At 48.5% G+C, this 70,822-nt stretch overlaps 2 protein-coding genes and 1 pseudogene across 3 annotated transcripts in view; 2 read left to right on the top strand and 1 right to left on the bottom strand.

Moving 5' to 3' along the window:
- Positions 1 to 10,421, top strand: part of PTPN7 (protein tyrosine phosphatase non-receptor type 7) — a 17,969-nt gene extending 7,548 nt beyond the window's left edge. For both annotated transcript variants that reach the window (XM_032791872.1, XM_075064963.1), the window contains 5 exons: positions 4,519 to 4,656; positions 5,845 to 5,955; positions 6,943 to 7,100; positions 8,075 to 8,188; positions 9,769 to 10,421. In XM_032791872.1, coding sequence (XP_032647763.1) covers positions 4,519 to 4,656; positions 5,845 to 5,955; positions 6,943 to 7,100; positions 8,075 to 8,188; positions 9,769 to 9,862 — 615 coding nt within the window. In that variant the 3' untranslated portion in view covers positions 9,863 to 10,421. The remainder of the gene's footprint in view (positions 1 to 4,518; positions 4,657 to 5,844; positions 5,956 to 6,942; positions 7,101 to 8,074; positions 8,189 to 9,768) is intronic.
- Positions 10,422 to 40,228: 29,807 nt separating this feature from the next.
- LOC116831721 (U4 spliceosomal RNA) lies at positions 40,229 to 40,352 on the bottom strand (annotated as a pseudogene).
- Positions 40,353 to 58,344: 17,992 nt separating this feature from the next.
- On the top strand, positions 58,345 to 66,375 carry ARL8A (ARF like GTPase 8A). The gene is given in 7 exon segments (XM_032791873.2): positions 58,345 to 58,424; positions 59,434 to 59,507; positions 62,531 to 62,589; positions 62,592 to 62,623; positions 63,499 to 63,566; positions 65,758 to 65,828; positions 66,242 to 66,375. Coding segments are annotated over 7 exon segments (414 nt in total). The 5' UTR covers positions 58,345 to 58,364; the 3' UTR covers positions 66,292 to 66,375.
- The last annotated feature ends 4,447 nt before the right edge of the window (positions 66,376 to 70,822 follow it).

The following is a 70,822-nucleotide window of genomic DNA, read 5'->3' as shown; positions in this document are numbered from 1 at the left end:
GTTGGGCGGGGGGCTGCAGGAAAGGGCTGGCCTGGGCACCTGGCTCGGGGCTGAGACTTCCCCTGTGGGGCAGGAGCCTAGGCATTAAGGCATTGCAATGCACCTTTGTGAAGCTAACCTTCCTCTTGCTCTGTGCCTCAGTTTCCCCATTTGTAAAATGGAGATCGTGCTACTGACCTCCTTTGTAAAGTGCTTTGAGATTTACTGATAATAAGTGCTAGAGAAGAGCTGTGTGTTTTATTATTAATGGGGGAATCCTAGCCCTTTTGAAGTGGTGCTCCAGGAATGAAGTGGGAAATTTCCATTGGGTGTGAGGGAAGGACTCTGAGCAGTGGGTGTCGAGTAGGAATTCTTTTATTTCACCTGTTTGATCCAGCCCAGCTAGGCAGTGACTGATGTGCTCATTGGCCTGAGTGACATGAGTTGATGGGTCTCCACCCATTTCCCAGGGATTAGGTCTCCAGAACTACCAGCTCAGCCAATGCCAAGTGGTGGGAGCAGTGGGATCCGGGAAGCAGGGCGGCGTGTTTGCTGGATGGGAGCAATGTCTCTCTCTCTAGAGCTCTGCTCCCAAAGGGAGGTTCAGCAGATTGAGTTTCCTACCTGACAGACACACAGCGCATTATTGTACTTTGGGGAACATAAACGGGGGAAAACGCGTCAGAGCTTTACAGGAGGAAACACTAATGCAGAAACACCCTCTGTGCAGTGCCATTTCAGACTGATTTGGTGGCCGTGCCCTCTGGTGGTCAGAGGAAGTATTGCACCCTCCACTCACCAGTGTTTGCAAAGTTGTGAAACATTTTCCATGGGAGCCAACATCTGAAAGGGACTTGCAGGCGGGGAATAATGGTCAGTTTGTGATCCCCACTGAAACACACCAGGATCAGTTAACTTGGGGGGCCAAAAGAAAGCAGGGCAAGGGTTTAATTAGCACCTCAACGAGGTGCATGCTCAGTTCACAGCAGTCCCAACCCCGCACAGGAAGCTTCCGGAACCCATCTCCTGAGTGAATCTGAATGGATTTGCTACCAAGTGAGAGAGGGATTGGAATAATAACACTTAGCAGGTCTCCTCTTCCCAGAGCTTCACAAATACTAATTCAGCATCATCATCCGTGTGGGCCAGATGGGTAAACTGAGGCACAGAATAGTTAGGTGACTTGCCCAAGGATCGTAGAGCACATTAGTGTCAGAGTCGAGCTTAGCTTAGAGGACTCCTGACTTCCAGTCTTATGGCTAGGCCACAGGCACCAAGCCTGAGTCTCTTGTAAGGTTGCAAGTCTCATTGATGCAGTTGTCTGAACACAGGCAGCAGACGGTTAAGGCCTCAAGAGGCCTTTGATGGGGCAGTCCAACAGTCAGTCCTGGACCCAGTGTAACACTGCATCACTGTGTGAAAATGCGTCACATCACAGGTACACAGTGGTCATGCCAACTGAGTGTGAGATCACTGCTCTACCCAGATGTGGGTACATGCGTACGTGCACATACACACACACTTCCCTTGTGCATACCCTCCCCTTGCACACTTATACATATTTCCATATCTGGATTCTGCCCTTATGCACACACACAAATGGACACACACACACATTTCCATATCTGATTTCGGTGTTTCTCAAAACCCACTCTGCATAGTTTCAGTTTATGCCACTATATAAAAATAGCTGTAACACAGCAGGGAACTGGCTAATTTGTGTCATATTTGAATATCTGGCAGGACATGATCTATTTCAATGATCTCTCCAACACATTTGATGACACATCAACCCCCACATGGAAATGAGCCTATTTCCAGATGAGGTTTCACTGTGAAAACTCTTTCTGCAGTGAGTAGCTGGTAGGGATAAGAACTCACCTTGGCCAGACCCCCGAGACCTTTGCTGTGTGTCTCCTGTGAGCTGCCAACCTCTGTCCCCTAAAGGATGAATTCTCTACACTTCTCTGACAGAACAGCCCCTGCAACTCAGCACTGTCGGGGGGCCAGAAAGGGCAAATCCTAGCAGAAAACCCCTCACCCTAGCCGGCAGATGTGCGGGCGAGAGGCAGTGGATGGACACAGGTCCTAGGGGTAGTAAATCCAGGGCAGAGTCTCTTTCGCAGCCTACCTTCCCATCAGGCAGAAGTGCTGAGCACGCACAATGGCACTCATGGCCAGCGGGAGCCAGGGGTGCTCCATGTCTCTGAAAAGCAAATCTGGGGTCCCAGAAATGGAGATCCTCAAACCTGCTGCAGGCCCAAGTCACACAGGGAGTCTGTGGTAATGTCAGGACTGGAGCCAACATCTCTCCTGGGCCTGCTTCACAGTGCCAAGTGTCCTCTTCAGCCCCTTAGCCTAGAGCAAAGAGAGAGTCACTTACCCTTCTCACTGCTAGCATCTCCCTGCTCCCGAAGCTCAGGGTTCAATGATGGAGCTCACAGTTTGCTGAGTGGGCTAAAGACTTTGCGGCCAGACATGCCCCTCTTTCCCCAGCCAGCACCTGACTCAGCACATTCTTGCTCATTGTGATGAGAGGAAAATGCAGCCTCCTCCCCTACCTCAGCTGGTGCTCAGTCTAGCTCAGGGGGCAGAGCATCCCAGTGGGTAGAGCACTGACCTGGGTCTCAGGAGATCTGGGTTTAATTCCTTGGCTTGCTGGGTGACCTAGGGCAAAGTCTCACTGTCTCACTTTTCCCACCTGAGACATCGGAATCATGACTTTCATTTCCTGTGAGATCTGAAATGGAGAAGAATGAGGTATTATTATTGGTGGGGCATCTTCCAAGTGCCCCTCAGATCTCTGTCCCACGTGACCTCTGCCAGCCCAGTGTGTTGGGCTGCTGAGCTCACTCCTGTGTGAACCCCCCTGCACTATTAATATTGCTAACTTATGAACTATTCAACGCCCTGTGATGGAGGCCAGGTTCTAGGACCCTGTGTGGAGGTGGAGAGCTATTCAACTGACTCACCCTGGCAGCCAGACCAGGGAGGACTCATTAGTTCCAGTGCAGGATTATAAAAAGTTGGAAATGTCTCTACTAAAAAAAAAAAAAAAACAACAAGGCTAAGGGGATGGATGGAAGGTCCTGTGGGGAGATCCCCAAAACATAATCAGCTCATCGGGTGTTCATCATAAGATAAAGGGAAGGGACAGGCACAAGCCATTTGCTTCTGTCATCATCATGATCATTCTTCCCGCACTATCAGACGCATAAGGCAGAGGTCAAACAGCGCCAGTCATCCCTAACCTGGGTTCCTTTATGCAGCTTCAGTCATTGTCATGCTACAGAGTGTGCCACTAGGGCCCCTCTGTCTCTTGCCCTGGGTGCCCAAGCCTAATATCAGGTATTCTTAAAAGACACCCCAGATAAGTCCCTCTCTTTGCCTTATTACTTATACTGTTGTAGGTAGCTGTGCTCATTCAAGAGCCTCCTCGTTGTCTCAGTACATTGGACTTTGCATGCGCCATGCAGACACCTGCATTGCAAGCTGTTCAGGCTAGTTAGGACGGTGCTGCTACAGAGCTTAAATTAGCATGATTAGCAAAACTACCAATCTTCCATATGCACCACAACCCCACTGTGGCTTATGGACTGAGAGACACAGAGATTCCTGGCTGTTGTCCCTGTCACGGACTCACAGATCGTGCCCACTCTTGGCTTTGTGTGGTCCGTGGGGGGTGCCCCTTTCAGCGCGACAGCCCTTCTCAGGGGTCCACTCTCTCTCGGGGTCAGACCCCTCCACCTCCTGGAGCCGCACCTCTCTGAGCCTTAGCACACTGTTTCTTGCTGTGGGCCCCCTCAGGGAGTCCATGCACTCTGGACCCCCCAGGCCTCCTCACCCCCGAAGAGGTTGATGCAACCCTGTTCTCTAGACCAGAGAGACTCTCAACCAGCAAAAAACAGGAGAGTTTATTGAGAGGTGAACCCAGCACAGGAAACTCTCAGGGGCTCAGGCCTGGCCTTATTCAGCACAGCACATCCCAGTCTCCCTGCCTCCAGGTGGGCTCTGCTAGCTCCGCCTCTCCAGCCCAGAACCGCCCTGCTTCCCAACTGGGACTCCGATATCCCCAACCTCAAGCCCTGCCTCTGTCCATTAGCTTCTCTCCAGATAAACAGGGTCATAAACACGATGGCCTGAGTCTCCTTTCTTCTCAGCCCTCCTCTGGCCCCTCTGCCTGGAACCGGCTAGTAGAGTAACCGGGGTCCTCTCTTCGCAGCCCATTGTCCTCCCACTGGCCAGAACCGGCTGTGACTCCTGTGCTGGGTCTCCGGGTCACCAGGTCATCAGTCGCTGGGGTCTCCATCCTCCCGGCCATCGGCTGGGGTCCCAAGTTCCCTCTCCGGTCTTCTGTAACAATAAACTCCCTCTCCCCTCACCTTGTTAAACCAGTAACACCCAGGGACACTGAGTCCCAATCCCTCTGCATGCAACCCACTGGAAAACACAGAAAAACCAAGAAACCCCCCCACTTCATCACAGTCCTTGCCAATGCAGCTTGTACCTAGCCCTCTCTCCTGCCTCTGTCCCTCCTAGGGCTATGGAGGGCGCGCACGAGAGTACATCGCCACGCAGGGGCCCATGCTGAACACGGTAGTGGATTTCTGGCAGATGGTGTGGCAGGAGGGCGCGCCGCTTATCGTCATGATCACCAAGCTCAAGGAAGGCAAAGAGGTACGGTCCGGGCTGGCTTCGCCTCTGCTGGCTGTACAGTACCCAAGGGAGACGGGTGGCATTTAGCCACCACTCAGAGCCGGTGACAGTGGGGGCTATAGCTAACCCCTGACATGGGAGACCATACACAGAATGAAGATGAATCAAAACTGCTGTGAATTGGAGCTTTCTAAACATGGGGTTCGACTATCTTCTCATGTACACCAGCTGTACACTGGAATAACCCCTTTAGCTCCAGTGGATCACTCCTGATTTACACTGGGGTGAGTGAGGGGGGATCAGGCCCAGTGGTGTTCATCCTGATTTACACCAGGGTGAGTGAGGGGGGATCGAGACCCAGGGGGTTACTCCTGATTTACAATGGGGTGAGTAAGAGGGGGCTCAGGACCCAGTGGGTTACTCATGACTCACACCAGGGTGAATGAGGGGGAATTGGGCCCAGTGGGGTTACTCCTGATTTACAATGGGGTGAGTAAGAGGGGGCTCAGGACCCAGTGGGTTACTCATGACTCACACCAGGGTGAATGAGGGGGAATTGGGCCCAGTGGGGTTACTCCTGATTTACACCGGAGTGAGTGGGGAGGGGGAGGATTAGGCCCAATAGGGTTACTCCTGACTCAAACTGAAGTAAGTGAGGGGGGACTGGGCCTAGTGGGGTTACTTCTGATTTACACCAGAGTGTGTGTGGGGGTATTGGGTCCAGTGGGGCTACTCCTGTTTTACACCAGAGTGAGTGTGGGGGGGATTGGGCCCTGGGGGTTTACTCCTGATTTACAACAGAGTGAGTGTGGGGGGGATTGGGTCCAGTGGGGTTACTCCTGATTTACACCAGAGTGAGTGTGGGGGGGATTGGGCCCCGGGGGTTTACTCCTGACTCACACTGGGGTGAGTGAGAGAGGACTTGAGCCCTGCGACCGTACACTTTGAGCTGCACTTACCGACCCTACCCTGTACCAGGCTCTCCACAAAGGCTCTTTGGGAAGCTGGCTGGCTGATGAGCTAATGGGATAAGGAGGCTTAGGGCAGCAGCCGGGAGAGAGAGCAGGGACAGCGATATGTCCCCGTTCATCATGTGTCCCCATGCTCAGCACCGCCCCCTGCTGCCCCCGTGAGCCACTGTGCCAGCCACGCTCAGACCCCGAGTGGGTGCCCTTGGCCGCTCCCTCACCGTGAATCCATGCCTTCCAGAAATGCGTCCATTACTGGCCTGAAAAGGAAGCCACCTATGGCCCATTCACTATCCGCCTTCAGGAAGTGAGCGAGCGGGCGGAATACACAGTCAGGGATCTCACCCTGCAGGTGAGTCTGAGCCCCCGAGCCCAGGACTGATGGGGGAATGGGGAGTGCGGAGGTGGGGAGCTGGGGCGGGGGTGGGATTGAGCAGCAGTGACGTATGTAATGTGTAAGTGGGTAAAAGAATCTGTCCCAGGAAGGATGGTGGGGGGTGGGGGTTGATCCCTGCAGAAGGGAGGAGTGTTAACCAGCAGAGCTCCTCTTTGGCCTTAATTCCCAGCACCAGCCCTCTCCCCGCAATTGGCCAGAGAGAAGGGGAGAGCTCCAGATCTCCAGCCCCTACCCACTCCCTGCTCTCAGTGACGCTGGTGCAATCCGGGGTTTCGCCACTGAATCAAATGGAGTGGGTGTAAATCTGGGGTCAGTGGAGTGAGTCCAGATTTACACTGGTGTAATGGAGAGGAGAGTTTGGGCCACAGCACTTTGTGGTTGAATTTCCTTTAGCAAGTCTGTCAGGGCAGAGGGAGAGGGACAGGGGCTGGGGATCCTGCCGGGTGAAGCCTCAGGAAAGAGCTGCCTGTCTGCATTACTGCGATGTCCCCACTGGCTCTGCATAGTCAGACCATGCTGGCCTTAGTTCCAGTGTCTGGGTCCCTGTCTTTGGGAACAGGAACCCCCCAGGACTAGAAGGGCAGTACTCACACCGTATCCATCCGCATGCCATTGAGATCAAGGACGTAGTCAAAGAGAGATCGGATATTTACACGGATAGCAAGACTATCCAGTGTGCGAGTTAATGCAGACAAAGAGTATTGGAACCTAGAGAAAGCCTGGTGCCCAGAGCTTCATCCAGTCTCTAGCTATTAGAGATCAGGAGGAGACCTTCATGGGAGCAGGTTATCCCATGTCTGCCTGCTCTGGGGTTCTTGCACCTTCCTCTGAAGCAGCTGTTGCTGGCCACTGTCGGGGCCCGGACGGGCCTGGGGTCTGATCCAGCCTGGCCAGGCCATGTTCCTATGTTCTTGTTTCTGTTTCACTCCGATGGCTGGGAAGCTCGAAGGTGAATGTCGCCTGGTGAAGCATGTCTTCTTCCCCTCCTGGCCCGACCAGCAGGCCCCCGAGTCGGCCAAGCCCCTGCTGCACCTGGTGTCGGAGGTAGAGCAGATCCTGCAGGCTGCAGCCAGCACGGGGCCCGTAGTCGTTCACTGCAGGTGAGAGCCTTCCCTGCAACCCAGGGTGGGAGGAGGAGTATGAAGTCTGCTTCTGCCTGAATGGGCTGGCAGAGGTTGGGAGGGGACCTTTGGCCACCTGGCCGAGCCACTTGGAGAGTTGGAGCATGCAGCAGGAACCCGCCCTCTTTCCTGTTGCTCTCCTCGCTACACCCACGGGTGTGAACACTGGTTGGGAGTCTCTTCTGCTCCCTTCAGTCCTGGGTGCAGTGGGTTGGCTTCACAGCAGGACTCTGGGAACTGAGGCACGTGCAATGGGCTGAGTGCCATGCGCGCACTTCTGAGGCTGAGCTATCCTGCTGTTGTCCCGTGAATCCCTCCCTAGGCAAGTGACTTCCTCACAGAGCTTCCATGCCTGCTCACTGGCTCACCACGTTACTGACAAGCGAATCCTGGGCTGATGGAAGGCATCCCATTGACCTAGTCAGCCTTTGGTCCTTCAGGCTCCATGGCCAATTGATCAGCTGGCCTCTCGGGGTAGGAGGATGGCCTGGGAATTGGGAGACTCAGGTTTGAGTCCCAGCTCTGCTACGGACTCCCAGTGTAACCTTTGGTCAGTCACTTTGGCTCAGTGCCTAACTTCTGTTGACATCAGTGGAAATCTGGGCCAGAGCCTCTCTGTGTCTTGGTTCCCCTCTTGTACCTTGAGGGTAAAAGCACTGCCCTGCCTCGCAGGTGTCTGAGATTATGGGGGGGCTCAAATACTGCAGTGATGGGGGGCCATAGACCTAAGCAAGACACGTAGCTGATCCTGGAGACAAGGGACCAGTTGTGATGTGGACAAAAGCAAGGACCATAAGGAACTAGCCTCAGGCAGCTGGTCACTCCACAGACAGGCCTGACCCGGGTCAGGAGGGAGCTGGAGACAAAAGGTTTGTGCACTGTCCATGGAGCTTTCCAGAGTCCCGTCGCATCCACCCAGCTTCAGTTTGATCTGCCTTCTGTGTCCCATTCAGTGCAGGGATTGGTCGGACGGGCTGCTTTATTGCTACCAGGATTGGATGCCAACAGCTGAAGGCCAAAGGAGAGGTGGATATCCTGGGGATAGTGTGCCAGCTCCGCATAGACAGGTACGTGCCGAGTGATAGCAATGGGCCCGAGCCACCTAGGCATGAGCAGTTGGGCAGAGCTGGGAGGAAGCACTTGGTGGTCCCAAAACACTCGGGAGAAGCTGTAGATGGAGAGAAGCAGGAGCTGGTGGGGGGATTGCCCTGGCATTAAGGGGGTCGGTGAGAGAAGCACAGCAGTGAAGTGGGATGGCTTGGTTTCATACAAACGCTGCAGGAGAACAGGAAGAGAACTCCAAGGGAGCGGTGCTCGCTCTCCTGACAGTGAAGCTAGCTTTGGATCTGCTGCTCTGCTGCTCAGGAAGGAAGCAACAGGCTTGAAACCAGAGTGATTCATTCCAGTCGGTGTCTCGCCGGGTCCTGCAAGAGCCAAGCCTGGTCTCCTCAAATGAAAGCCACTTTCCATTGACTTTCCTACTGAGGTAGCCAGACCTAGTGTCATTGGATCCACATTACAGGCCAGGCTTTCAAAAGAACCCAACACCCTTTGGGGCATCAAAATACCTGGCCAGGTTTGCAGAACAACCCGGGGTGTATAGAAAACCTGACTACAACTGTGAGCGCAGAGCACCTGAAAATCTCACCCAAAAAACCCATCCTGCATTAAGCAGGATGTTCCACTACTGGATCTGACCTGCCTCAAGCCATATAATCATCCTCAAGGCACAGGGAATTGTCTTCAAAGCACAGCCCCCGACAGGTCAGCAGATCCTTGTCATTTCACCCCACCCACCCTAGCATTCTACATGTGGGATGGCTTCTAGGAGACAGAGCTCAGAGCAGCCCTTGCCACAAGCCAGACAATAAGCTATTTTGGCTCCCACAGTCAGGGCCAATGGATCTTAGGGACTTCAAGGTGCGAGCTTGTCGTCAAGTGACTGCTTTAGAGCTCTACAAAGAGATGCTCACCTATTTACACAAAACCAAAGAGGATCCCCTTTCAAGAGGGTCTAGTGCAAGTCCTTTCACCATCCTCCCAGGGCTTGTCCATTGGGAGGGCCCCATATCCCTTGCTGGCTTTCCCAGGATACATTGCATCCAGGGATAGCAGAGACTCAGTCTTCTCTAGCTCTCTGCAACCTGAATGAATTTCGCTTGAATTCTGACCCCAAATGCTGGAAGGTCCATTCCTTATGGTCCAGTTCTAGGTATCAAGGCTTCAAGGCTGTGAGTTTATTTTTCATTTGTGGCCACCAAACAGAGCATTCAAATCCCATGTCTGAACACTGCTATCCACACTTGATGCTGAAGCAGCATTTACTTGTTCCAGTAAGAATCTAGAGCAGAGATAGATGCTGATCCATTACAACAGGGGGATCCTGACTTCAGTGGAGTTACTCCACATTTGCACCAATTGAAAATCAGCAGACTCTGTCCGGGCTGGGAACCGCCTGCTAAGGCTTCCAAATCCCCAATGCTGCTTAGAGAATTCCAGGTCAGCGAGGTTGCATTTAACTGTAGTTATTTGGGAATAGCAGACAGGGCTGGAATGCCCATGCAGCTGAGAGTTCTCCAAGGAATTAATCGATCAGGTGGCCGCAGTGTAATTAAACCTTACAACAGACCATCTTTTCTTCTTCCAGAGGCGGAATGATTCAGACCAGTGAACAGTACCAATTCCTCCATCACACGCTGGCTGTGTATGCTTCACAGCTCCCTGAAACGACAGGCCCATAATAATCCTAGCCATCTGCTGGGCTCTGACTTTCTCCAGGGCAGTCTGAAGTCTCCAGCGTCTGAGCCAACAGTAGAGCTACCAGGAGAGGGCTCCAGCTAGCCCTGGCTCCTTTCTGCTCACATCATGCCACTCTGGCAGCATGAGAGGAACTGTAGCACCCTTGAACGGCCGTGGCAAACCCGCCCTGAATCACGCTAATTACCTCCTGGCATCCTGTAATTGGGGTAATTAACTAGAGCTGCTTAGAAGCGTCCCAACACACAGCGATGCATTGCTAGCACAGGGTTGGTTTGTGGGCAGGTTTGAACAAAAAGAGGACTTCTGGTGGGTTTTGTTGGTGCCATTTGCTATGAGCGTGAGGCCAGTTTCACTGATGGAAACGGGCTTTTGCTTTTTAAACCTGTGGCATTCTAGCCCTGACCAGCAAACTGTACTAAGGAACTGGATATATGCTAGGAGCTGAAGCATGGTTTGCATTTGAATCCTCCAACCAGTTACATCGAGTGTGGACTGGAGCTGGTTACATTACATTGCAAATAAATAGCACCCTTGATTCTGTTTGTGAATCCTTTGTGAGTAAATGTTGATTCACAGGCGTGACTTCGCTCTTTGGAACGGCCTGGAGAGTTGATGTGAACAAATCTGAGTGCCAGGGTCTTTGCTAATGGCTCACCTTGACTATTTACTGTTCACAGCGTGTGGCTGGTCACCTAAGTGACCTGCTGACAGAGTGGGTGAGAGTGAGCAGTACTGGGCTCACCTGGCCTCTGCTTCATGCGTTCGAACCTGGGGAATTTGCAACAAGGTACTAGGGAAATGAATTCTATGTAGTAGGGGAGCCAGAAAGGAAGGGATTCACCAGTATAGTGCTTGGGCACTCAAGTGATCTCTCACCACCTCTCTTGCTAATTCCCATAGGCAAGGGACTATGCAGGTTCCTCCCAGAGATTCCCAGTCCCATGGAGTGCCCCAGGGCTCTTGCAGAGTGGGAAAGGGGGTAGCTCTGTGGCTTCCACACCCCCAAAGTGCCATGCCTCTGGCAGTGTTAATCCCAGGGGACTGTGGGAACGTTTACGCAGGGAGAGAAACAGCCTGGGGAATGCTCTTGGGGACACAGGTCCTGACCCAGACCAAACTGTCAGAGACTAAAACTTGATGCCTGTTTGGTGGCTGATGTGAAATCAGTTGGGGAGTCTCCCTCCACAGCACAAAACCACAAGCATGACTGGCACTGATTGGCTCCCTCACTGACAGTCTGAAAAGAGGGTCCAAGAAGTGAATGGCTGTGGAGATCAAACTCCCTTCTCACCTCTAGAGTTCACCTTTGGACAGGGGTAGGTACACCGGAGGATTGCCTTGCTGCTGCCCATGCTGTACCTGCCCTGGGAATAAGCAGATCTCCAGTGCCCTGGGCTGTCAAAACAGCATTTTTCATTGTTTGCATAGCACCCAGCACACTGAGATCCTGGTTCATGACAATGCTCTGCGGTGTTACCGTAATACACCTAATAATGTACAGCGCCTAGCACACTGGGGTCCTGGTCCATGACTATGGCTTCGCGGTGTTACCGTTATACACCTAATCATGTACAGCACCAGCATGTAGGGGTCCCGGTCCATGACTATGGCGCTAACGTGTTACCATAATAATCCTAATAAGGTACAGTGCCTAGCACACTGGGGTCCTGGTCCATGACGATGGCTCCACAGGTGTTACCATAATACACCTAATCGTGTACAGCGCCCAGCACACTGGAGTCCAGTCCATGACTAGAGTTTCTAGGCGCTATGACAATAAAAATAATAATAAATTCATCAGCATTAAATCCTCATGAGGAAAGAAGCTCTCACTCCGGGGCTGTGTGGTTCAGGTCGTATTTGGATTTAATAAAGCAAGGCTTTCTTCCTGCAGTAGGCGTTCCTGGGGAATGAGGATGTGTGGGGGGTCCCTGACACTGCTGATAAGGCCCTGATCCTGAACTCCGTGTTGTGTAGCCTCATCCTCCCCGACAGCGCTATCCCACTTGCCCAGCACACCTTTTGCTGAGCCGAGGAGCTGCCTCCACAGCCGTTCCCAGGCATGCATGGGGGGAGGCTTTGGAAAGGCTTTCGTAGCTTGCATGAGCACAGAAGTTGGTTGTTTCTGCTTAATCTTGCTGATTCTAAGCAGCAAATTCAATAGGGCTTCGGGGACAGCTCAGGGAGCATTTTGGTTATAAAAATAGCCTGTACTACAGAAATTGTAATGTATCACTGAAGCCTGTCATCCCTTATTAGCTCTTCCCACATGTGCTTGCTGATGCTCCTGCTAGAGTGTTTGTCAGGGCAATTATTATAACAGAGGATATAATATTATTTGCAGTGGTGCTGTAGCTGTGTTGGTCCCAGGATATTTGAGAGACAAGGCGGGTGAGCTAATATCTTTTATTGGACCAACTTCTGTTGGTGAAAGAGACGAGCTTTCCAGCTTCTTCCGGTCACCAACCTGACAAAGAGCTCTGTGTAGCTGCAGAGCTTGTCTCTTTCATTCACCAGCGAAAGCTGGCCCAATAAAAGATATTAGCTCACCCACCTTGTCTCCCTGATATAATGTTATGTCAATTTCTTGGTTTTTATCATCATGTCCTTAGAGGCAGAGAGGAGTAAAAAGCATATCATTTTCTTTATAAATAGCTTTTGAATGAAAGAGAGAGGCAGCCAATCATTTCAGCCCCGGAGAGGAAAGTCAGCCATTTGAGCCTCTCTGTTTAAACGGCTCTGTGTAGCTATTAAAAGGCAAAGTGCCATCAGCACTGTTGGGTCTGGGTTATTTCCTATCCCGTAGCAGGCTACACCTTGCATAGAATGGATACTGCCATGTGGAATGTTGCAAGAGATGGCGGTTGTCTGTAACTCTTGTTATGGACTAAGAAGAAGTGTCTTGCTAATCTGTGATCTCAGCCAATAGCAGAAGTTGGATGGTGAATTTAAATGGTTTCTTCTGTGTGTTTGTTTGTTCCTGGTGTGGATCCTAATATTAACACCTTCCTCACAAACACAATCTCATGAAAGCCCAGAATATTACTCTCCGCTTGCTATGTGTCCTAACAACTGCGCTCTATGCCTGGAAGAGAGATGAAACCGCCCTGGTTTAATGAACCTTTCACTTAAGATGTGTTTAACAAGGATTGCTTCTGTAATGGTCCATTTCCTTCAGCGTGAGAGACAAATCTCATACAAACCTCTCCTTAGTCCGTTTGACCTGGGTCTGGAAATGGCTCAGGAACAGGATTTCCCCAGAGATCCTGGGTCATTTTTCTTTTGAGTCAGGCCAGAAATACTGTAAAAACAGCCCCGCTGTACTATTGGGATGGTTCCGCTTCTGGTCCCAGGCTCTGCAGAGGGATGTGAAACTGGAGGTGTGCTTGTTTGGAGGCAGGTTGAGCGTGGGGTGGAGGTTGAGTGTGGGATAGAGGTTAAGGATAATGCTCACTGTATCCATATCCAGCTGACCGTCTGTGGCCATGACAAGAATGTGATCTTTCCATGGCAGCGTCATGGCATGGGATTTCACCACAGGGTTGGAGCAAGAGCACAACTATCGGAAATAATAGCAAAGAGAGCACAGCAAAATATGGGCCAAGTCCAAGCATTACATTGGTGCCTTTTAATTTATGTTTTTCTCCATGTTTCTGCTAGAGTGAAAGTCTCTGAAACCAGAAGTGCAGGCTTCATTCACTAAAGAGTTATCCCTTAACGGATAAAGAAGAAGGGTCCTTCCCGGGCCATCTCCTTCCTCTGGGGAGGGACTGTAAGATCCGGTTAGAGCAACCACGCAAAAACCCTCTATTGCCACTTGGTTCTGCTGCTGATCCACCTTGACAGTGGACAAGCCCCTTCATCTGTAAAGGACATTAAGTTTACGTCTACACTATAGCTGCTACAATGGCGCAGCTATGAAGCTCCAGCTGTGCCACTGGCCCATAGATGCTTCCTACATTGACAGGAGGACTTTTCTCCATCCATTAACCAACCTCTCCAAGAGGGGGGAGCTAGGCTGCTGGAAGAATTCTTCTGTCCACCTAGCTGCCACCTCTTGGGGACGTGGATTAACTCCACCTACAGGAAACAACCCCCTGCCCCCATTGAATGGCTACACTGAAGTGCTACAGCAGGGCAGCTATGCTGCTGCAGCATTAATTTGCAAGCATAGACAAGCCCTACATAGTTAGGTCGACCTAATCCCCACTGTAGATGCAGTGAGGTCCATGGAGGAATTCTTCAGTCAGCCACACTGCCACTTCTTGGAGAGGTGAACTAACTACACCAATGGCAAGCTCCTTCCATTGCTGACAGCAGCGGAGCTGCAGCTATACCCTGAGAAGGGCCCAGTGTGATTACTGATTAGAGTCTTATTTTATGCCCTGCGTGTGGGTTCTGCCATAACTAGCGGCAGAATGGGCAGTGACTTGGGCATTGGAGATCGGGGTTCTATGCCCAGTTCTGCCAATAACCTGCTGTGTGCCTCTGTTCACATGCCCAGCCTTGCTGTCTCCTCTATTTACTGTAAACTCTTTGGGATGAGGATTCTCTTACTATGGCCTTGTCTACACTACAAATGCTTAGCTCAGGGGTCCCCAGCGCGGCATCTATGTGCGCCCACCTACTGGCTGCCAGACAAGCAGCCTCCGAAATACCGCCGAGAAGCAGCAATGTCAAGAAGTGACACCTCTTGATGACGCTCCTTCTCGGTGGCATTTTGGCAGCGACGCTTCTCGGCGGCATTTTGGCAGCTGCTTATCCGGTGGCCATGCTTCTTGGTGGCTAGTTGTCCGGCGCCCGCCAAACGGAAAGGTTGGGGACCACTGGCTTAGCTGGTATAGCTGTACTGGTGGAATCCTCTAATGTAAACACAGCTTCTGTTGCCAGAAGGCGTTATTCTGTTGACATAACACCCACTCCCCGAATGACTCTAGGGGCATGGCTACACTACAGGGCTAGGGCAACAGAAGAATTCTTCTGGCAATGTAGCTGAGTCTACAGTAGGGGTTAGGTTGAGCTACCTCCTCGCACAGGGAACAAAATTTGTCACAGTCCTGAATGACGTAGTTAGGTCGATCTAAGTTTTAGGTGCAGAGCCAGCCCAACTGTCATAAACAGATACTTAAGGGTTAATGCCTCTTTTACCTGTAAAGGGTTAAGAAGCTCAGTAAACCTGGCTGACACCTGACCAGAGGACCAAGAAGGGGACAAGATACTTTCAAATCTTGGTGGAGGGAAGTCTTTGTTTGTGCTCTTTATTTTGGGGGTTGTTCGCTCTTGGGACTAAGAGGGACCAGACGTCCATCCAGGCTCTCCAAATCTTTCTGAATCAGTCTCTCATGTTTCAAACCTGTAAGTAATAGCCAGGCAAGGCGGATTAGTCTTATTTTTGTTTTCTCAACCTGTAAATGTCCCTTTTTTGCTGAGAGGATTTTACCTCTGCTTACTGTAACTTTGAACCTAAGGCTAGAGGGGGTTCCTCTGGGCTATATGAATCTAGAGGAGAGACCTATCGCGGAGGTTATTCACAACATCGGTGGCTAACCCCAGCCCAGCACTGTGGGACATTCAATCCTGGCTCGCTGCCAGGAAGGTGAGTTACTTTCAGCTTTCATTCCTCAGCAGGCAGTCAGCCAGCCTCTTCTCCCCCACCTACCCCCCAGCACCGTCTCACCCACCTCAGCCTTGACGGAGGGAAGGGAGGAGAGAGAGAGGGAGCTCCTGGGGAGGAGGGAGAAAGGTGGGGTCTTGCCCAGGGAGGGAAAGTTTCTGCGGGACAGAATCGTGATCACACGAACTGCTAATTTCTGGATGCGTGGCAGAGTTACCAGATCTAAGCTAGTAATTAAAGCTTAGAAGTGTCCATGCAGGTCTACCAAATCTGTACCCTAAAAGTTCAGAGTGTAGGGAAGAACCTTGACACCACTATGTTAACAGACGTAGGTCTGATTGGGTGGAGAAGCGGTGCCACACCAGAACCCTGTCCTCTCATGGGGTCCCTGAGCCAAGCTCCACGCCAAGCCTGGACATCTATACCAACAGGTTTTTAAACAATCCGTAGCCCAAATCTGGCCAGCATTGAGTCACTGACACAGGGCCAGCTGCATGAGTGTTCTAATTGCCCAGTGGGTAGAATGTCCCAGGCCACTCGGAATCCTAATGATAGTGGTGTGGAAGGTTTTGGCTTTGGATAATAGTGTGAGTAGAGAGGCAGACAGGAGATAGCGATACCAGATGGACAGGCATAGGCTGGGACAACAAACAGTGTGGGACCCTTGACCCAGGAAGAAAGCCCGAGAGAGGGGCTGGGGCTGGGACTAACTGGGTTGAATGAGCGCTGGAACGAAATGGTCTGCGCTATAGCTTGAGTTATCTCTCTGTGTTGTGGAACAGAACTTTGGCTTATTCTTTGATTGTTGAGTGGGCAGAGAGGACCCCACAACAGGCAAGAGGGGGTTAGGAGGCTGACTGGCTCCCACATGGCAATCAAAGAGTTTTAGGGAAAATTATGTGGAAACCTATCACACAAGGCCCCGCCCCTAACACCTGCATACCAAAGCAGGCATGGAGAGGGAGATAAAAAGAGAGGGCCTAGTCCAGGGCGTCACTATAGGATTATAGGTGCCCTAAGGCAAGATTTATTAAACTGGTGCCCTAGTGCCTGATCTCTCGCTTAGCAACAATCAAATCTAAGCATTACAGTATTCTGGAAAACTAGGCCAGATTCACGTATTAACAACCAGTTTAACTTAATTAAGCACACTGGTAATGCCGGAATGGACTAAGCACAAGAATAGCACTATATGAAATAATGTTCTGATTGACAGAATGATGCAAAATTTATGTTTTAATTTGACAATTTTATTGGAATTTATATGAAGAGGGTATTGAAACAAAGATTTGTTTTCTAATCAAAAGCAATCGTTTCTGCGCTTTTTGGCTGCAGAAATCAGTATAATATCATCATATCGACAAAAGGACAAAGTACGTGTCTATGTTCGTGCTTGCAAGATAGCAAGACCAGTTAAGCGTTCCTGACCATTTGTAAAAGCTGGGAGATTCGTTATTTAATGAGCTTGAGTATTGAGTACCCGTTATTCCTGACACTATGTACAAGGAACTTGCCTAGAATACGTAGTGGCAATGTACACTCATTAGAATAGTACATCTTCAGTAGAATGTAGAATATAGAATTAGAATAGAATTAGAATGCTACACTCAGTTGATATGTAAGAAGCAGAATTAGAGAGTAGAATTAGAATGTTTCACTCAAGAAATGTCGAATAGAAATTAAGACAGGTAGAATACTAGAATGTACACTACAGTGAGAATAGTGACGAGGCAAAATCCTGGCCACCGGTCTCTGCTTCAGGCAACTTGCCCAGCTGAGTAAAATGAAAACCCACAGACCAGCGCTAGGCTGGAGTGACTGGTGACTGGAACCCATAGAACTAAGGAGCCCAGGGCCTGCTCAGCCCGACTGTTGATCGGGAGGTTCTGACAACCAATCTGCCTGCAGCCACTGATACCTGGCCGCCAACCCTCAGCGCGCTACCAGCCGTGGATGTTCTGCTCACATCCAGCGCCTGGCATGAGGCAGAGTGGGCCGGAGGCTGGGCCTCATGAACTGGCATAGTGGGCCGGCAGTCCGGAACCCCGGAGTAAGCAAGTGGGTGGAGTCAGCTTGCTGGCACACCAGACTGGCAAACAGAACTAGCCACTCACCCCCCACCGGCCCTGCTAGGCACCCGCCATCTAGCCCAACTCAAGCCCTTGCTGCCTGGCTGAAGTGAAGGGAAACCTCAGAACGTGAGCAGCAGGTTCAGCCGCGTCCTGCCTCAGCCCTGCGCGCCCCCCCCCCCCCGCCCAAGCCTGGCGTTCTTGGGGTCCCCAGGGCCAACAGCCGGTGCTGAGGTGGCGGCTGGTGCCTGGTATCACCAGATTGGCAAGTAGTGGCAGCAGCCGAACCGCCAGTAGCAGTGTGATGGGCATGAGCCGCTCAGACTTCTGCCGCTGCAATGCCAGTCAAAATCAGCTCATCTGCCACCATTTGGCACGTGTGCCATTACGTTTGCCGACCCCTCCTTTATACACTAGTAAGGAGATGAGCTATTGATTACCAGGTGTTGGACTGGCTCTTATCAGGTAGTACAGGACAATGGAAGTCAGTCCACATTTTGTTGTTTCTCTGTTGAAAACTGGCCTAACTCCCTGCCTCAAACCAAAACCTTCCATAATATAGTACAACAACTATAATTTTTCTTGTATTATTGGCTAAGACTATTGATTTTTAAAAAAAATATGGAAATTGGACTCAGGATGTTTAGCCAGAATTTTTGGCAAACAAGTTGTTAATACTAACAATCGTATATACCGGCAAACACAGTACTGCCTTTCATGCTTATGGCTCACACCTCCAGCATGCTGGTTCCAGACAGTCTGCAGTAGCAGGAGGAGATAGCCAGGAAAACTGCTCGGGACCCCAAAATCCACCTCTTGAGGTAGCAGGTGAGTGCAACTAGCAGCAGCAAACCCCTAGCAGTCCAAATCACACGCAATGCGCACAGCACCACCAAGCCTTACGCGACCAATGGCTGAAGAATTAACACAGCAACTGATCCCAGGACGGGCACCCTGGAGCGCACAGCAAACTCATCCTGCCCTTGTGCAGCTCCCCCCGGACTGAGTACTGGATCTGTTGGCCAGTTGCATGCCCGATAGGGAGAGGCGCCTCCCCACAGGTAGGACCCAGATCCCAGATATCTGATTTTATAGGGCGCGATCCGCGATATTTTGGGCTTTGTACTTATATGGCACCAATTACCCCCACCTAGACGTTGAACTCAGATCAGCAAGTCGTGAAATAATCAGGACAGGAGATGGGGACGGGGGTTTAAAAGGAGCTTATATCAGAAAAAGAACCCCAATAATGGGACTTGTTCCCTATATAAAATAAGCGATATCTGCTCACATGTACCCCAGATCCCTATCTCTGATTTTTCACACATCTGGCTAACCCCAGCCCAGGCACTGTGTAACATTCCAATCCATGGCCCGCTGCTCGAGGAAGTGATATTACTGTCATTCAACTTATCATCCGTCAGCAGGCAGCAAGCCAGCGACTCTTCCCCAACCTACCACTCAGCACCTCACCCACCCAGCCCTGACGTGATGGGAGGGAGGAGAAGAGCAGGAATGCTACAGGGGGGAGGAGAAAGTGGGGGTGCTCCGTGGGGCAGGGGGGGAGAAGAATGGATGTTATGGGGGACAACAAAGGATACTGGTTCCAGAGCCACAGAGCCTGCCTCGCCTCGCCTCAGCCGGGGGGAAAGAGTCACACTCACAGGTGAGCTCCTTCCCCAACCCCTACCCCCTCCCTTTCCCAGAGACCCCAGCAGCCAATGCCATCCCTCAGACTGTGCAGCATTCTGCTCTCTCTAGGATCCAGCAGCCCTGCTCTTACATGCTCCACTGCTTCCCATCTGTCTGGGCTCCCTGCAGAGTGGTGCCCTCAGGGAGAGTGAGGCCCTACGCGGCTGTCTAGTCTGCCTATGGCTAAGGACTGGCCCTGGGCCTAGCCCTCTTTGAGTGCTGACCAAGAAGGCAGGTGGAGTGCTGTTTCTTGAGGAGGAAATACCCAGTTCTAGCCCTGAGCTGGCACTTTCTTGTCAGCTGGCTCAATCCTCCTGGAAGGGAATTGGCAGAAGCACAGACTGTTTTGGAAACAAGCCCTGAATAGAAGGGCGAGGTCCTAGTGAAGGTCTGTGGGATGACCCTGGCTTTGAGTGGTTTGTTTTTGTTCCTTAGTACCTTTGAATGTCAATGCCCTGAAAGGGGGGGCTTTGGCTGGAGGGCCCCAGTGCTGCTACCCTGACCTCAAAAATAGACCAGGGGAGACTTGCAGTGGGGTGAGTTTTGCCCTGAAGGGTCCCAAGGTGAGAGCTGCCCTAGTAAACAAACAAAATTGCATCAAAGATACCAGACTTCATCTTCAATTTTTCCGTCTAGCTGGAACAACCCACAGGGTCCCAAATTTGGGTGACTGTTTGCATTAAAAGCATCTCTCTGTGTGGTAGGATAGTGCAGAAGGAACCAGAGGCTCTGATCTTGAAATCCATCATTTTAGGTACCTACCACCTATTGTTTCCACTGGGAATTAGGTGCCCAAATACCTATGAAAATCTGAGCCAGAGAGCCTAAGTGACTTACCCAAGGCCATACAGGAAATCTGGAGCAGAAAATTGAACCAAGGCCCTAACCATGGAGCCAGTCTGTCTCTCTCCTCCCTCAGCCATAGGAAAATCAGAGGGTCACAGAACCTGAATTTGTAATGTAAAAAACAAAGTTAACCTCCCCACAATCCTTAAATAAAAAGAGGGTGAAATCTTGGTCCCACATCAATGGCCAGATCCCTATTGACTTCAGTGGGGACAAAATTTCACTCAAGGCTTTTCTAATCCATTGTAAAGAATCAAGAGGACACAATTTTTTCCCTTTGAAGGTCACTTTAATTACAGGCTTCATTCTATAGTGCCTGTGACCTACATTCCCTTTAGCTGACCACAGAGCAGCAGGAGGGGCTGGGAAGGAGACCGAAGACTGGTCTAACAATGGAACCTGCAACAAAGTGGCGTGAGTAGTCTCATGGCTGAGATGGCTGGCTAGCAATGGGAAAAGGAGTGAGGCAAAACACTCATGCAACGCTGCTTGTATAGCTGGATGGACTTGAATCAGCTGTCTGCACCCGGAGGGCAAAATTCACTCCTCGGTAGAAGTTTAGCACAAAGCTTAGGCAATAGTTAAGTTCCATGCAAGGTCTACAGTATTTTGAGAGCTTAATTGGGACTTAAATGGTTGATAACCCTTGTTCTGGCCTTCTGTATGGGTGAATTTCAACCATTGTGAACTGGCTGGCTAAGCGATAATGCCCGATGCATTTACTGGGTAAAGGTCTGAATATGTGAAGCCTGAATTCTAATCTTTACTCACCCTGGGTATAGTCAGTGCAGGATTGTATGCAGTTGTGGGTTAGTACCGTGTGCAGATTCATATGGGTTATATACTGTTGAAATAAGTTCCTGTCTGCATCCTGTAGTACTTGCCCAGACCGGTACTGCCCTGGCCTCTTCTTTTGTCATTCAGTGTTGGACCCATTCTACAACAATATGCATTACTTCACCTTTTGGGGGCAAAGCCAGACCTTTTGGCACCTGCTCCCCTATTTGGTGTAAACATTGCTTGTGCCAATCAGAGGCGTATGCCGTACCGAGCCTGATCACCTCCTCCTATGATAACTTCTGTGATTCATAGTGAGTACTTTAGGGTTGCCCTGCCATGTGCAGGCAGAGAGAGGAGAAGAAAACGTGTCCTCGTGTATCTCTCGCTGTATGCCCGTGTAGGCCGTACCGAGCCTGATCACCTGAAGCCTCTCTCTCAGCTCACGTGTTTCAAATAGAGCTTCTACGTTTGCCGGTTGTGATGTGTTGGTTTGTATTTGTAAGTATCAGTTATTACTAAATGCTGCTTTTTTGTTTGTAAATATTGTTAGTAGATATTTTAGGCATTGTGTGTTTTAGGTTTTGTTAACTCTATTAGCTAATCATAAGCTGCTCTCTTACCCCTTGTAACCATCTCCAATAAAATTTAAAATTGATTAATTTTAGTTGTGTGTGTGTGTGTCTGCAGTTTGCCTCGTGACCCATACTCTCCTTGCATCTCTTACCTATATAGTCTGTTGCCACGTGCAGCCTGGTAAATAACAGGCCTGCATTTTTCTTTTGCCCCTGCGAATACGTGGCAATCTACATATACCTAATGGGTTGTATTTTATCAGGGCTTAATAGAATAATCTGTTTGCTGCTTTTTTTATCTTAACAAAACAAATCTAGTCTAAGTTCAAGAGGTGGAGAGATGGGGAATGGGTCTTTTAGCTAAAAGATTATATATGTCCCCATCATAGACAAGAGAATCAACTAATAGGTTGGAAAAAAACCTTTAAACTATGCTGCAAACACTGAATATTTGCAGAAATTGGGACCAGTTCACAAACACTCAGTAAACAAAAGATGAGCTACATTTGTAATGAAAACTTCTGGTAGAAGTTGACTGGGATGTTCTGAGCCACACTTATTTACCAGGAAAAGGGATGGAAAGTTGGAACCCAAAAGGTTCTGTTTTGGTTGGAAAGAGACTGAGAAAACTTAAGTGATGTCCAGTGTCTGTGTGAATTTCCATTTTTGGGGGGTAGAGAGTGAGATGGGGAGGTTAACAGGGGGCAGGGCACAGCATGCGACAAAAACATTGCCAGGGATAGGAGAGTTAGCTGAATAGAGAAATGGAGGATGGGACAAAAGAATTAGCCATCATGACCAGGAAGATATGGCAGAGAGCTGGTCTATAACTGATGTGAAACCATAACTGCTAGGGTTGATGGACACAAGTGTTTTCATTTCCAAGGGTCTCTTTCATTTGCTTGCTGTTAAACTTTCACCTAACAGGATAAAATATTCCAGGTCTTTGCCTGGGGTTTTGTTTTTATTTGAGCAAAACTGTCCAGCTGGCTTAAAGTACAAAGCAGTGGGGTGGAGGACTGTCCACAAATTACATAATGTATTAGGGGCTGGGAGGAGGTCCTTAATTTTGCATTTTTGTTTCAGTGTTACAAGGGGTGGGTTGGTCTTGAAAATCACCCAAAAATGTGTAATGTAACATATGGACCACGTGTGGGTCTGAAGAATGTGATACACTTTGCCATTGTAACAATCTTGGTAATCTTTTTAAAACAGCCCTAGTGTCATTGTGATTTGGGGTATGGAATCTGAAATTTAGTACGGAGATGGTCCCTATGCTGCACATGCTCATTTAAGAGGTGAGCAAAATCTTTTCAAACTCCTTCCAAAAACAAGTTCCTCTTCAGGCAGAAACTCTCATTGGGGAAAGTTTGGCCAAAATGTGTGGCTTTTTCCATAGCGTGTGAAGGAGCTACAGTGTTAAGAGCCAAATAAGCAATTCTATGCTTTCAGCCCAAAATTACTTCTTTAAAGTCTCCATGAAAGCCAGCAGGAATTTCCTCCTCTCACTGGCTGCAGCAATTCTGAAAACAAAATGGCCCTTGTCTTAGAAAACAAAGGCAGCTTATAATGACTGACACCACATAATGGAAATTGTTTTTAACCTTAACTATAGCAGGGTGATGCACATAGGGACAGCTAAGTTTCTTTACTTTCAGTGAACACACACTTGTCTTTCAGAAACACTAAATGAGCTTCTGCTCAAATGATTCCTGTCCATCTTACATGCCCCTTGTGGGCTCAGAATAGTGTAAACAGGCAGGCCCGGCCCGCGGAGGGGTTAGGCCCCCGGCGTTGCGGGGAAGGCCCGGCCCTCGGAGGGGGCTGGGCTGGGGGACGTGTCCCTGCCGCCTGTGCGCAGCGGGGCCTCCCGGCCGGCAGGGGGCAAGTGGCGGGGCCGGAGTCTCCTCCCTGGCGGCCGGGCCGGGAGGCGCGCGGAGCGCCCCACCCAGAGCGAGCGGGCGGACCGAGCCGAGCCGACGGGCGGCGCGGCGCGCAGGGGTTAGGATGCTGGCCGCTGTTCACCAAGCTGCTTGGATTGTTCCGGCGCTGTTCTGGAAGGGGAGATGGAGCTCACCCTGGTGGGGCTGCGTACTCGGGCAAGACCCCTTCGTCACAGTGATCGCGGTGAGCGGCCGCCCTGCCCGGCCCGGCGGGGCAGCCGCCCTGCTGGCTCTGGCGCGGGCCGCCGCTGCCAGGGGAGGGGATTTGTGTATGTCTGAGGGGCCGCCTGGGGCGGGAAGGGCAGGTTGCCTGTCTGGGGGGGTGCCGGGGGGCGCCTATTTGGGGGTTGGCTGCCTGGTGCGGGGCAGATGGGAGGGCTGCCGGGGCTGGGGTGTCTGTAATGCTTGCCGGGGGGGGCAGGGGGTCTGCCTGCCCGTCTGGGGGGAGTGGGGTTGCCGGGGCGGGGCAGGGTTTGTGCATTTGTGCAATGTGTGTGTGCTGGGGAAAAACCCCTGTGCTGGGCTGGTGCCCCTGGGCTGTGAGGGGGCATCGCGGTGTGTCACCCGGCTGGGTGTTGCTTTGGATGCTTTTTGGGGGGTGGGGGTGACAGCCTACCCGGAGATACCACCCTGGGCGGTGGGGTGGGGAGGAAGACTGTCTCATCCCCTGTGATGGATGGTAATTTCATCTCCATCTCCTCGGATCAATACCACCCTTAGCAGGGGATGGCAGCTGGAAAGCTTTGCTGGCTCTTCAGGGTGGGTGTAGTTTTGCTGTGGGTAGTGTTTTTTGTGGCTAATCTTTCAATACAGAATCCGAGGACAGCAGCACAATCCTCCTAATAGAGAATTTCCCAAATGGAAAGATCTGATTTATTCAGGCCTGGGTGGTTGTTTTCTGCCGTAATGGCTTCAGAGCGTGCATTTTAGGAAGGAGAATAAAGCCTTTGACAGCACGTGGGTAACTAAATGGATAGGGAATATGGATATACTGTATGTGCATATTTAAACAATCAGGATGAAACCTATAGAATATAGTGGGTTATGCTATTGGTTTAGTATGAAATGATCTGTAGGGTTTGATTGTTTTCTTTAAACTGGAGCCTGTCCTATCTTCTTCCTTCCTGGAAAGACGATTGCAGCATGGCACAGGCCAGAATCACAAGGCATCTCCTCAGAATGCTAAGTAGTTTTGTCAGCAGAGGAAGGTAGAAGCGACTGAAGTGACTGGCCCAGCCTGTTCCCCTCCCCATATCTTTCAGAAGTCTGAACCCATCCTCTATCAAAAGCCTTTCCTCCCACCTGGCTGGAGATAGGGATAGCTAGGGGCAGAGCCAGAATCTGAGTTTCCTTGGCTGGTAGCTTGCTTTGTTGTGGCTGCCTGTTTTATTTCATTTTCAGAGGGGATTCATTCACACTATAGAATATTTCCTATTGCAGATAAGTTTATAAATAACACTAGTCATGCACTACTTCAAAGAGGGTTTTTTGGCCAGTTGAAATAAGTCATGGCGATTTCAGTATGGTTTGATGGAGCGCTGCATAGAGGAACTGCAGGTTTGTAATGCTATCCTGAGCAAGGTATTTAGGGGGTCCTTCATATCCTTTTGTTGGTGGCTAAGGGTAGGCGTAACATTCATGATGTCTGCAAATGCAGAGTCATGGTGTTTTTTGTGGGAGGTTTAGGCCCATCAAATATTCTGTCTAATTTATTTAATTCTGTTTGTTTCTATATGCTGAAGCCATAGCAACACCAGTTGGCAATATGGCAAGATAGGCTTCCGTAGGCTTCTCTTTGGAAGAGCTGCTCTGTCATTGGCAACTGATTTAGCAGTGTGTGCTGTACAGACCTGTGGGCCTAACGCATGGTACTTTCCATGGGTCTTGATCAGTGCACCCTCTTGAGCTCAGTAACCAAACTTCTGCTCTCTCTAGCTAGTCTGCCATCAGGGTTCACAACCTACTTCCTATTTTCGCTGACTGTGTATCATGCCATCCAGGGCCTTTGTGATATTAATTGAGGTTGGAGAGAAATACCTTGTAGTAATGTAGTTGTACTATCTTGTAGTTCATGATGTAACATTAGCTGAAATGACTGGAAATGCCAAGGTCAAGGTGGTATAAAGAATTGTGAATGGGGAGTGGAAGCTTTCACTTGTTATTGTTTTGGTCCTCTCCCAGGTTAGTGGTAGCAATTTAAAGTTGCTGCTATCTGGCATTAGTTTGTGGTCTGTGTTCACTTCCTAGCAGACACCCTTAACGTTGACATTCTTGTTGACAGCCAAAATAGCCAATGACTGATTGGCCAGAGGGCTTGAGTCCCCTTTCTGTGTAGAAATGGTCCTTTCTATGCCCGGGATGAATCACTGGGGTAGGGCGGAAGAGCTTTCACTGTACTGGATAAACAGAAGCCTTTGGTCTCCAAGGTGGCCATCTGGCATCTTCCCTCCTGGGCACTGCAGCATATGGTGACCCTTTCTCTTAGGGTCCCATGCGCCTGAGCTACGTTAGGCTTAGTAAACACCCAGCTTGAGTGAAATTAGCAATTCTGTTTGCTTGTAATGTAATGTTAATGAGACTAGGTTCTTAAATACTGTAACACTCAGACTGTCCTGTCTGAGGCAGGTTGTGCAGGGCAGCTGCAGATATGGCCACAGGGATGCACTGCTAGTTCCTCTGAATAATAGCACCCGAACGGTGCCAGTTGATCTGCTGGGCTGCACCATGCAGCCCCACACAAACTGGTACAACAGCGAAATTCATCTGGGAGCAAAGACAAACCAGCATGTTTTGGGAGTCTTGGCTGAAGAAAAGGTCAGCGATGGGAATGCTGCTCGTATGGAATTGTTCTCAAAAGCACGCACTTGTGAATAGTGTTTTTTGGGCAAGAAAGCATCCCCATCTTCCTCTAGGCTTTGCCCTTGCTGTGTTTGATTCCCCCAGTGCTTTATTTTGGAGAGGACAATTTGATTTCCCTTATTCTTCCTCCATCTTTTCTAAAGGGTGAGTGGATGAGGTGCTCTGTTTGGGGAGCTGGTGGCTTCTTTCAAAGTCAACACTAGTTCATGGATCAGGGGTCAGAATTAGAAAGGTGGCAGCAAAGCAGTGTCTTTCCTCCTTGATGAGGCATAGTTTATTGCTGCCACAGTGTCTGAGAACTCCATTGTCCTAGCCTGAGAGGAGGCCGATAGACTTGGATCTCTTGCAAGTGCAGCAGTACCTCTGGGGTACATATGCTTACCATTTCCTTTATAGTCTGTCCCACATGTCTTTTTCTGAGGCAGTTAGCTTTAATCTGTAAAGCAATCAATATAGACGTTTATTCCTGAAAAATGGTAACGGCACCAGCAATAACCCAAAACTGTGCTTGTTCTGCCCAGTACATAGTTTGAAAGCTTCTGTAGCAATCACAGAAATGTTTGTTTGGATGTTGTAGCCATTTCTGAGCCCCCTTGCCTTTTGCAGCCATCATACAGAGAAGGGGGGTCTCCCTTGACATAGGCAATGCAGAAATAGAATCAGTGACTCAGATCAGTTCCTGCCCAGTATTGTGGTGGTGTCCACATCAGAGCTACCTTACGCTGTAAGCACCAAATACTTCTCATTCTGAAAATGACTCCAATTATTTGTCTGATGCTAAAGGTGAACTGAAGAGAGAAGAGTTGGGGTTGTGATGCATAAAGAAGGCTTTAAAATGTAAATGTTTCTGTTTAATTTTAGAAATATCAGGAATGTCAAGTCTAGTCTTCTCTGTTTTGGTGGCAGTCACCTCTGGTTTGGGAGCGCTCTCAATTCTTAACTGAAGGGAATTGGGTATTGGATCTTTAACAAAATTACTCACTCTACAAATTATTATTCAGGCATTAGAATTAAAGGGACATTGTCAACTTGAAATCTACTTGAGCTTGTTGTTATAAAAAAACAAAAAACAAAAACCCCATGAATTAAAAATAATTCGATACTACACTTGTCCTTGAGTCCCCCTGCTGAGGTTTGTGTGGTCTTAAAGTGTCCCGTTTAAATATAAAATATTTACCCACACAGTCAAGAAAACTGACTACACATATGGTGCCATCAAATAAGGAGCCTTTGTGTGCTCTGTTACTGGATTTTTAGAAGTTAGTTTTAACAATATCAAGTAAATAAAAATTTCAGACCTGTGTAATTAAGTTGAAATGTCCCTTTTTAAGTAGATGTAAACAAAGCACTTTAAAACAGTCCAAATATAATAACTTCTTCACTTTTCAGTAGTTACATTTCTGTTCTGGTATCTAATGTTATCCAACCAGTTGTTCATGGCTTCCAGGAAAAAGAGGCTGGACAAGACATGAATTTCGAACAAGCAGAACCTCTGAAAAAACCTTTTAGGCTGACTTTTTGTCCAATAGGTAGTTACAGCACTTAGACCATGGCAAAGCAGGGAGCAAGAGCTGTAGGATGACTTTACCGCTCTTATTCTCCCCCGATCCTTCCAGCTTTGTTTTGGGAGTTTGTGATGGCCTTAGTTATGTCGTGGGAAACCCATGCGCCTGACCATAGTTGTGTCTTGCCAGATAAGTAAAGGAGGAAATGATATCTTACACACATTATAAAACAAAAGCATTTATAAGTGAAGTCTAAACATATGTTAAAAAATTGTTTAAGAAAATGAAGTTTCACATCTAAGGCCAGATGGAAAGTACCTCAGTGAAGCAGTCTGCACTGGGAACTCATATCAGAGTAGCTACAACTCTCTGGGGGTGCGAAAAATCCACAGCCCCGAGAGACATAACTATGTCGACTTAGCCCCCAGTGTAGACAGTGCAAGGTCGACGAAAGAACCCCTCCTGTCGGCGTAAGTCTTGCCTACACTGAAGCGTGACAGCGGTGCAGCTGCAGTGTTTTAAGTGTAGATGAACCTGGGACTGCACCTATCAAATGAGATCTTGTCTGCAAGATGGCTGCCAGCAAGCAGGCAGCTCCAGAATAGTCATCGTAATTAAATCCTTAATTTTTCAAGTCACATCTGAAGTGTGTGGGTTGGGAAGGCAGTAGAGACCTGTGGTCGGCAAGATCTTTTGTTTAGTTTTGTCTCCAAACAGGTGAAAAACTTGCTCAGCAGCAATGGCTGTTAGAGTAGAATTGCTGAAAGAAGGGATGGCAGTGTGGTGACTAAGGCACAGCGTTTTTGGGAGGGAAAACAATCTTCTTTTCAGATCAGAATCTTTGGTGCTGTTAAATTTGTGAATTAAAGTAGAATTTCAAAGACCAGTTTATGTAAACAACCTTAACTGTGTTTCCCTATGTGACCCTTGTATTCCTACCCTCCATCTTGAAGAGCTTTATTCAGATCCTTTCAGGATGTTTCAGGTATATTATGAGTGATGAGCTGAGATTATCAAGTATGCACAAGGTGCTGATTTTCTGTTATCATGGCCAGTTCCCCATCCCCTGACTTCTCTCTGGTTTTTTTCCCACATGTTGCAACTTGTTAAATGTATAATAAAATAAACATATGGGAACTTATGTACTATTCTATTTTATAATTATCTATATTTTGCGATCATTCAATGTAGCAAATGTGTTATCCAGTAGAACCTCAGAGTTACAAACACAACAGTCAACCACACACCTCATTTGACACTGGAAGTGTGCAATCAGGCAGTAGCAGAGACAGACACACAAAAAAAGCAAATACAGTACAATACTGTATTAAACATAAACTGCTACAAAAATGGAGGGGGGAGAGTTTAAAAAAACGTAAAAAAAAAAGATTTGACAAGGCAAGGAAACTGTTTCTTTCATTAAGATGGTTAAAAGCAGCATTTTTTTTCCGCATTGTAAAGTTTCAAAGCTGTATTAAATCAATGTTCAGTTGGAAGAACAACCTCCATTCCTGAGGTGTTCATAACTCTGAGGTTCTGTTGTAGTAGCATTCAAATCAAATACTCCACACTCTGGCTTAAGGCCGTTGTGCACTCTGCTGGTGAACAGCTTTACAAACTGTTATGTATGCCAGTGGGGCTTATAACATCCTTAATGTGGAGTAGTTCAGGTGTCTGAACTCAGGGTTATCCACTACAGGTGTGTACCAGCCGAGTTTTTAAAGTCCACCATTCATTTGACAAAATCAGTAAAGTGGCTTGAATGATTGTTCGGATATTCCAAATTCTATTGCAAGTATCTCTTAAAAAATAAGCACCTGGCCTTTTTAGAGTCCTGTGCATGAGGTCTTGTCAAGGACTATTAAATAAACCACATTTGAAATTTCTGGAACATGCTGTGTTTGAGATGATGTGACAAAAGCTGTGGGAAAGTAGCTGTAATCCAGTTTTTGAAAATGATTCTAAGTTCTGTACTTCAGAAACAGCTTGTCTTATTCACCTTAGATATCACGAAAAATCTCTTCTGACCCAGACCATGCAAGTGAAATTTGAAATGTAAAGCTCTCTGGTGGAGTAAGGACCCAAATCAGATTTACAGTGGAAAACTAGTCACAACTTTTATTTACACTGTCAGTACTGACATCTGACAAAGTGGGTATTCACCCACGAAAGCTTATGCTCCAATACATCTGTTAGTCTATAAGGTGCCACAGGACTCTTTGTCACTTTGTATAGATCCAGACTAACACGGCTATCCCTCTGATACTGTCAGTACTATGATTCTGTAATACTGGAAGGTTATAATTCTATGTAAAGAATTATGACAAAATGGCTCTTGAGAATGGAGCTGCTTGGGATAAGAACTGGAGAATAGGCCATGAAGAATTTCCCCAAACTTGCAACTGCGGGGGATAGACCAGAGGCATTCCTAAGGCGTTGCCTACTCTAGGGTTTTAGTCCAGGGCACAGCTGCACCAGTGCAAACCATTAGTGAACAGTCGCATCTTATAGGTCTGTCGCATCTTATGCACATTTAACATGCGCGATTTCAGCTTTATGCGGCCGGCAAAAACAAAAACAAAAAAAAGAGAAAAATAACAAATTTAATACGTACCTGTACTGTGGGCGATTCCTCCTGCCATTACATTCAATGTAATTTTGACTCTACGTGATTTTCGCTTTACACGCTGACTGCGGAACATAAGCCAGCGTAATATGCAACAGACCTGTATTTGATTTCAAGGCCATAGTTGGTCTGCTGTGGCAGCTCAGATGAGTGGAGCTGTCTTCCCTTCCAGCAGGTGGAGACAGGAGGCAGGTGCTACCTCCTCAGCTGTCTTTTGTGTCCAGCAAGTGAAAGGTTTGCTGGCTGCTCCTGTTATGTTAAGAAGGCTTGTTCTAGCTTGTCTGGAATGGAAAGGATGCAGTTCACCTTCAAATATAGTCTGTTCTTTGCCACGCCAACTGTCTTTTCTTGCCTGGCTGGGGGGAGTTGAGGTACAAAGTAGTATTTGTAAAGAAGGTCCGAAAGGTTTTGCAAAACAAATTCTGATTGGCTTTCATGAGAAATTCAAGTCGTGCCTGCCCTGTTTTCCTTGGAGAGACTGTGGACAATTGGAAAACTAGCAGACTTGGCAATAGGTACACAAGTAAAATTTTACTGAGAGGGGATTTAACTTGTCTTCAGACTTTGACACTTAACTCAAATGCATAAGATACACTTGGAAGAAAAAGGGTTGGGTTTTTTTGTTAAAGCTTCAACCCTTCTTTCAGTTAAGGACTGAGACATTTTCCAGTTTGTATTAATGTGTCCTCCAAGGGAGATCGCTAGCGCAAACACTGTTGTTTTGTTTTTTAAAAAAATATGTGAATGTTTTAGATAGTTCTGTTCTGTCCCCTCCATCTTGTCCAAATGATTTCTTCCCAGTGGAGTTAGGATCCTTTGTGTCCCATTCTGAGGAAGATCAGTAAAACTGCTGGAAGCTGAACACAGAAGCATTGACGCAACATGGAATGATGGGATTTCAACATCTGGAGCTTGGTATTTTTACCACAGGGTAAAAATAGTCATAGATTCCAAGGCAAGACAGGGACCCGTCTAGTCTGACCACCTGCATAACACAGGCCAGAGAACTTCCCCACATTTGTATAGTCTCTCTTTTCTTTAAAATGGACTCGTGTGGATCACTTTAATGGCTGTTCGTTACCTTCTCTTGCTGTTGGAAACCCTGTGTAGAGCCACCTTAGATTGTGGTAAGGTCACCCATCATGTGTAATGTTTTCTTTTCATAAATTACTGGTGGGTTGAGGCCTAGATCTGGATTTCCCTGATCCCAGACTTGAAGAACAATGTTGCTCAGTTGTATCCAGAGACTTCAAAATACCTTAAATGTTTGAGATTTTAGATTGCAAAAAAAACCCTCTCCCCCCTCCCCAAACTGCACCCCAGGCCGTTCCAGACAACAAAATGAGCTGCTGTACAAATTGTGTCCCTCTTTCTTCTGTGCTTTTATAAGGAGCGAATAGGTAACAGTGATGTTTAATATTATTAGGCATCAGGATTAACACCCCAGTTATTTGATTTGAATAAGGGAAGTTTGCACCTGTGAGCTGCTGTTTCAGGTCATCAGTAGACATCAGACAACTGCATCAGCTCCTATTTTGAAGCCTTATCTTTGCAATCAGGTTGCTAGTGATCTTTTTTTAAATGAAAGCTTGAATTCACTGTCTTGCCTCGCTATGGTGAGCCCACCCAATTTGATGTCCGCTAATAAGTTTTCCCAGCTCCCTGCAATGTCCATATATGTTATTCTTGTTATGCAAAAAGAAATGTTAAGCACGGAGTTCGTATGACCCAATCACTGCGTGAGTCAGTGGCAGAGTTCAGATAGAAGCCAGAATTCCTGAGTCCAAGTCTCCCTTGTCTAATTGCCAAGTGATGCACCCTCTGTGTTCTGAGGTGGGTTAATAATGTGCAATGCACCTGAATCTGAAGTTTTCAGATTCTCATTTGTATGCCTTGGCACAGCCCTGCACAGGGATAATGCGAGGAATAGGCAAGTGTAAGCAGTCTAGATGAGATCTTGAATTGAACCCAGATAATGCATTTTGCTTGAACTAGTCTGTTGATGTTGTGTTTTTCACAGGTGAAGGGGGAAGCTCCCTGCGCTGATATCCAAAGTTATCTATAAAGTAGAATAAAAGGATTTTTTATACGTTAGCTGAGGGGGAAAAAACCCCTTTTATCCTGTTCTGGAGACACCTTGAGAGGGCAGTCCCCAATCTCTCCCACTAGTAACAAATAACAGAGATATTTTAATTGTTTAATTAAGGAAAGCTGATACTAAGTTCCAGCTTGTTTATGAAATCCCAGAAAAGTGCAAACATCAATAGCTGTAATCTTGACCAGTGAAATTAGTGCTGCATTTTGAACTAAGGATTCAGAAGAGGGCCATAAGGATGTGATGGGTCTCTACCGCTACCTGCTGGACTCTTTCTTGCTGTGCTTTCGCTCCTCCTTTTCTCTCTTCTAGTGTCCCTTGTTCCATGCTTCAGTTACACACATGCTGCCCCTCTCCTTTCTTCTGTATCTGATCCTTAATGTCTTCTGGCTCTGCCGTGTTTTTGCTCCATCAGGGAGCATGTGCTGCGAGGGCAGGTGGGCGAGGATGGCGCGGCATTGGTGGCTTTCTGCAGCCAGGCTCTAGGTGCTCCTATGGGCAAGCTGAAAATTGCAAAAGAGCAGGGAAGAAGGTAGGCAAGTGACTTGTCCAGGAGCAACCTACCATTTACTCAGAGCCCCAGTGATGAATTTGTACTGGTGGCAGGGCTGTATAGGAGCTTTTCCTGATGTCTTCTCATTTTTTTCCCCTCTTTTCCTTTTCTTTGCATTATCTCCTCCTCTGTCCACTGCTGAACTAGACTGGTTTCCTGCCTTTCGTCCACAATCACCCAGATTGAAAAGCCTTGAATTAGGGAGACTTGAAAATGAATGAAATTTGAAGTCTCATTTAAACAAACAATGGAACTCTTCAGCATGGAGACAAGGCCTGTGGCCAGCATGTAAAGAAGTGGGAGACAGTTGAGAAAACAAACACTGTTTGCCTGTAAAGTAACCCCAGTGCTTCTCCAACTTTGTCAGATTCTCTCAAGACTCAACATCCTCCCATCAGCCCAATCTCTCTCTCTTGCGTCTTCATTTTTCTCATTCTGTGGAGCACAGTGTGTCTGGGGGGGAATACAAATTAACTTAAAGCAAAACTCCATTTATTGTAAAATGACACATGTTGAAACTAAATGTAGGGTTTAAATCTGCTGGCTTTCTCTTTCGATTTGTATCCAGAACATGTTCCCCTCTCCTAATTGTCCTCACTTCTTGGAAATAACATTAAGTAGAAATGTTAAAGCTTCTATAGATTATTTAAGAAATACATCTACTTTGATCTGATTTATCTTTACAGCCTTTAAACTAAAGGGAAATTGATAATCAGTGAATTTCACACCTAATGCAACCCACCTCTTACCTCCCATCGACCCCCAGGCTCCCCAGTACCTCCAGAATGGAGAAAGTAGTAAAAGTGCAAAAGTTCATTCATTGGTCTCAATAGTCCCTGCACACCAGATCTTGCTGGACCCTGTTGCAAATGAAAACAGCAGAGTGGCTGTGAAGGACAGTGATGAAACATTGTCACCTGTCCAAATCCAAGAAGGTGGCCACTGTTACTGTATAAACTGTTATTGGCTGAGGCGTAGTCACATGATTCGGTGGGCTAAAATAGGTGTCCATGCAGAGCAGGATCTAGAAAATACTTGGTATGCAGTCTAGGGGAGAAATTATTGGCCCTAGTGTTGAAAGCGTACCTCTCAGGAAGCAGCTAATCTGTCAGTTACTCTTTCATATTGTAAGGCAACAGCTTCCCTGCCCTGCCCCCCCCCCCAAACCTTCTCTTAAGTCAGTCTAGACTATATTTCCCTTGGGACTAGGAACTTTTATGACAAATTACAATCCATGGTGTGTTGCTGCTCCTGAGCTATTGACTAAACTGGAGTCAGTATTTACAGATAATATGAATCTTCCATGCTTCCCCTCAAACCAAGACCCAGGGAGACCCTGCTCAGGCCATGACTTTTGCTGCATAGTGCTGCTATCAGAGCTTGTAACTCTGAAACCATTTTCTGTTTGCAGTGGTGCTGTAGCTGTGTTGGTCCCAGGGTACATGAGAGACAAGGTGGGTGACCGAATATCTTTTATTGGATCAACTTCTGCTGGCAAGAAAGATGCTTAAAGGCATGTGTCTCTTGCCAGCAGAAGTTGGTCCAATAAAAGATAATACCTCACCCACCGCATCTCTCTGAACCCACTTTAAACAGATAGAGCCATACCATGATCCCAAGCAGTTTCTTTTAGAAAAAATGCTGTGTAAACTGTCTTGTTGTAGTAAATCTCAGGTTTTTACTAGCAGGTTTGTTTTTTTAATCTGTTCACCCAGTACAGGGAGAAGTATGCTATACTCAGCCATATTGGAACCCAGTTATAAAACCTTGTTTTGGTAGAGCCGTGTTTGACCACACGAGATGTGTGGCAGGGTGTGTCTATGTGTACGTGGCTGAAACACCGCATTGAAGGGCTCTTGTTACTTTTGAGAAGGCTGGCTCGCTGGCCAAAAATTGAAAGCTCCCTGGAAAGCTGCCGTAACTTGTGGTGAGGGATTAATAAAATCATTTCTAGTTGGGAGTGTTAGTGATTTCATTTTTGGCCGCTGTTAGGAGACAGGATACTGGGCTAGATGGATATTGGTCAGATCCAGTCTGGCTGTTTTTATGTTATGTTCTTTCATCCTAACCCTTTTCAAATGGTGATTCTAACCCTTGAGGAGGCTTTGTTTTTCTTTTGGAGTCAACTTGCTCCATTAAATCTGTAACTGAATAAAATTCAGGTACAAATGGTGCCAAAGTAATTCACTTTTTCTTTCCCCTCACTTGGTCTCTCTTCTCCACCCTCTGATCCTTCCCTTCCTTAAAGGCCACACTTTTCCAGATTGCTTCCTGAGCAGAGTAGGACCACCTAACTAACGTCATCTGGGTCAGTTTCATTCACTGGAGAAATGTGATGAGCTACATTTTTCTCTAGTTTTCAGCCAGAGCAGGGGAAAGGGGACTGTAATCCACACCTCTTTCTTTTATTCTAGATACGCCTTGCAGTATTGGAGCACCCCAGCCTGCTTTTGCTTCACCTACACATTGTTCTTGTCCCTCCTCAGCAGGATCAGCAAAGTGAAGCTGAGCAGGACTTGTCACATGGGATCACTATGTAAGGGCAGTGGCTCTGGTGTGATCTTCTATAGTGTAGTTCCCTAGACCAGAGAGTGTTGGTAGCATGCTTTCAGTCCTGCCTCAGATTTAACCGACCACATACCAAGTGTGTTGCATAGATGCTTTTGTTCTCTTCAGAAATAGCCATGAAACTCAGCTGTGTGCAGAAGTCCTGATTTTTCCAAAGTGCTGAGTGCTCAGAGCTCCACTGGAAGTCTCTAGGAGCTGCAGGTGTTTAGCATCTGTTGCAAGTCAGACCACAACTGACTAAGCTTCACACAGGTGATGATCTTCAAAGGCACAGTGTGAGCACAGAAAGAGAAGCCAGGAGGATGCTATCTGAGTCAGTAATTCACTGCAGCCTCAGGTGAATCATTTGACTTCTGCATCTGTCACCTCAGTGGGAGAGAGGCTTAGGCAGCTCCCTGGAAATGGGGCTCAGCTGTCTAAGCTGAGCCTCCCTAAGGGGAGGCAAATGGTAGTAAATTCACAGCTGGTTAGTGGTGTCTGTAACAGGGAGGGAGCAAACATTGCTGCCTATCTGTTGTACCAGGGTGCTCACACAACTTGCTCTTCTAGGAATAACAAGGTTGGTGAGGTGATATCTTTTATTGGACCAACTTCTATTGGTGGAAATCTTGTGGGAATGGCTGGGTGCTCAGCAGTTCTGAAAATCAGGTCTCTTAAATGCCGAGATATGGGCTTGGGAGACTAAAATTGGTCTATTTTAAAAAAAATCTTCACTTTACTTTTTTCCCCACACCGAATCCATATGTCCCTACTTGGATAACTCATCAGCTGAATGGATCATCCGCAAACTTCACCTTTGGGCTGAAGCTGAAATGTTAAGAGTAAGTGAGGCATGTACACATGTGTATGTGTAAGAGTTTTGTTGCAGCCTTAACTGTGTCTTTCACAACTGGAATAATTAAGTCTGTGATGGTGGGCAGTTGTATCCTTGCAGCAATAGCCATGTGTGAGTCCTTGTTTCTTACAGGCCTGCAGCATTGAAGGTTAAAACTGATATTCACTGCCCACCATTAATACAAAGTTTGTACTGAAGAATGCTTTGAAAAAAGTTGAAAGATAAAGCATTTAAGAAAATGCCTGACTTCCATTTGCTCCTCACATTCAGCATTTTTGAGGAGGGTACAGTAGTAATGGGGTCAAATGCTGCAGTAGCGCTATTGTTCAAGTGCATGCTATAATAATTGTTTTTGTAGAATTCTGCTAGTGGAGTGTTTTGGGTTTTTGTGTTTTTTTTAATTGGAGTGGTTTTGATCTTTGGCTGTGTTTGCTTAGTGGGTGTCAGCTGGAGGGGCTTTCCTCTTTCATATATGTGGTCTCATTTGAAAGAAGTAGCCTTAAAGAAGGGAGACTATTTTTATGTACAGTAATGCCAAAAGTATGTTAGATGTCTGCAGACTAATAATAGAGGGTCTCAGACCTTAAGAGCGTAGAGTCTCAAGAACCATCACTCCTACTTTCTCATGATCTTGATTCCCAGCTTTTGCACCAGCTGGGGGCTGGGCTTGACATTGTCTGGATGCCTTGGGTACAGTCTCAAACAGGTATACCTACGGGCTACGCAAACTCAGCCCTGACTGCTCACTTACCTTCCCCAAACTCCTCCCAATTCTTTTTTCTTTTTTTAAAAAGAAGTAAAACTTAATATAAGTGCAAGTGCCTACAAAGTAATAGCTTAGTTAAGACTGTCATTAAGGGCTAGTCTACACTGACAATGCTAAAGCGCTTCTGTGGTAGCTCTTTAATGTGTGTGGTTGCAGCGCAGTGCTAGGAGAGAGCTCTCCCAGTGCTCTTAAAAAACCCACCTCCACGAGGGGCGTAGCTACCAGCCCTGGTGCACTGTCTACACTGGTGCTTTACAGCGCTGAAACTTGCTGCGCTCAGGGAGGTGTTTTTTCACACCCCTGAGCGAGAAAGTTCCCTTGGCGATTTACAGCGCTGCTGACAAGCCCTTGGTTTTCAGACACCAGCGTTTCTCAGATGCGGCCAGTGGGGGATTTTTCTGCAGCCACAACAGCCTCCTGGGTGGAGATGGGGTTGGGGGGGCAAAAGCACCCAACTGTTGCTCCTGGCTGCCTTGGTGTGTGTTGGCACTGCCAGCAGGGGATCAGCAGCCTGCACCACACATCCTCCTGGGGGCTCTGGGCAGCACCTCTGCAGACACATGGGGCTAGTGTATGCGCTTCGCGGGCTTCGGGTTTCAGCCCCTGGGCTTGGACTCTGGGCTTCAGCCCCGGAGCAGTGGGGCTCATGTATGGAAAAAATTTCAGAGCAGCTGCCAGCGAGGGTTGGTGGCCACACTCTGAGGACACCAAAAGGAAAAAAAAAAGAGTTCTGATAAACCTCTGTCCTAGACAGAGTGTCTCTGCTGTTGAGATCCCTGGGCAATGTCATCTTGAGAATTCCAGTCCAGTCTCCCAGCTGCTGGAAACCTATCACTGAATACTGCTTTAGGACTTCACTTCATCTTTCATATCATCCTCTTGTTAGTCAGTGTCTGGAAGCGCCATCCAATAGCCACGCTCTGCTACCTGAATGTTTGTGAAGTGGGAGGGAAAAGATCTCCATCCCTTTCTGTCCTTTCCATGGCTCTGTCTTTCCTTTCTTCTTTCCAGTGCCCTGCCTCTGCCCCTGACTGGGGAGTTCCCAACCAATAGTATGAAACTGACATTATTTTTGACAATTTCACTGCTGAGCACAGAGTTTTGAATAGGAGTAGATAAACAGACAAGAATCTTCTTAATTTCATGCAGCAGCCTAACAAAGTGGTGAACACCAGAAGAGGCACTGGTGCTGTCTGCCTGTAAACCTCATGATGATGGGTCACTTTTGGTCTTAGGGCCTGTCTGCATTAAGGATATTGACATAGGTGTAACTACATCAGTGTGGTTGTGCAGATGTAATTTTTTTTTTAAGTGTAGACTGGGTGTATGAATGGGCATATAGTAAAGACTCAGTAGGGGTGGCAGGGAAGAGAGATTGGGTAAAAATATTTAGATTCTTCCCAGATTTTGGACTATGCTCCCCCACCAGCCTGGGTGAGTGTATGGGGGACATATCCTCCTGCACACATCCCCAGTGAAAGGAAAATGAAAGCCTGCACTTCCCCAAATAGGCTTGTCTGCACTCATTTCTAAAGAGTAGAGAGATGTCCCATATTTGGGGTAGTTTTCTCCCTCCCCGCCCCCGCTTGAGCTTCCCTCAGGTTCTACCCAGAAAGGTGTCTCCTGGCTCTGTTGGCTTGGCTCTGTGCTGTAATAGCCCTAGGGTGTTTATGGAAATCTAAAGCCCTCCAACCTCCTTAACACAAGGCCATTTTTAGAGGCTATTATTAGTTGTTGATTTCTCCCCCGCCCCCAACCAGCCATGCAGCTCCCTTTAAGAATGGAATTGTTCTTATCTTATAGGGATTCTTCTCTCCTCCCCCTGCCTCCCCCCTTAATACTTCGTTGAGTAACATGTAAACATACACACTAGCAATACTGTCCTTGGAATCATTCTTTCTCATTTGTACAAAGGAGCTCTCCTTTCATCAGGGATGCTAAACCCTCCATTTGTAGAAATCTGCTTCCACTGAGTATGACTTGAATAGCTGCAGTGAGCACATCTAGCAAGACTGGCTTGACCTCATTTACCCCACAACAATGACAAGTGAATTATATGGACATAAATGGAAAGGAAATAGGATCAAATGAATACAGTTCAGTTATATTTTCCTAAATGAGGAAAATGCCTAACGGTCTCCGTTAATTCAACCCAGATCTAATGCAGAGTACTCATGGGGAGCAGATCTGTGGGGCAAAGGTAGTGCCATCTTAACATAGGCCGTGTTTACAGATTGCCCTTCAAGGTTGAAGGATATCCAAAACAGTGCCCATTTTATTGCTGTCCTGCAAAACAGGATCCTAACCAGGTTCCTACTGACAATTTCTGAAATCTTGGAGAGTTCTACACTACTTCATCCATAATTTGATTAAAAAAAAATGCAAGAACATTGACCTAGTGCTGTCCACATGTATAATGCTTGACACCCTCACAGTATCGTTCCTGCTCCCATGAGCTTGCATGCTAATTAGGGCACGTCTTCACTAGTAACTTTAATGCACTGCCATGGCTTGTGTAGTCGTGGCATAGTAAAAAACCCACCTCTGTGAGGGGAATGGCTACTAGCCCTGAGAGCACTGTCTGAGCTGGCATTTACAGCACTGAAACTTGCAGCGCTTGGGGTGTTTTTTCACACCCCTAAGTGAGAACATTGCCATGTTGTAAAGTGCCAGTGTCGACAAGCCCTTAGACAAAACCACTCCTCATAAGAGGGAAGGATGCCGTAAGTCTCTACACTACTTTGTGCTAGAATGTTAAGAGCAGGATTTCTGCAGAAACTTTCCTCTGCTGCTTTGTAATATGTGATGCAGGGCAGGAGGGGATCAGAGTCAGTAGTACATCCATGGTGAGGACTGGATTATATGGAAATATACCTATCTCATAGAGTTGGAAGGGACCCCGAAAGGTCATAGAGTCCAGCCCCCTGCCTTCACTAGCAGGACCAAGTACTGATTTTTGTCCCAGATCCCTAAGTGGCCCTCTCAAGGACTGAACTCACAACCCTGAGTTTAGCAGGCCAATGCTCAAACCACTGAGCTATCCCTCCCCCCTTACTTGGGGGGACTGATGAAGGGAAAAGTTTTCAACTAGCAATAATCACACCTCAGATGAACTTCATTGGTTATGATACTGCCACTGCGCAAAGCTATACATACTCTTTCACCACCTCTATGTTGAGCGAGTCTAGGCTAGGTCAGCCATGATTAAAAGTTACCGTGCGGTGGTCCCTCTCTGAAATGTATTTGGTCTTAGTCCAGTTCCCAGATCACTGAAACTAATCCCATAACTGGCACTGATTGGATTCCTTGCTTGCAATCTTAGGATGCCAAGAATGGTGTAGGCAATGGAAATAGTAGCTTTCATGGTAAATTAGGTGGATTAATTTTGGAGCCTTTCACTATATCTTTATTTTCTGAGAACTTGGAGCACTGTAGAGTGTATGAAATCAGCAGGGTTCCTTGCTAAGATTATGTGAGGGTTATACATTCTTTAGGAGCACAGAGACTGAATGGGTCCAGGAAGCATGTAGATTTTATAAATTCCTCAGGATCAGAGAACTGCCTTAGCCAAGGCCGTTACTCCTTCTCCAGACTGCATTATTTATAATAATAGTAGGCTGCAGAAGCAGAGAAAGTCTTAGCTATGGTAGCAGCATGTTGAGACCCCAACAGGGATGAGGCTGGACATAATCAGAGACAGTCCCTGCCCTCAGGAGTTTAAAAACTAAATAGACAAGACAGACAGAGAGGGCGGGAGAGGAAAAAACTATCATCCTCCCTCCCTCACACTTTTTACCAATAAGGCAGAGAAATAAAGTGACTTGTCCCAGATTACATAAGGAGTTGTCAGATGCAGGGATTGAATCCAGACATCCAGAGTCCAAATCCAGTGCCTTAACCACAAGACCGTCTTTCCTTTGTAAACAATCCCCAAAGAGTCTGCCCTGCCTGTTGTTGGCAAACTCTGTGGAAGCAGAGACAGGACTTGTGATGAATGTATTAGATGTCCAGGATCAGGGCTGCAGTCAGAGTTGCTGCTTTGCAATTTTCAAGTTCTGTGGCAGAGGGGCACCTGATGGCCTTTCACATGCCCTCCAGCCCAGACTGTTCATTTTTGCATACTCGGGATTAGATGTCCTAAGCAGGTAGTTACTCTAGCTGCTGCTTGCTATTAGGGTATGTTCACCCCTGAAATTGGAGAGTCCCTGATATTTAAAGACAAGTTGGGGTGTTGGCTTGTCACCAAGTGTGTAAGGCAATAAGAGGTGGTGGTTTTTTAAAATCCAACAATTCTTACAAGGGTTAGGAAGAAGTAGTAATCTCTTTACAAGTATTAGTTCTCCTTTCTTTTTTTAAAGAAAAAGGAAATTCCCAGCTAAAACACGTGATGTGTGGAAGTTATACCTTGATACCATGCGGCTGGGGTTAACTGTTAGTGCGGGTTAACCGATAAGCATTAGTCTTATTGGTTAAACATTTACTGTTTTACATCCCTAGTGCAGACTAGCCCAGAAAGTAGAGACTGGAGGCCAGACGCTCTCCACTTTCATAAAAAGGACTAGAAAGCCTATAATTTCACACTTCCCCCTCTACGCACAGTTCATGCAAGACCGTGTTCACTACAGGGCATGCTATTCATCCTCCCAGTATTGGTCAGAGCACCCACACCATATACTGTTGTCCCTTCTGAGCATACAGTTCATACTCCCTCCTCCCTCCACCCCCCATACTTGATCCTGTCCTAAAATCCAGCCATCTCCAGGGCGAGATCCAGTGTCTGTATGACACATGCACTAACAGTTTAGGATGGAAAAAGGGAGATAATCTGCACTTCAGATGACATAGATAACTTATGGTTGGCAGAAGGTTCTGTGTAATTACCTCAGCTGGACTTTTTAGCCAGGACACCAAAGCAAATGTTTATTCTTGCTAAGGGTGCCCTGGCATCTGTAGAGAGCAAAAGTGGTTGGGAGCTTGTTTAAAGCTTGGTGCAGCAGCTTTTTGCTAAGGCATTTGAGTGGAGTGGGCGAAAGGGGTGAGAAAGAAAAGGCATTGGAGAGCTGTGGGGTGGAGTGCCAGTGACTTGCAGGGAGGTGGGAGGATACAAAGGCAGGGAGCGAGGCAGCCACTGGCCCAGGAATTTCCTCTATTTCTGCTCAAGGAGGAGCTCCTTTCTGACAAAGGAGGAGGGGGACTCAGACAGAACCAGTGTCTCACTCCACTGACCAGTTCTCCAGATTCACTGCACCTCCCAACCCCCCCAAAGGATGCAGAGAGTGCAGTAGAAGCTCAGAATTATGAGCACCAGAGTTACGAGCTGACCTCCATTCCTGAGGTGTTCGTAACTCTGAGGTTTTAGTGTACTTTTCTTTGACAGCCATTTCATGTATTCATCGAAGGACTTCTCAAGGTTGTGTTTTGAAAACGTGACACTTCGGCAAAGATCTAACTGAAGCACTACTGGTTTGCCGCAAATAGTGTTTGGAGGATCCCTGGGATGAGCAAGGGATTGCCAAAGACACCCCTGCTGTCTGGGAGCTTGGGAGTTTCAAAAAAGCAGAGCCAGCCCCTAAAGGTGGAGAGTTGGGCAAAGGGGCCCTTTCACACCCCTCCCCTACACTTCTGAGTCTGTCCCCTACACACACCAGCTCTGACCCACGTGTCACTGCTCACAAAGACTTGCCTTTGCGGTCTGCTATGGAACAGGGATGCCCAGTGGCCATTCCTCCTCCACTCAGCTTCTGGGGATGCCCAGATGGGCCACCCCTCTCATCTTTGTGTTTTAGGGGGTCACTGCTTTCCCCAAATGAGAGTGAACATCTTTGTATGCTGGGCCCCAGGCGGGCCCTCAGATGAGAGGGCTTCTCTTTAAGGGAGGCTCTTGCCATATTTGCAAATCTGCAAAAAGGGAATTCCTGGGTCTAGGAGCAGGTCTCAGTACAGATCCTCCCTCACTATCTATGGCAAAACCCTCCATCATGGGGAATTGCTGCCTTTAGGGGACAGGTTCCTCTAGAACGTATAGAAGGCAGGGTCAGTGCTCAGCAGACTCATTGTGGCTGCCCCCTGGCCCCAATGGGGGCCTGTTCCTGGCTCAGCTCTGCACCCCTCTCTGTAGTACCCGAATCAACTTCCAATCACTCTTTAATTACACTAGACCCCCCGCTTTAGGTGAGCTTCCATTATCCGGCTCTCTTTATTAATGGAACCACCAGCGCGCACACAGGATCAGTACAAAGCATTAAAACACAGCCCACGTCTTTATTGACAGCGCGCACGAACCGTTACTCCTAGTATAGAGTATGGTGCCAGTTTTTTTTTTTTAAAATGCAGAAATGATAAACTCAGGCAACTCCCAAATAGACAGGATGGCTGTGGTTGCAACTTAAAATGATCATTTCTGCATTTTTAAAAACGGGTACTCTGTATTAGAAGTAATGGTTTGTGTACACTGTAAATAAAGCATGGTATGTTTTAATGCTTTTCCGGAGGGGTTGGCTAGTTTAAAAGCAACTCCACATCTTAAAATAACGGATAGATAACTCTTTGCCCATTCTCCGGTTTATCCAGTTTTTTGATTACCCAATCTGGCCTTGGTGCCCATGAGGTCAGATAAACGGGGTTCTGCTGTGTTGGATTTTGAAGCTGTTTCTGTGTGTTGAACACTAACAGAGAGCAGGGGAAGTTACTAATGACAGCTTTAAGTGGATTAAAGCTCTGAATAAAAATAGTGGACTATTTATGGGTGGGCTGTATCCTTGGAACCACTTCATCTAGTGGTTCCCAAAACTTACACCACTAACTTTATATCTGAACTAAAATAGCATGGTGCATTGCTTCTTATAACGGAGCTGCAGTAGTAAAAGGGTATAGGAATGTTGCCTTTGCCTGAGATATTACTCCCCACTTTCCATGAATACCAGAATTTGTCTTTAAAAACATAAAAGAGGAAATAAAAAATTAACTGCATCTATTGCAAAACCCTTGTGAGGAGGTTTGAAGACCTTCAAGATTTGCTAATATGCTATATCTAGAAAAGCCGATGGCTAAAAGCGCTGTATTCGTCTGATTGCGGAGTTACATAAATTGTCTTTGCTGACAGAAGGAGTTTGCGGTGTAGCTAGAGGCTACAAGCCCCTAACTCCTCTTCCCTCAGTCCAGGTTAAAACCAGGAAAAGTTTTAAAATAGTGACAATTTTAAGATGCTAAATCACTGGAAATATATGACAGCAGTGGGTGAGCTCTCTGCTGGACATATTAATTTCCAAGGACTTCAAGCAATCGAGCCCGTAACCTTGTTCAGGGAGGGAGGGAAAGTGTGTGTGTGGCTACTTTCTAGGAAAATGTAGCAGGAGTTTTCTCTTAATTAACTCAGTAGGATGTAAAATCTTTCGTGGAGAGAGCTTGTTTCCTGGCTCGGATGTCATTGGTTTAAGTTAAATAGGTGCTAATGAAAACAAAATGGTTTTAATCAGTTGTACAAACTCCTTTCCCTCTTCAATTGTTTAGGTTCCCCTTGTTTGTTACCTGAGTGGTGGTGGTGTCATTAATTTCCCATAGAGTCTTGAGGGAAACTGAGCCAGTTACGGTATGGCTACACTTGGAATTTCAAAGCGCTGCACGGCAGCGCTGCGAAGTGTGAGTGTGGTCGGAGCGGCGGCGCTGGGAGAGAGCTCTCCCAGCGCTGCATGTAAACCACATTCTCTACGGGTGTAGCGTGCAGCGCTGGGAGCCGAGCTCCCAGCACTGCCACCCTGATTACACTGATGCTTTACAGCACTGTATCTTGCAGCGCTCAGGGGAGTGTTTTTTTCACACCCCGAGCGTGAAAGTTGCAGCGCTGTAAAGTGTGAGTGTAGCCATACCCTAAGACTTAAATTCTAATGCAGAAAATAAGGAACAAAACCAACAGTATTTTCTGACTCTCTTTATACAACCTTAAGAGACAAAACAGGATGTGAACACCATTTGATGTTGCAGTCGATCTTGAATGATTTGAGATGCGCAGTAGTGACAGGAAGCTTTGGAGGTGTACCCCAATTCCTTCATTTTCTGTGGCTTTCTGTGCTTGGGAAAGAATGCGTGCGATTACGGAATCCTAATGAAAGGAGCTGGAGAGCTCAGTGGTGTAGGAATGGGCTACACAGGCCCTTTCTTCTAGACCACCAGTTTAAATCTCACACAGCGTCTCACGTCTGAAAGGTGTAGTTTTCTGATGGCCTATGTATAAAGAGTGGGTGTTCAGGCAAGTTCCCAGGGGGTCTATCAGACGTGGCATTCGCTGGTCATCTCACTCACCATCTCAGCAGAGGCTGAAGACTGAATGGGGCATGGAGACTGAACTATACTTCACCCACAAAGCAATGGCTCGGTCTCAGGATTAAGCACATGAGTGTGGGAGCCAGCGTGGGGATGCTTGTGCTGCTGCTACTTTGCTGTACCTGTTCCGTTGAGAGCAGCTGCTAGTCTTCCAGGTTGTCAATTCAGCTCTCAAATATGCGCCCATCAATCAGGAAAAAAAAGAAACTGTCTCTCTGGGGCACTGTTTTTCTGTACCCTCATCCAGAGAGAGCATCCTCAAAGTTCAGCTAAGGCTAATGAGGAAACCGAGCTCAGAAAATATGATCAGAAGAGAGAATGTCCAGAGGGGGAAAGCGTGAGACAAATGGGGCAGCAATAGTGGGAGTGACCCCACAGCTGAGGCATGTGGCAGGGAGGGAATAGAGGGGAGTGGTCAGGTGGATGCAAGTCTGTCTGTCCTTCTGAATCTCTGCCTCACTCATCACCTGTGGTACTGGAGCACTGTGGGACCATGGAAAGCCCAGAAAGGCAAGTGGGAAAATGATTAAAAAATAAATGGAGGGATACTGAGGGCTGGTCTACACTACGGGGGAAAATCGATCTTAGATACGCAACTTCAGCTACATGAATAACGTAGCTGAAGTCGAAGTATCTAAGATCGAATTACTAACCGTCCTCATGGAGCGGGATCGATGTGCGCAGCTCCCTCTGTCAATTCCGCAACTCCATTGGGCTTGGTGGAGTTCCAGAATCGATATAAGCGCGTTCGGGGATCAATATATCGCGTCTAGATGAGACGCTAGCTATCGACCCCCGAGCAATCGATTGCTCCCATGATAGAAGAAAACCTTGTGAACAAAGTGTCATCTGGTGCAGTTCTGTCTTCCTGAGTCTGCAGTCAGCCTGAAACAATAGTTCTGAGATGTGAATTCTATGTTAAGTAGAACACGCTGTGCATGGGGATGGCATAACGTTGAAACACATCTGGTGGGATACTCTATTGCTCATTCAGTTTCATATATAATTAAAAACCTACTTGAAAGTTGGTGCTCCTGTCCATGGCTATATATGGGGAAATGGTGCTCCAAACAACTACGCCATTTCAGTTCCCTCTCTCAGGCTGGAACGCGCACTTCGAGACATGATAACTTATGTTGGCAGGGTTTGTGTAAACTAGCTGGATTTTAGCCAGGAAAAAAGCAAATGTTATTCTGTAATGTGCTGGATGAGAGATCAAAAGTGGATTGGGAGCTTGTTAAAGCTGTGCAACCGCAGCTTTTTGCTAGGCATTTGAGTGGAGTGGGCGAAGGGGTGAGAAAGAAAGGCATTGGAGAGTGTGGGGTGGAGTGAAGTGACTTGCCAGGGAGTGGGAGATAAAAGCAGGGAGCGAGGCAGCCACTGGCCCAGAAATTCCTGTATTCTGCCCAGAGGACCGTTCGAAAACGGAGAGGGACCAGACAGATCCCATTCTCACTCACTGCAGTTCCAGATATGACTGCACTCCCAACCCCCAGAAGGATCAAGGAGTGCAGTAGAAGCCAGAATTATGAGCACCAAGTTCGAGTGACTCATTCCTGAGTGTTCGTAACTCTGAGTTGTAGGTACTGTTCTTGACAGCCTTTATATCTCGAAGGACTTTAAGGTTGTGTTTTTGAAACGGCACACTGGAAAAGAGAACTGAAGCAATACTGTTGCAGCCCGCATAAGGTGTGGGAGGGATCCTCGAGAGTGAAGCAAGGGATGGTGACGAAAAGAGACAACTGGTCATCAGAAAGGCTGTGTGTGGGGAGGGAAATAGTCTGAGAAAATTAGTGGAACGAGAAGGGTGAGTGTGAAGGCGACGGCTCCTTGCCTCAATCTCTCACCTTTAGGCTGGCTCGCTTTTTTGAAAACCAGCCCAGACAGCAGGGTGTTGCACTTGCTCACCAGGATCCCAAACACATGCGCAAACAGTAGGGTTCGTTAGATCGCGAAGTGAACTTTCAAGAACAAGAGTAGCAAGAAGGGGTCCTTATATCCCGTCCACCCTAACAATTATAGAGCTAGATCCTACACACACAGTCTGACCCACGTGTCACGTCACAAAGATGCCTTCGGTCTGCTATGGAACAGGATGCCCGAGTGGCCATTCCTCCTCCACTCAGCTTCTGGGGATCGCCAGATGGGCCACCCCTCTCATCTTTGTGTTTTAGGGGTCACTGCTTCCAAATAGGAGAGTGAACATCTGTTGTATGCTGGGCCCCAGGCGGCCTCAGATGAGAGGCTCTGCTCTTATAAGGGAGGCTCTTGCATATTTGCAAATCTGCAAAAAGAATTGCTGGGTCTAGGAGCAGGTCTCAGTACAGATCCTCCTCACTATCTATGGCAAACGCTCATCATGGAGGAATTGCTGCCTTAGGGGATCAGTGCTCTAGAACGTATACAGGGTCAGGAGTTGCTCAGCAGACTCATTGGGCTGCCCCCTGCCCCAATGGGGCTGTTCCTGGCTCAGCTCTGCACCCCTCCTCTGTAGACCCGAATCAACTTCCAATCACTCTTTAATTACCCAGACCCCCGTTAGGAGCTTCCATTATCCGCGCTTTATTAATGGAACCACAGCGCGCACACAGGATCAGCATTAAAACACAGCCCACGTCTATGGACAGCGCGCACGAACCGTTACTCTAGTATAGAGTATGGTGCCAGTTTTTTTTTTTTAAAATGCAGAATGATAAACTCAGGCAACTCCAAATAGACAGGATGTGTGGTTGCAACTTAAAATGACATTTCTGCATTTTTAAAAACGGGTACTCTGTATTAGAAGTAATGGTTTGTGTACACTGTAAATAAAGCATGGTATGTTTTAATGCTTTCCGGGGGTGTTGCTAGTTTAAAAGCAACTCCACCTTAAAATAACGATAGATAACTCTTTGCCCATTCGGTCTTATCCATTTTGATTACCAAATCTGGCCTTGGTGCCCATGAGGTCAGATAAACGGGGTTCTGCTGTGTTGGATTTTGAAGCTGTTTGTGTGTTGAACACTAACAGAGAGCAGGGGAAGTTACTAATGACAGCTTTAAGTGATTAAGCTCTGAATAAAAATAGTGGACTATTTGTGGGTGGGCTGTATCCTTGGAACCATTAATCTAGTGGTTCCCAAAACTTACACACTAACTTTAATTTTGAACAAAATAGCATGGTGCATTGCTTCTATAACGGAGCTGCAGTAGTAAAAGGGTATAGGAATGTTGCCTTTGCCTGAGATATACTCCCACTTTCCATGAATACCAGAATTTGTCTTTAAAAACATAAAAGAGGAAATAAAAAATTAACTGCATCTATTGCAAACCTTGTGAGGAGGTTTGAAGACCTTCAAATTTGCTATATGCTAATCTAGAAAAGCCGATGGCTAAAAGCGCTGTATCGTATGCGAGTTACATAAATTGTCTTTGCTGACAGAAGGAGTTGCGGTGTAGCTAGAGGCTACAAGCCCCTAACTCTCTTCCCTCAGTCCAGGTTAAAACCAGGAAAAGTTTTAAAATAGGACAATTTTAAGATGCTAAATCACTGGAAATAATGACAGCAGTGGGTGAGCTCTCTGCTGGACATATAAATTCCAAGGACTCAAGCAATCGAGCCCGTAACCTTGTTCAGGGAGGAGGGAAAGTGTGTGTGTGGCTACTTTCTAGGAAATGTAGCAGGAGTTTTCTCTTAATTAACTCAGTAGGATGTAAATCTTCGTGGAGAAGAGCTGTTCTGGCTCGGATGTCATTGGTTTAAGTTAAATAGGTGCTAATGAAACAAAATGGTTTAATCAGTTGTACAAACTCTTTCCCTCTTCAATTGTTTAGGTTCCCTTGTTTGTACCTGAGTGGTGGTGGTGTCATTAATTTCCCATAGAGTCTTGAGGGAAACTGACGCAGTTACGTATGTTACACTTGGAATTTCAAAGCGCTGCACGGCAGCGCTGCGAAGTGGAGTGTGGTCGGAGGCGGCGCGCTGGGAGAGAGCTCTCCAGCGCTGCATGTAAACCACATTCTCTACGGGTGAGCGTGCAGCGCTGGGAGCCGAGCTCCAGCACTGCCACCCTGATTACACTGATGCTTTAACAGCACTGTATCTTGCAGCGCTCAGGGAGTGTTTTTTTCACACCAGACGTGAAGAGTTGAAGCGCTGTAAAGTGTGAGTGTAGCATACCCTAAGACTATAAATCTTAATGCAGAAAATAAGGAACAAAACCAACAGTATTTTCTGACTCTCTTATACAACCTTAAGAGACAAAAAGATGTGAACACCATTGATGTTGAATGCTTGAATGATTTGAGATGCGCAGTAGTGACAGGAAGCTTTGGAGGTGTACCCCAATTCCTTCATTGCTGGCTTTCTGTGCTTGGAAAGAATGCGTGCGATTACGGAATCCTAATGAAAGGAGCTGGAGAGCTCAGGGGTGTAGGAATGGGCTAACACAGGCCTTTCTCTAGACCACCAGTTTAAATCTCACACAGCGTCTCACGTTGAAAGGTGAGTTTCTGATGGCCTAGTATAAAGAGTGGGTGTTCAGGCAAGTTCCCAGGGTGGCTACAGACGTGGCATTCGCTGGTCATCTCACTCACCATCTCAGGCAGGAAGACGAATGGGGATGGAGACTGAACTATACTTCACCAAAAGCAATGCCTCGGTCTAGGATTAAGCACATGAGTGTGGGAGCCAGCGTGGGGATGCTTGTGCTGCTGCTATTTGCTGTACTGTTCCGTTGAGAGCAGCTGCTAGTCTTCAGGTTTCAATTCAGCTCTCAAATATGCGCCATCAATCAGGAAAAAAAGAACTGTCTCTCTGGGGCACTGTTTTTCTGTACCCTCACCAGAGAGAGCAATCCTCAAAGTTACGAAGGCTAATGAGAAACCGAGCTCAGAAAATATGATCAGAGAGAGAATGTCCAGAGGGGAAAGCGTGAGACAAATGGGGCAGAATAGTGGGAGTGACCCCACAGCTAGGCATGTGGCAGGGAGGGAATAAGAGGGAAGTGTCAGGTGGATGCAAGTCTGTCTGTCCTTCTGAATCTTGCCACTCATCACCTTGGTACTGGAGCACTGTGGGACATGGAAAGCCCAGAAAGGCAAGTGGGAAAATGATTAAAAATAAATGGAGGGATGAGGGCTGGTCTACACTACGGGGAAAATGATCTTAGATACGCAACTTCAGCTAATGAAATAACGTAGCTGAAGTCGAAGTATCTAAGATCGAATTACTAACCGTCTCATGGACGGGATCGATGTGCGCAGCTCCCTCTGTCAATTCGCAACTCCATTGGGCTTGGTGAGTTCAGAATCGATATAAGCGCGTTCGGGGTATCAATATACGCGTCTAGATGAGACGCGATATATCGATCCGAGCAATCGATTGCTACCCGCCGATACGGGGGTAGTGAGACGTAGCCAAAGTATGGAGGCAGTGGGTGGAGCCTCTGCTGTTTCTGCTGTAGGTCAGGGTAGGAGTGGCTTCCTTGACGTCAGCTGCCTTCCCTCCTGCTGGGTCAGTCATGTAAGTAACTGGGAAAAACAGTTGAGGACTGACTGGCCTGGTGGTTTGTGCTCACCGCTGTGGATGGAGGCTGGCTACAGTCAGGATTCCAGAGGGTGGCATTTGCCACTCTGTTGCAGTCCTGAATCTAACCCTTGTTTAAAAAAAAAAAAGCTGCTAGCGCTGATGATAAGAAAAAAACTTGTGAACTAAGTGTCATCTGGTGCAGTTCTGTCTTCCTGAGTCTGCAGTCAGCCTGAAACAATAGTTCTGAGATGTGAATTCTATGTTAAGTAGAAACACTGAAGGCATGGGGATGGCATAACGTTGAAACACATCTGGGGGATACTCTATTGCTCATTCAGTTTCATATATAATTAAAAACCTACTTGAAAGTTGGTGCTCCTGTCCATGGCTATATAGGGAAATGGTGCTCCAAACAACTACGCCATTCAGTTCCCTCTCTCAGGCTGGAACGGAGAAAAAAAGATCCAGAGCAAAGCAACCTAACACACAGTGCTCTACAGGTTCCTATCCCTTTCCCCAAGGCCTTCTCAGCACTCCTAGCTAGCTCCTGAGAGGTCCAGCCCTGCCCACAGTCTCTCATAAGAAGCAGGACACCTTATATGCAAGTTCCTTTAGGGCTTATGGGTAGAAACTGGCATATGACCTACAACTTTAAAGGATCCGTGGCACCCAAAGGTGCAGTGCCTGGTTACACCTACAAGTGGAACAATGTAGATGTAGTGCTGCAGGTGTAGAATGTACCTTCTGTGTAGCAGTGGCCGGACTGTCCTCTCCAGCCTCTTTCTCCTTAGACCAGCAGGGGGCAGAGAGTGGGGGACTTAACAGTGCTCAGACCTTTGGGACCAACGAAGGAGCACTGGCCAAGGGGTGTCCGTATACTGTCCTACCTGCAGCTATAAAGATAGGGGCTGTGTCAAAGGACTTTCAGGTAACGGAAATGGAGAATCCACAGGTCTCTGGCATAGATACAAAGGAGTGATCCACCCCCAATACAAAAAAAGTCAAAGCTAAATTTCCAAATCTAGCCCTCAGTTTTGGTTTGTTCAGTTTGAGGTGCCCAATTTAAGATAAAACTGGGACTGATTTTGAGAGGTGTCCAGCACCTGCAGTTCCCACTGACTTGACTTGGCATTTTGGTTGCTGACCACCTCAACGTGGCATCCAGAATCAGCGGCCACTTTTTAATCTGGCCTAAAACATCAGCATTCTTTAAAGCGAAGGGTCAATGCTGTCTGCCCCCAGCCAGAGCACAATTGGGAGGTGGGGTGCTAATGGACCTGAGTCCCCACCTGCAGTACTCTCTGCTATTCCAGTCCTGGGTTTCCAGGCTGCTCTGCTGGTGTATGCCATTTCTCACCCACAACACCCCCTGTATGGAAATGGAAAATCCATTTGTCACAGGGGAGTGGCCTTTGTAAATACCTTGCAAGTGGGTGGGGCCTAAAGAAAACTTACACTCCACTGAAGTTTACTAATTTTTTTTTTTTTAAATCTAGCCCCCTCTATGGTTGTGACAGTAACCTTCCAGATGTGGCCTGAAGCCATGAAGCTAGACACATTCAGACTGGAAATAATTTTTTAACAGTGGGAGTAAATTTTTAATACTGAGGGCAATTAATCGTTGGAATGATTCATCAGGGTTTGTGATAGATTCTCTGTCACTGGCCATTTTTAAATCAGGATGGGCTGTTCTGTTCTGATAAGATCTGCTCAATTTCAAGCAGGAATTAATTCAGGAACGTCTTATGGCCTGTGTTATGCAGGAGATCAGACAAGGTGATTGCAGTGGTCCCTTCTGGCCTTAGAATCTAAGATGTCTTTCTGAGTCTGTGAAGGAGAGGGCTGCAAAGAGGACCCCGGTAGTTAACTCCTTATAGGTTTTACAAGACCAGTCAATTTCATTGCTGCTATTCAGGATCTATGGACAACATTGATGCTTCCAGAAATCCATATCAATTTCATGCTGCTGCTGCTTGGCAAATCTAGCATTAGTTGTGCGTAGGAGTTATTCGAGGGGAAGTAGAATCCAAAAAGAAATAAAAATTGAGGGTTGGGGAGGGGTAGAGTAGAATATATCTTCCCCGTCCCGCTCCTTGCAATAGCCGTGAATTGAGGGAGTAGCAGAGAGCTGCTTCCAGTAGCTAAAGGGGCCAGAATTTCGAATTGATCAGATACCCACTGGCCAGAAGCTGATATGAAAGACGGAGCCCCCAACCAGGATTGAAGGGCAGCACTCTTCCACAGCTGATGAGAAGTAGCAAAGATGGTGGGGCTGGATCTGTAACCATGGCGCTGCCCCCGGACAGGTCGGCTACACTTACCCTTCACGTATATCTCTGGCTGGTACAGAAACATTTTCAAGCCCTGCACTAGTTCTCAGGGTTTTGGCATATGGGAGCCCCCTAGTCTTATCCTAGGTAAATTTGATTTAAACCCATTGATCTGCCTGGACAGTTCCAGTCACTAGAGCAGAACTTCCCTAGAATGCTGACAAGATGCACAGGGTTCAGCAGAAATGGACTGAGCGAGTTAATTGCTCTGATGGAGAAATCAGAAATTGCTTCGCGTGGGGCCCACTGTACTTTACATGATCCAGAGTGGCAGATGCTCAGTGAGGGTGGCCAGAAGCTGCACACGGAACTGAAGGGGAGGGTTGCTGCTGATATATCTGCCCTGCTAAGGGAGACTAGTGCCCTGGCCATGGTCTCAGCCCTGGGTGAAGCCCATCTCACGCACTTGATTGCAGCCAACAAAAGCAACATTGATGTCAGGCCTATTAATGGCCTTTGTTTGGGGAGAGAGTGACCAACAAATGGGAAGTTTTCAAAGCCGCCAGTTTGGGATTGGAGGGCTAACTCCCCCAGGGTGCAGTGGTTTAGTTCACCCATTTAATCAGCGAGCAGGAAACCTTGATTTAAGTCCTCTATTTTAATCTTTTTTTAGTTGTTTTCCTAAAGAATGGTTGATTCTCATTGTTTGGCAGCCGTTAAAACATGTCAATTGGCAATTAAGTATAGCCTTTACACTAAATTTGGTGCTTCTTTTTGCTAACCAGGTGGATACACTAAATCTATCCGTATTTAAGTAATTGCATAGCTTAACATACATTTATTCAGACACTTAATTTTTACATTTGTTTTTTAGGAATTGGTGAATGATGCATTTATTTAATAGGTGATAATTTTTTATTCATGATTTGCATCAAGCTGTACTTAGATGGAAGTTGGAATTCAATTGAAAATGCAGAAAACTAGCATTTTAAAATTATTTTCAATAGTTCAGCAAAACTACCTTAAATGTGCTGGAATGCTATATTCAAAAGAAAAATGTTTTGTATTTATAATAACTGATTTATTAATTAGAAGTTTTAGTGAACTGAACAGAGTGTTTTGGTCATCGTGTCTTTCAGCCTTGGAACTAGTGGATCTCATCCTCTTGCACTCATTTTATTCTTAGCTTGGAAGAGGAAAACAAGCTATTCCTGCTGCTTCAGCTCGGTTGGTTCTTAACTGATGACAAACTAGTAACAGTGGTCTACAATTTTTGAGAAGTTGTCTGCTTCAGAGATAAAATGTGGTTTTTAGGTATTTTTGATGTGCGGAATTCAGATATGACAATTAAAACATTGGCTACTGTTTCTAAGATATTTAAGTTTTTTTACATTTTATGTCTATGTATATGTGTAGATTAGTAAAGTTTAATCATAATTGTAAACCTAGGTCTTTATGGTTGCTTTACATGATATTTCACCTGTCCTGTTTTATGTAACACTTTAAAAATCAGCAAAAGGGTTATATAAATAAATTTATTATGAAACAAAAGGTAAAAAACTATTATGTACATAGTTTAGTCCCTATTCAGTGTCTACTCGGTGCTTCTTGGCTTGTCTCTTGTATTCATTAATGGAGCATCTCTTGTCACTGTCCAGCAATAGTCTGCAAAGCATTGATGGACTCCAATTGCCCTGATAGCGTTTCTCCATTTGTTGCAATGTCCTGGTGAAATCGCTCACCGTGCTCGTCGCTCACTGCTCCCGGCAGTTCAGTGGAAAAAAATCTAGATGAGAAGTGCAAAAAATGTATCTTTAGTGACATGTTGCAACCAGCGCTTTTTGTATGCCTTGAGGAGGTTTCCACCAACAACCTGTAGTTGTCTGCCTTGTTTGTTTCCGAGAAAATTTATTGCCACTAATGGAAGGCTTTCCATGCTGTCTTTCCTGCCACGCAGTGCATGGTCAAATGGATCATCTCGAAGAAGTTCACGAATCTGAGGACACACAAAGACACTTCTTTATCTTAGCTTCACTTACCTTGGAAATTTCCACGGTAGGTCTTGAAAGCTGCTGTTGTTTTGTCAATGGCTCTTGACAAGTCTTCATCAGACAGCTTGATGCGTAGGGCGTAACAAAATCTTCCTTGATTCAACAAGTGGTGGATGCTGAAACCTTTTCTCCCAGGCTCCAATGACTGTCGGAATGGCCAATCTTCTCTGATGTAGTGGAATCTCTTGCACGACTATCCCATTTGCAGAGAAATACGCAGTACTTTGTGTATCCAAGTCTGCGACCAAGCAAAAGAGAACAACTTCAAATCAACCCAAAGCTGCTACTGAACTTTGGTCAGGGTTTAGACCTCAAAGTTGTTTCATGTTGTCATAGGTTTCCTTCATATGGACTGCATGACCAATGGAATTGATGGCAAAACATTGCCATTATGCAGCAAAACAGCTTTAAGACTCGTCTTCGATGATCATGAACAGTCTCCACTCATCTGGATCGTGAACGATGTTTTGAGGGTCCCATCACACCATCGATGTTGTTGCAGCTACAAAGATCACCTTCCTTGAAGAAGAATGGGACAAGCATCCTTTTGACGGTCACAGAACATGGAAACTCAACATCACCTGCAGATATTCCACGCTGTAGCTGGGAACCCAACAGCTAGACTAGAGCCATCAACCCAATTTAAAGCATCATTTTTGTTCTCAGTTACCCAGAATTAGGGTATGGCTTAATTGGAAATGTCGCAGCGCTGGAGTTACAGCTGGGTTCATACAGCTGTGTTGAGAACACGCGCGCAGTGGTGGCCACCACTGACAGCTACCAGCGCTGCAGTGTGCCACATTTGCAGCATTTGCCAGCGCTGTTGGGAAGTGTGCATTGTGGCAGCTATCCCAGCATTCAGTGCTGCAACGCTGCTTTTCAAAAGAGGGGAGTGGGGTGGAGTGTGACAGGGCAGCGTGGGGGAGACCAGAGCGATTTTTGGAGCAGACACTGTGAGCTCCTGCCTTGCAAATTCTGGCCATTTCCCCCACCCTCTCTAATCACTCTTAATGTAAAAAAGGCTTCGACCCAAATAAGCAGCTTTCGAGGGACTCCCTCCCCCCGCCGTGCTGTTTGTCTCCTCAAGCAAACAGCTGTGAACATCCAAAGCCGCGGCTCGCTCACTCGCGGGAGCAAGAGCAGCTGTGTTTTGGTAGCTCCGGGGAGTACCTTCCGGTTTGTTGTAGACAGGAATTCTGGGATACCTTTAATCCCTGGAGGCCAATACCAGTGCTGGTGAGTGTCCACACCTGATGAGCAACGCTTGCATCCAGCGCTGGATTTGCTAACACTGTAGCAGACCAGTAGTAACGCCAGCGTGCAGCCAGGAAGTTGCAGCGCTGGCTGAAGGCTTTGTAAGTGTGGGACACCGAGTAGTTACAGCGCTGTAACCCCCCTCACCAGCGCTGGCAACTTGCAAGTGTAGCCAAAGCCCTTAGTAAAAGTTTGACTACATTTATTCAGAAGCATTTTGGCTGTAGAGCAGTGATTGAACTGAACTAGTTGAATAAGCTGAAATGAAGATTTTCTGCTCTGCAGAAGTTGTTACTGCTGTCAAAAGCTGATTTAGCACTTCAACAAACCTCTGGTTCAGGGCTTACCCAGTGACTTCCACTAGTTGAGTGGTTTGATGTCCTTTAGAACTTCAGCAGAAATGCATACTGCTTGTATATTTTTACTTAAAACTATTGAATAGATTATAATAAGTTTAGGTCTTAACTTACGTTAGTAATAGTTTCAAATAGGTTTTTTTTTTAATTATATTTGGGGGGGTTTTTTGTGGTGCTTGGAAACATAACAAGTAGTCATGATTTAATTATAGGAAGATCTTGAATTTTTATAGACCCTTTCAACCCAGTTGGAGCCCTAAAGCCAGGGGTTAGGCTGGAGGAAAATAGATGACAACGTTCTCCCACAATTCCCCCACTTTTGATGCCAAAATTAGTGGCCATTCACAGTAGATCAGGTTCTGAAGATCTGCACGTCTCCTTTTTGTGCTTTAAGCAAAAGTGAAACAGTCTAACAGTGGTTGCGTCTGAATATTCTTCCCTTAGCTTCAGAGTTAATACTCATTAAGCTGGAGTACTATGTCCAGTCTGGGTGTCATACGTTACGAAAGATGTGGACAAATTGGAGAGTCTCAAGGAGAGCAGCAAAAATCATAAAAGATTTAGAAAACTTGACCTATGAGGAAAGGTTAAAAAAAACTGGGCATGTTTAGTCTCGAGAAAAGAAAATTAAGGGGCGACCAGTTTACAAATATGTTAAGGGCTGTTATAAAGCAGACTGTGATCAATTGTTCTCCATGTCCACTGAAGTTAGGACAAGAAATAATACATTTAATCTGCAGCAAGAGAGATTTAGATTAAATAGTAGAGAAACTTTCTAACTCTAAGAGGACTTAAGCTCTGGAACAGGCTTCCAAGGGAGGTTATAGAATCCCCGTCACTGGAGGTTTTTAAGAAAGGTTGGGGACACACTTTTTGGGCTGGGCTAGGTTTACCTGGTTCTGCCTCAGCACATGGGGTGGGACTTGACCTCTCAAGGTCCCTTTCAGCCTGACATTTCTATGATTCTATGAATAGCTGGCACTACAGCTGCAAACCAGTGCGTATTGGCAGTAATGGCCCTGGCCTGTTATGAGTGGTGTTCCCCATGTGGGCCCAGAAGCGTGCATCCCACTCCCAGCCACTGGGCAGTATCTGTTCTCTGTAGGATACCTGGTTCTGACTTGCGGTGGTTTTGCTGCTGGCATTGGTCACACACCCCAGGACATGGCTAAAGGGGGTAGAATATTTGGGACATATTATAGGACAGTCCTTGCAGAGCATCTTGGCTAGGATTTAATAATAGCTACAGTTAAGTCTTATTCCACCGCTGTCTGCCCAGTGTCATCAGGCTGGGAAGTTTAGATGCTTTGTGCTGACCTAAGGGTTTGCAGGTCCCCAGCCCTGTGATATGGCTGACTCAGTGTGGTTTGTTCCTTGCAGTCGGGGCAGTTCAATGAAGACATGATCCCAACGGTGGGCTTCAACATGAGGAAGATCACCAAGGGAAACGTCACCATAAAGGTAAGACTCAGGCAGCTCCTCTACAGTGGCTGTTGGATGGGGAGACGGGATGGGGAAAATCTACAGATTCGCAAGCTCTTGTGCAGCAGATTATTGGGGTGCAAATAATACTGACTGTTTCAGTCAGGAGACTTAAAAATAGACTTGCTTCCACACTAGTTCAGTCTGGAAGGTTTTAGATTGCTGCAGCTCCCCTAAAGCTGTGTCAGGTGTATTGGGATGCAAGTTATTCCAGGCTCCTGCAGTAAAGGGCTGCTGTCCAGGCTGCAGTAACGTGGGATTTCCTGATGGCATTCATCCTGCTCTTGGTATTTCCCCAGGCTAGCATGTGCAGGTAACTTTGTCCATGACAGGGGCTGGACAGGTATTTTGCTGAGAAGGGAAGAGAGAGGCTGCGGGTCCTGGAAGGAGGAGCCCGTTGGAGCTGTGGGGCTGCAGTCCATGATTCATAGCATTTGCGTCTCAGCAATCAGACAAATAGCATGCTCTTTACCCCTCCACTCCTCCAGATGCACCTGGATGGAAAATCAGAAAATCTTGAGTTAGTTAGCACTTCCCATCACTATGAAGATTCTGTGCCTTTGGTTGCTGCTCATGGGTTTTGAGGACAAAATGTGCTCCTTGAAACATGTGAACTCTTCAGTGAGGGGGAAATTCCTCCATCATCCTAGCATGGTGAACACAGAGAGAACCCCACCAGGCTCCCTGGGACACTGGGCCTTAGACCCCAGCCCTTGCAGGAAGTAGCTGTGAGTGGACAGAACATTCTGGGTAATTGCATATAAACGAGCAAAGCTCTGCACCCAGCTGTGCTTATGAATTCCACAAACCTGCCGCCATGGAGCAAGGTGACGCCTTGTGTCGGGCTCATCAACGGGGAGAAGGGGTAAGAGTTTGAGTAGCGGTGTGCAAAATCCATTTCAGTTGGGCTCCAAGATCCACTTCTGCTTTTTGATATTCCATCTTCCGTGGTCCATGTGCTTCCTGACTCTGCCTCTCTCTCCCACAGCTCTGGGACATCGGTGGTCAGCCTCGTTTCCGTAGCATGTGGGAGCGATACTGCCGTGGAGTCAGTGCCATTGTGTAAGTACCCCCCAGCTGTGCTCACACTCTGTCGCAGATGTTCCAGGGCTGCTGAGCTCTGGAGATCCTTTAATACAGCATGGGAAAGTATTAGAGGGTAGGCTCTCAAACAGTGTCTCTTGGCTGAGGGTTGGCAGGACCTTTGGGGCTGTGTCCAGTGGGTTTTGTGCTCGCCTAGGTTGAACAATTTGCTAATCCTAGGGTGCAGAGATCCTTTGCTGGGAATCAGGTCCTTAGCACTGAATTCGCTCTCCCCAGCAGCTTGCCCAGTGCAGCTGCAGCCCTGGGAAGGTCTGTTGCTGTGTAAGAGGTTCTCCTCCTGGGGATAGGAAGTCCTATGAATGTATCTGCTTAGTGCAGGAATCCCAGTGTTCTGGTGGTTTCCCAGTCTCCCCAACCCACCATGGACTGGTGCCCTAAGTAGTAGAATTTCTCTTGGGCGTGATGTTGTCCAGGATAACTGGCTCTTGTGCTCCTGACTGAATATCGGTTGTCTTTGCTGATGCTACTAGATCTTTTTGTTCCTGAGGTGCTAGTCGCTCATTTGAAGGGGGGCTGGTGAAGGTTGCTTGGGTGGCTCAGCTCATTCTGTAGGATGGTCCCAGGGGACAGCTATAGGCAGCTGCTTTTCCTTCCCAAGGCCTCTTATACTGCTTGGCAAATTCTGCATTTATGAGAAGCAGCAGCCTTCAATCGATCTTCGTTCACAGTTGTAAACAAATTTCCTTTGCCTGAGTCTACCCCCCTTTTGTGGTCCTGCTTATGAAAGTTTTGGGGCTTGAGTTTACTGGTAGCAATGTCTGTGGAAACAGCAGGCCTAGTAGACTATTCATGGTGAGTGCTCCTGAAAAATGAGATGTGTCCAGTCAAAGCAGCACAGATGTTTCCTATCAAATCCATGCAAACTATACGCCAGCAAGCCACAAACAAGAGTCATTCAGATTGTAACAAATGCTGTTGAGAATCTCAATCCACATAAAGATGTCTGTAAGCAGAAAGAGGTGCGAGGAGATCATTATTTGCCCAACTCAAGTCCCCTAATCTCACCACGTTCAGTATTCTCATTTACGTGTGGCTGCTCGGAAGAGTTTGGTGACATGAGCTACGGTGTCATAAATATGCCAATGACATTCAGCATCACCTCCTTTCATCAGACAGAGACGGAATAGACTCTTTGTTCTTCTGCTGCCTGGCTGAGACTGAGGCCTGGATGAAAGCCAGAGTTTAGCAGATTTAGACTAAGCCCAGATAAGGCAGAGGTAATACTGACTGGCACAGAGAAGCACCTTGAGGATCTGAGGAAATTTATAGTTTTTCCCTTAACTGAGAGTGTCTTGTTGGTGGTTGTTTGGCTTGCAGTGTCCAGGTTTAACCAGACACGGGCCTGCAGCTGGAGCCAGAAATGCCCTCTGTCACTGACGTCTGCCATTCCCGTTCTGATAGAACCTGCATCTATCATCAGTGCATTGCTGCTTCTAGGCTGGATTACTGCCACATGTGCTGTCTGGGACTGACATCGAAGGCCACTCAGACACCACCCTTCCCGTGCTCTGCAACCCCAGCTGGGTTTTAGCAGGAACGGGGCAGTTCTTTGTCCCGTTGGTGACGCTCCCAGATGCCTGGGAGGGGGGGATCTCCGTAGCAGGCTCTCCCTCTGGAGATATGACTGAGCCCAGCCTGACCCCATTTAGAACTTGATAGCTGTCATTTCTCTGTCTGCCGGCTGTAGAATCTCTAGCATTCAGCGCACTGCCTGGGCTTCCCCACCTCTGCGGTCAGCTATCTGGATGGGGTTATGGAGCACAGTGTATGCTGCTTTTCTGGGAAAAAGCACGGTGAAGTGCCCCCAGCCACCAGGGTGTTAAATGCTGCAGAAAAGCTTATAAGAATCTAAAAGAGCAAGAGCCGCTTTCTGTAGGGCACCCGAAAGCAGTGCGCTGTTCCTGCACCCACTGGCTTTTCAGCTACACTAATGAACGGTGTGCCTGATGCTGCTGCACATGGTAAACTAAGGGTATGTCTGTGCTCCAGCTGTGCCCCTGTAGCCGGGATCCTTCCTACCTTGGTGGAAGGGGTTTTTCCATTGATATAGTTAATCCACTTCTCTGAAAGGCTGTGGCTGGTTGCATGGAAGAATCTTCCATCAACCCTAGCCATGTCTACACCGGGGGTTAGGGTGACTTAACTGCAGCGCTCAAGGCACAAAATGTTTCACAGCCCTGAGTGCCGTCGCTCGGGTGATCTAATTGGTAAGTGTAGGCAAGGCTGAGGTTGCCTCTGTAGCAGAAGGCACTGGGTGAGTCGAAGTTATTTCTATGTCCATGAGGACTCCTGGCTCTCAGCGGAGGAAGGATTAATGACTGGTTTGCAGTCCTGAGGGATGGGTGTGGATTGGCCCCCACAAGGACCCATCGGCATTTTCCCAAAGGGTGCCAAGAGCCCAGAGGTGCCAAGGGAAGGGTGTGGGTCACTGACATGCGGTGAGTACCATGGGAGTAATCTGAAGTGCTTCAGGCCACGTCTAGACTACGCGCTGTATCTGCGTGTTAAATCGATTGCTCGGGGATCATTTATCGCGTCTAATCTAGACGGATATATCGATCCCTGGAGCGGCTTTATATCGATTCCGGTACTCCACCAACCCAATGTGAGTCCGGAATCGACATGGCGAGCCTGGACATCGATTCCGCGCGGTGAGGACGGGAGTAATCGATTTTAGATATTCAACTTCAGCTACGTTATTCATGTAGCTGAATTGCGTATCTAAAATCGATTTTACCCTATTAGTTGTAGACCAGCCCTCAGAGAGAGAGCGGGGACTCCAATTACTTCATAGCGTAGATTTATACTGAACGGTCAGTGAAGCTGGCCCAGTGGAGAGTAGCAGCTCTCTAAAGAGGCTGAGTACTTGGTAAGGAGAGAGGTTGGTAGGGACTCTGGTGTTTCGTGCTCCTCAGGCAGGATTCATTCGATCTTCCTCTTCCAGTGGCCAGGCTCACTGAATAATGTCTTTCTCCATCCAGGTACATGGTGGATGCTGCAGACCAGGAGAAGATCGAGGGCCTCAAAGAATGAATTCACACCGCTTGAACAAGCCGCAGCTCCAGGGCATCCCTGTAAGCACTCTCCAATCCAGGGACAGAGGGAGACAGTGGGGAGCAGACAGATTTCATAGGCTGGTCCCCAGTCGTTAGGGTGGGCGGTCTCTGATTGCTTGGTCACACATGCTACAAAGCAGGTTCTGTGATAGCATCTCACTCATTCGTCCGTAGAAATAGCCTTGAGGTGATGCTCTCCAGGCTGGGGCTGGGCTGGAAGGTGACTTCTTTGGAAAGTTTGAGGAAGATCATGACCAACTTCCCGTACCCCTACAGGCCATTAAACCCCCTGGTCCCATTGGTGGGCCCACCGGATGCTCAGAAGTGTCTGGACTGGAGGCAATGAGTGTAGATAATGACCTGTTCATGGCCCATTGAGTGAGGATTATAAGTGATTGATTGACACACTCACTGAGCATGCTCAAGAGGGAGAGCTGCTGTTCGAATGCAAGTCTTGTTTGTGAGTTTGTGACATCGCAGTCAGGTTTTTGGCTCGAAAGTAGGGCTCAGGTGCTGCTGGGGCAGTTTGCAAGATGCTAATTGTAATGTCTTTACCCTGAGATGGGGATTGATGCTTCAGAAATGCAGAGGGGGTGCAGCTTCATGCAGCACGTAAAGCACGTGATCTCAGTCCAAAAACCACCATAGCAACTCCTCCACCCCAGCATATCCTGGGAGAGGAGCACTTAGGCAGCTGGCTTTCACTGGCTGGCAGGAATTCCCCGGGAGGCAGGGAGGTTTTCATTCCTTCACACCAACGAATTTTCTGTTAAAACTATAGTTAGGTTGCCGGACTCTCCGTCCCTCCCCCGGCCTGGGCACAGTCAAAACTGGCTCGGTGTGGCTTTGGGACTGGAACTGAGAATGCTGACACTGTCTTTTTCCCCATACAGGTTCTAGTGCTTGGGAACAAGCGAGATCTCGCTGGTGCCTTGGATGAGAAAGAGCTTATTGAGAAGATGTAAGTACCGTTCACTGCCTCCCTTCTGGCGGCAGACATTGTCCGTCTGTCTCCGGCTGCATGTGCCTCTCAACAAAGGCTGGGGTGGGACTGTGACAGAGTTTGCTTAGCTGTTGCTTTGGGGATGCTGAGTCTATGTGTATTGCTGAATAGGATTCTCAGGGGTCTGATCCAGATGACTGCTAAGGGAGTAATGAAGGTGTCTGGTGCTTGGGATTGCAGGAGTTTCTCCCTGGGTGCTGCAGAGGCCTTCCCAGAGCAACAGCGGAAAAGACTCTCCCACCATGGAGGGCACCAAGCATTGCTCCCCAAAATGCCCCCATCCCTCCCCATGCTCCCAACCCCATAGCTTCTCTGCCCCACTCCCTAAAGATGTTTCCCCTTCACCTGCTCCCACCCCTAACAAGATGGCCATTGGCTAGGGGAGGGGGGCTGCTGTAACCCTCTCCACATGTGCAGAGCCCTGATCCCTTCCTGCTAGCTCACTGCTGGGGAGTTGCTCTGCGAGGGCTTGTCAGCAGGAGGCAGTGTTGTGAAAAGGAGCTCGGGTTTCCAGCTACTCCCAGGGATGCTTCTGCAATCCATCTGTGCAAGGTCCTGCCCCTTTACATGGGTCAGGGCCTGGAAGCCTTTTGGGCAGAGGAGGTTTGTTCATCTCCACGATCTCTTCATGGTAACAGAGCTCTGCCGAGGCTCCCCAGCCTGAGTCCTGCTGTGAAGCCATCGCATCCCATTTGTGGCACCCCAGGCATTGTGGCAGGCTGTGCAGTCAGTCCCAAGCAAAGGCCTGTGCTGCGGGGGCTGGGGCGGGGGAGCTGGCAGCCCAGACAGTGACCAGCGAGGCAGCTGGTTTGGGGAAACATGTCCTAGGTACTCTGCTTTGCCCCTCTGCAGTAACTTTTTCACTATTACACGAGTATCTACACTTCTCCGTGCACCACAGACGTGGGGAGGCCTTGTTACCCAGTGCCAGGAGCTGAAAAGGGGAGCTGAGGGCCCTGGGTTCTGTCCTGCCTCTGCCTCTGCCTCACACTCGCTGTGTGACCTTGGGCAGGGCCTCAGCTGTAGAATGGGGCTAATCTCCAGTCTGGAGCTGTCCTGCCCTTGGCTGAAAATTGCTGTTAGAGTGAAGATGGTCATTTTGCTTGAGCTTTTCTCAGCCTAGGCCACATGGTGGCGCCAGAGACACATCTTGACTCATTGCAGTCCAAGGATTGTGTCTACACTGCACAGTTAACCTCGGTGATTGACATCTGGGTCTGAGCCCTCAGGTTAGCCTGGCAAAGCCCTACCCGCTTCACTGTGTCTGCACTCCCCTGTGCTGAGCCGCTCAAGGCTTCCTTCCCAGTCCATTGCAGGAGGCATGGGATGGCCCCTGGAGGTCACGCAGCACATAAGTGGTTTTTGCCTGCGTCCTCACTGCAAAATGGGCAGATTTCAGCTGAGCTCTAACCCTGCCCCCCAACCTGGTCAGCTAGCCTGGGCTTAAGGCATCTGCAAATCCAGGTCCGAGGCGTTTGTATGAATGAGGTGTGTTGTGTAGTGGTGGGGGTAAGAGCCTGGGTTAACTGTAGTGAAGATGTACCCTTAGACTCCTGCAGCTCGAGTGGTAGGAGAGCGTTTCCACAGGCTCCCACCTTGGGACACAGCACAGCCAAGGAGCTCTTTGCAAATGGCCAACAAAGTCCTTCAAAGGCTCTGCTGCTCTGTCGGGGCTGGAGCCAGGGCTGTGGCACGCAGCCCTCCTGTGCCTGCTGCTGTGGGAGTAATACTTAAGGATTTGATAACGGTGGGTCACTCTTGTCCCCTTTCCAGTGGGGAAGCGAAGGCAGAGAGGGGACGTGCTGGCTGAGTCTAGCTTGGTGCTGTCGGTAGGGCCCTGATTCTTATCTCCTGTAGTGGAACAAGTTGTAATAGCTGCTGGGTAATACACAGCCTGTCCTGTGGGCTCATGGTTGGGGGCCTTGTTCCATTTGTCAAGAACCTTTTATTTTCGGTTCTTTCAATGCGGCAAGACTGTTGACCAGCCCCATCCTGAGACAGCAGCGCTAGAAGGTTATAGCAGGGGCCTCCAAGGAAGGGTGGGGTGACCCCAATGGAAGGGACGCTGCTCCCCCTGGCCCAGGCCAACTGGAGCAGCTGGAGTCTGCACTGAGCAGTCTGCGCTCTCACGGCTCCATCTCTCCCGCAGGAACCTGTCTGCCATCCAAGATCGAGAGATTTGTTGCTATTCCATCTCCTGCAAAGAAAAGGACAACATTGGTGAGTGCTAGGCCGTGTCTGCAGGGAGCCAGAGGGAGGGGACAAGCTGGGCTCAGTTTCAGGTTGCGCAGTGAATTCAGCCCCTGGTATTCTGGCTCCTAAGCCCGTTAGGCTCCTGACTAGGCAAATGGGGCAGAAGTGTCATTTCTCAGCTGTTCATGGCCTACACTCCCCATCCCAAAGGCAGGTGTGGGCAGTGCCCAAGGAGCTGTGCCCAAGGTTTCCAGGCTGTGGGGGACACTGCCAGAGTAGTGGCTGAAATGCAGCAGTGAACAGCTGTGTTAGAGAAGGTGCCAGTCTCTGAGCCCCCAGGGAGACCCTGCCGACCCCTTCCTCTGAGCCCCACACTGCAGGGGGTGGTGGAGGGGCTCCCTGCCCTTTGCGGGCGGTAACTCTGTGTGTTGCCTTTGCAGACATCACCCTACAGTGGCTTATTCAGCACTCAAAGTCCAGGAGAAGCTGAGAGCCCTGGGACTGCGCCTCGGAGCGGGGAAGATGCCATTCGCCAAGCCCCCTTCTCTCTGTCCCCTGCTCTGTCCCTCTCTCTCTCTCTAGATGGGTATTTTTAGGGGACCCCAGGCTCTGCTCCTGCTGAGACGGAGCTCCTGTTTTTATTGTAAAGAAGCTGTCGGACTCCTCTGTCTCTCTCCCCCTCTCGTTTTGGCACTGTTCTGTTGTGGTCAATGTGTATACAGTATATATATATGTATATATATATTTTAATTTAAGCAATGACGCTGTTACTAAACTGGGCCCTGTGACTTGTACAAGTGCTGGAGGTGGTTGAGCCTCCAAGGCAGTATTGGGAGGGTGGTGTGGGAGCAGAGCGGCTTGGCTCGGCCTTTCCATACTGAACGCAGACTCCCATGGGGGCATCCCTCCAACCCTGAGGCCCTTGGGCCCCTCTGGTATCTTCTCTAGGTCTGGTTCCCCCTCCTCCTCCCCCCCCAGCCTCTGGAGCTCCCGCTGCCCCATGCCCACCCCTGCTCTCCGTCCTGTATGTGGACATTGTCCTGGGGGCAGGGCAATGGGGGTGTTAGAGGCCAGCAGTCTTGACCAGGCTGTGGGGAGTCAGTGCTGTGCCTGTCTGCAGAGCCACCCCTCCTGCCCCTAGACCTCTGCCCTTTCCTCAGGCACTCGGCCTTGCGGTCGCATGCTCAGGCAGGGATTGGGCACTGGCTGGGAGGGGCAGGGGCAACTCCCTCCCTCCCTCTCCTCTCCCCTTTCTGCAACTCAGGCCCCAAAGTCTCCACAAGTGACTCACTCCTGCCTGCTCCCCTGGCTGTGGAGGAAGGTGGGGGCACTCTGCCATTCCCCCAGGTTGTTTTGGGGGTTCTCCAGCTCCTTAGAAGCTCTCTGGGTGGGACGAGCTGTGCGGCATGAGGGTGAGCTGGTACCTGCGGGCCAGCGACCAGCGCCTGGGAAATGCTCTCTGTGCCCGGAGCTGTGGAGGGAGCTGTGGCACCTGCTGACCCAGGTCCTGCCTAGGCCTGTGCAGCGGGGTGGTGTGCAGCACACACTCACTCACCTGCTCTCTTGTGACCTGTGCCATTGGCTCTGCTGTGGAGCCGGGCCCCCCTTTGCTTAGGGGAGAGGTCATCGCTGTTGCAATTGCTGTAGAACTGAAGCCAAGGACAAAGCTCTAGGGAAGACCCCCCCGCCCCCAAGCTTCAGAGTCTGGGAGCAGGGTTCCCCTCCTGCTGCAGCCCAGAACCGGGGTGTCTGTCCCAGTTCATGTGCTTGCCTCATACCCAGGAGATCAGGGGCTCAGGCTCTGGGGAGCCAGAGATGGGAAAACCCCTTCCAGCCTCATCCATCTCCGTGGGCCCAGGGTGGAATTGTGCCCTGCAGAGGGGCTCTCCAAGCTGGCCGGCTGTGTCAGACTGCTGCCCCCACCTCTGTCCCAGCCCCAGAGGGGGCACAGCCGGGAGTGCCTGCATAGGGGCATGTTGAGGGGGTGTTGGCCTCTTTCCCAGTACGCAGGGGCCAGAGGAAAGGCCTGTCTGTGGAACAGCAGGGCTGATGGGCTGTGTGTGATGTCACGGTGGAATTCCTTGCCCTCTGCAGCCCAGGCTCCAAGCAGGTCTCCTCTCTGGCCATGGCAGGGAGGAGAAGTGTCAGCCAGGCCTGGAAGGAGGGGAAAGGAGCCCCAGTTTGCTTCAGCCCATGTGACTTCTGGCTTGTGCTGGAGCCTGCTCTCCTTGCACTGGAGATGGCCCAGAGCAGACTGGGGGTGAAGTGATGGGATCCTAGGAAGGGCTATGAGCCTGCTGCTGTGTCCCAGCCTGCCTCTTTCTGCCTGAGGGCAGCTACCTGTAACCCAGGCGCAGCCACGTCCCACCCTGTCCAGTGTGTCAGCTCAGGGGCAGCTGAGAGTCCTGGGCTCCCTCCCCAGACCCCCATCTGCACAGAGCCGGCCCTGGGTAGGGGGTCCAGCCTGCTTTGTTCTCCTCTCTCCTCGTTTTCGCAGAATTGCACAAGGAGCCATTTCCATGGTTTATTTAATGAATTGTAAAGTGGTGTCATTATTCCTTTTTTAGGAGAGAGTTTTTTGGCTCATATTGACCTTCTCTGGTGGGAAATGATTCTTGTAACTGTACCATTTTTTTTTGGCCTCCTAATCATAATAAATTAACAGTTTTGTGTTGCGGGGGTGTTTGCTGTGGTCTCATTTCCTCTCCTCATCTCCCCAGCCTGGCAGTGGTCTCAGCACATGGTCCAGCTGCCAGGGCCAACTCACTGCCTTGCCCAAGAGAGCCCCTGATTATTGCCTGAGGGCGAGAGCAGCTGGGGCTTTCACAGCTGGGGGGTGTCATTCTGAGCAGTCCCCCTTTCCCCCCTATATACCTCACTAGACTTAACCCCTTCAGGGCCATAACGACATTAGCAGCTGAAGCATCAATTGTGCAGCAGTGTCAGCTCTTCCTGCTGGGGTAGAGATGACAGAGAAGGTGGGGGGGAAGTGACATCTCCCAGTGCCTCATGTCCTTGGCCCTCAAGGTGGCGTTGGAGGGTGGCAGCGCTCCCCCAACGCTGCTGCTGCTGCTCCTCCTCCTCAGGCTCCCCTGTTCTCACTGCATGATGCTCAGCCTGTGACGGTGGCTGTCGATGGTGCAGGCACAAACTTTGCTTTTGTGCCTGGGAAAGGGCATTTAGCTGGGCAGAAGCTTTAGCTGGCTGCTTCTGGGGCAGTGACACAAAGCCCTCAGCTTACGGCAGCTCCCTTTTCTAGCTTTGTTGACAGTGAGCTGTGCCCTGCTACGGGTCTGGGCTGTGGTGAGTGAAACACCTCTACCTCCAGCTCCCTCCCCCTGCTCTGCTTGCCCTCCAGCACACAGGACAACTCCTTGCTCTTTGCAGACTTGTGAGGGCCCAGCACTTGCTTTGCACTGTGTGTCCTGCCTGTCTGTTGGGGGTAAGCCCTACAGGCCGGGCCTGGCCCCTAGCGGTGGGAGCGGGATTTGCATCTTTAAAAGCAGCCTTGCTGCCAGCCAACCAGCTCTGGGCTGTGTGTGCCCCCCCCCCGCCCCCCGTGCTCCTTTCCCTGGGTTGCTGCTCTTTCTGGGCCCGTTTCAGAGGCTCTGAGTAAGTGTTGGCGAGGTGCCCAGTGCCCATCAGTGCAGTGAAGGTACCTCCCAGGGCGCAGGGAGGAGCAGAGCACTCCCAGCCACTCCAGCAAGTCTCGGGGGATGCTGAGTGCAGCACTCCAGCCCCAGCCAGCACTAGGGGAAGCTTTTCCCACAGTTGAAAGGTGCAGTGTGCTCCTCTCTCTGTGCATGCCCAGTGCCAACCCATGCTCTTGTGTACCTGACTCTCTGCATGACAGCAGGGCATCCTGCCCCTGCCCTGTTGCACATCTGGAATTTCAGCAGCAGGTGTTGGCCTGGGGGGCAAATCACCACAGTAGGAGCTGCCCTGAGCTATGAGGGTGCGGAGCCAGCATAGCCCCAGCCTGCTGGGCTGGAAATGTTTCTGCCACAGGCTCCACTCCACAGCATTTGCCTCCTTCCACTTGGCCAGGGCCTGGTGCAGCCTTGTGCCCCCCACTCACATGTGGCTCATGGCCAGGGCACTGGGCTGGCTGCCAGCAATGAAAGAGCTGGATGGTTTGCTGACAGAAGCCCCCCAAAGGCAAACATGCCCCATCCTACCTGGTGACCAGAAGAAGGAATCTCCCCTTGCTGCTAATGTGTGGGAGGGGGTTGTTTTTGGCAGGGGATGGAGGGGGGTGGAGTTCTACAGGTTCCTGCTATGGCAGAAAGCGAGCTTGTTGAGTAGAGACGGGCCTGAGCGGCTGGTGGAGCAAGGTGGGGATGTGGGGCATGAGACCCCCCTCCCCCCCCAGTAGAGGTGACCCCCTGACTGCCCTGGGGTGGGGTGGACCTGAGATCCCCTCGCAGCTGAGTGCAATGCTCCAGCCCCCTCCTAGCGACAGGCAAAGCCAGGGCCAGAGATCCTGTCCTGTCTGCAGAGGAGGGGCCCCTTGCTCAGGGGCAGGGTCCCCTGCCAGCTCATTACTGCTGTACAAAGGAGTCTGTCTCCCCTCTCCTGCCATGCTGGCTTTGGCCACTTTATGTTCTCCATCCTACCCCTGGAGCCATTGGTGGGCTGGGGCAGGTGCCCCTCTGTGCCGGGGGCCCCACAAGCTACTTTCAACCCTGTTTGCACACTGGGAGCCATCCTGGCCTCCGGCTGCCCCTCCCCGGCTTGCTTTTCTTAGCCAGCCAGCCAAGCTTCCAAACAAGCCCTGCATTGTTCCCCCTGGCCCCAGCTCAGGACAAACCAGCACAGAATGAGCCACAGGAAGGCAGCTCCCCCTGCCCCGCAGCTCTCATCCTGCATGCGAGTCATTAGCAGCCCCCAGCCAGCTGGGGAGCCCCTCCCCCTAGCATGTGGGAAGGGCTGTCCGGTCCAGCGGCTTCACTCCTGCACTATCGCTCCCATGCACCAGCCCTGTGGGATTTACTCCTCCAGCACAACACCAGGGCAGGGCA

Source organism: Chelonoidis abingdonii, chromosome 4 (assembly GCF_003597395.2).
Source record: "Chelonoidis abingdonii isolate Lonesome George chromosome 4, CheloAbing_2.0, whole genome shotgun sequence".
Classification (NCBI taxonomy): domain Eukaryota; kingdom Metazoa; phylum Chordata; order Testudines; family Testudinidae; genus Chelonoidis; species Chelonoidis abingdonii.
This window is presented reverse-complemented; position numbering and strand designations above follow the sequence as displayed.